A 72,089-nucleotide genomic window follows, 5' to 3' on the forward strand; every position below is an offset into this window, starting at 1 on the left:
CTTATTGTTCTGTTTGCATTGCATGTTCTCTATTTGATTCATAATCTGCAACTATTTGATATTTATCCTTGGTCAAATTCTAGCCTTTTAAAATGATTTTTTTATGTTTAAATTTTTTTACAGAGAAAGTTTTATAATCTTTATAAATGCATGTGTTTAAGAGAAAATGTATTTCTAACCCAACAAATAACTTTAAAAAAGCCCTTATTTTCTAAAAGTATGTCTATCTTTTTTGGACTTTGTCTTCCACATTTTTGGACTTTTTCTTTATCTCTTGGACTTTGTTCACATCTTTCGTACTTTGCCTTCCACTTTAGAACCTCATTTTTCTTTTTTGTTCTTTTCTCCTTTTTTTTCTTTGTCTCCCTCTTTCGTAATTTGTCTCCCTCTTTTGTACTTTGTCTCCCTCTTTTGTACTATGTCTTCCTCTTTTATACTGTGTCTCCCTCTTTTGTACCTTGTCTCCCTCTTTTGTACCTTGTCTCCCTCTTTTGTACCTTGTCTCCCTCTTTTGTACCTTGTCTCCCTCTTTTGTACTTTGTCTCCCTCTTTTGTAATTTGTCTCCCTCTTTTGTAATTTGTCTCCCTCTTTTGTACTTTGTCTCCCTCTTTTGTACCTTGTCTCCCTCTTTTGTACCTTGTCTCCCTCTTTTGTAATTTGTCTCCCTCTTTTGTATTTTGTCTCCCTCTTTTGTAATTTGTCTCCCTCTTTTGTAATTTGTCTTCCTCTTTTATACTGTGTCTCCCTCTTTTGTTCTTTGTCTCCCTCTTTTGTAATTTGTCTCCCTCTTTTATACTTTGTCTCCCTCTTTAATGTACCTTGTCTCCCTCTTTTGTAATTTGTCTCCCTCTTTTGTAATTTGTCTCCCTCTTTTATACTTTGTCTCCCTCTTTAATGTACCTTGTCTCCCTCTTTTGTACTATGTCTCCCTCTTTAATGTACTTTGTCTCCCTCTTTTGTAATTTGTCTCCCTCTTTTGTAATTTGTCTTCCTCTTTAATGTACTTTGTCTCCCTCTTTTGTACTTTGTCTTCCTCTTTTTTACTTTGTCTTCCTATTTTGTGCTTTGTCTCCCTCTTTTGTACTTTGTCTCCCACTTTTGTAATTTGTCATCCTATTTTGAGCTTTGGCTTTCTTTGTAGTACTTTGTCTTCCGCTTTTGTACTTTGTATTTATCTTTTGTACCTTGTCTCCCTCTTTTTTCTTCACTTTCCTCTTTTGTACTTTGTCTTCCTCCTTTGTTTTTTGTCTTGCTCATTTGTACATAGTCTTTCACTTTTGGACTTTGTCCTATTTTTTTACTTTTTCTTTATTTTGAACTTTGTCTTCCTAATTTTCGACTTTTTGTCTCTTCTTAGATCTTTGACTCTCTCTTTTTGACTTTCCGTTCCTCCTTTTGACTTTGTGTACATGTGTTGGACTTTGTTTTCCTCTTTAGGACGTTATCACCTTTTTTGGACTTCTTCCATAGGGGTTTGTATTACTTTTTTAAAGGTGAGTATGAGGGAAAAAGGAAAGGGGGTATGGAATGAAACCTGAGAATCTCAGGCGTTGAACGATGCATATAAGACATTTATCTGATGTTTCTGTCTCTAGAAATTGATATAAAACTGTGCCAAAAGTATGCGAAAATTCATATTTATACAATTTTGTATAAAATCAGTAGGTTTTAACAGATCATATTCAGCAAATATGCAACCAATCGGGAAAAGATGTAATCCCAAAGGAGCCTTAGAATCTCAGGTTTGCTCCTGTTATAATTTTTCAATTTTCATTTTTCTTTTTTAATAGATATAATTGATAATATTATTACATAAAGTCTGTATAGTCCGTATTACGTCACCAGAACTTCCGCCAAAGGCAGTACAGTATACTGGTAACGTGATTTCCGTCTGTATCACGTGACAATGATACTGCACTGCTATTGGCTGAAAATGTGGTGACGTAATACCGACTATACGGACTATATGAAATAGAATTATCAATTATATCTATTAAAAATGCAAAATGCAAATAAAAAATTATAATAGGAGCAAACCTGAGATTCTCAGGATTTAATCGTTTTCAGTTTAGTTGCGTATTTGCTGAATATGATCTATTTAAACCTACTACTTTTATACAAAATTCTATATACACGAATTTTCGTATAATTTGGACACAGTTTTATATCTATTTCTCGAGACAGGAACATCAGATAGATATCTTATATGTATCGTTCAACGCCTGAGATTCTCAGGTTTCATCCTATATCCCCTTTCCTTTATTCTTTACAGTCCCTTTAAACAGAAATCATTCCAAAGCTATTTTTGGATGCTTCTTATTTAGTAAAGAAAAAGTGGTGACACATTATAAAACTCTGATCAATGAAAAAATAAATAATTTTCAAAAAGTGCACAACGAAGTTGTATTGTATACAGTTTTTAGCAAAACAGAAGCTTGTGGAGCCCCTGCAGATCAGGGGCTCCACAAGCTGTTAATTTATTGTCATAATTTGAAATCAAAACTATGATGTTCACTCTCTAACCAAAGGAACTAATTACAAGCAACAAAATCAATATTTCAATCTTTTAAATGTACCTAATGTCGTACGCTTTTGATTTTTCAAATCAGCAAATAGATTACTTGATAATATATTTGCAAACTATGAATTTTGCTTGATCAAATCAGCAAATTTTGACAAATCAATCCAAAATAAGCCAACAGGTCTTAAAGAGTAGAAAATTATGGTTTATGGCGATTAATCATTTCCTTTTTATATGTCTCTTAAAGACTTTACATGTTCTCGTTGATTTTTAACAAAGTGGCATGAATTGGAACTCATTAATGAAGAAACTGATTTCTCGTCACTAACCCTTACTTACTTATCCCAAAATCTTTGCAACCTGATGGTGTTAATTTTTGATATTTTAATTTTGACTAATTGTTCTATCAGAATTCTATGGATTGAAACATCAAAGGGATCCACGACGTCAGAATGCAACAGTTATTTTAGAAATTTTGACTCGGTCCAAGATTCAAGTGGAGGGGGGCTTAGCTCCTTCACACTCCTAGCTGTTTTATATAGGTTTTGAAAGGGGGGGGGGNGGTTTGAAATATTAAATTTGAAAATCAATTAAGGTTTAAGCCTCAATGCTTTCATCAAACAACACATTTTAGTTTTTGAATATTAAAGATTTTATAAATCAAATCCTCATGTTTTTTATCAAACCATATTTTAAGAAAATTATAAATTTTATATTTTATTATCTAACCATAATAATATTGTCAGAAAAGTATCACTAAAAATCAGAACTACTATTATTGATTATGATCACAATCTAGGAATGTTAAAGAAAAATAAATTTTCAAAATTATAAATTTTGAGGTAGCATCTCATCTGCAATTCTGGAATGTTTGGTTGACGACCCTAAAAATCTGCGAGAAAAGATGCTCAAAACGTTCCGGTTTCCTCAAATACGTATCTCGAGGATTTCTCCCAACATTTATATTTTGCGCATTTTTCAAATAGATAAAATAATAATAAATAAGAATGAATATGATTAGCAAGTGAATACTGGTTTAGGATCTGAGATTCAAGACTATAATATTTACAATAATAATTATGAAAAAAATATTTTTCTGGGATACAATAATGTTTTCAAAGATGAAAATGTAGGTTGACAATGACAATGAACTAATTAAGTTTTATAACAAATAATACTCACACTAAATGTTAGGTGTGCGCTACAATAGGGGTAACTCTGTATACACACTGTATAGGTTAAATGTTTTATCAAGTATTGATAGATAGATAGATCACTGGTTTTTGACAAGATAAGTTTTGACTTCTATCGCGAAGGTTTAAAATGGATCAACTGGGTTTTGGCCTTATCTGTTTATATAGCTTTTATAATTTCAACTAAAGGGTTGCTTCTATGTGCTCTCTATGGGTATTTGTGTTCATTTTCTAGCTTTGATTTATTTGACTTGTGGTGTTGGTGGTTGCTGTTGGGTTGGTGGGGCTCCTGCCCCCGCCCAACTGCTGTAAACCTCTCTGCACTGACCGACAACACACTCGCTGCTGCAGTACGTACTCTCGGTTCCATCAGCTGCTTTATTGACTGGTCTACCGCAGCCGGGTCGGCCGCATACTCCAGGTTGACCCAGCTGGTTGTGATTCCTGTCCTGTGATACTGGATGATATCCGTCAAATTGTCCTGTAGGACCGGTATACTCAGAATACTTGTCCTGGTATCCTTGTCCTGCTACTGAGGACATATGGGCCGGGTGTCCTGGATGTCCCGGATGTCCTGGGATGGCGGGGTGTCCTGGGATTTGATGGGATGATACGGGGATGGAATGAGGAGAGTGTCCCTGGGATGAAGCCGGAAGAGAGAGGCAGGGCGGAGAACTTCCGGAGCAATCGTTTCCGGGTCCGACCTAGAGTAGACAGTGTAACTACAGGTGGGNCCCCCCCCCACACACCGTCATATCCTACACTTCAATAGTAAAAGGAGAAAGTAGATAAAAGAGAAAGCTATAATTCATAAAAACAGGAAAGAATACAAGGACGCAGGAAACGAAAATTGTAATAGATAAATAAATAGGTAAAAATCAATTATACACTTTAAAACAAAATAATAAAATATAGAATTCATTTTTATAATCTTTTAAAACAATATATGTTTTGTTGTTATCAATCGAAAGTTATCGTTATTTTTAAAAAGACTTGACTTTTTGAAAACATAGACGTGGATAAATTTGAAATATAATCCATCTGAGTTACGCACTGCGAATAAAAGGGCTCAACAAGGGGGAGATGATGAGAATCAGTGGGAAGGGGTGGGGGGTAAGAGCATGAAGGATTGAAGAGTGAAGAAAGATAATAAAGATGTCAGTCTGTTTATGCAAATGTGTTCATACCAACCTTAGGACTCCACCCAAAACTATTTATTTGAAAATTATTATAATTATTCTGTTCTTTATTACCCGGCCCTAAATTACCCCCATATATAATATATATTCTCGTAGAGCAATTGCCTAAAATTGTGTGAAAAGCTTAGGCAAGAGTATTTAGCAAAATTGGTTTAAATTCCTTAATTGTTTCGTAGATTTTACAGACTGATTAATAAAAGTTGTAAGAATTAGTAAGAAACCAATATGGCGGGAAAATAAAAATGGCAGAGAAAAAAATAATATAAAAAATGTATTACCTGATTATTGAACTCGTTACTAGGATGGAACCCCTGTCCTCCAGGTGATACTTGATTAATTGATTGACTGGGGGCGCTGGGAGGATGGGGCGGGATATTTTGTCCCACTCCCATGTGAGGATATCCGTATCCAGGGAACCCAAACATATCCTCGGCCTGTCCCTTGGATACCAACGATGCTCTATAAGAGGCCAACTGCCTTAAATATTCCTTCTTGGCCATTTCAGTTCTCTTTTTATATAAGGCCTTGCTTTCACTATCCAGAGAGTCCCAGAGCGATGCAACCATTTTAGAGACGTCGCCAAAAGTGAGATTTGGGTTTCTACCCTTAATAGAGGCTTGGGAGTCTCTAAAAAAGAGTGCATAGGCTGAGACAGGTTTTTGGGGCTCATTAGGATCCCTCTTCTTCTTCCGGCGTGATGCTTTGGGTTTTTTGGGTTGAACAGGAGAAGGTCTAAAGGTCTCTTCAGGACATCTTTTCAACTCAAGTTGTGTCATATCTTCTCCTGGAATATCCTGAAAAAAAAAGTTTTAAATCTGGTTTTTTAAACACTGGAAAGTGTGCATTTAAAAATATAAATGTGTTAATATTATGTAAAAATTTTATTTTTACAGATATGAAAATGAAAAGAAGATAAAAATTCGTGGATTTTCTCACCTGAGAATGTGGACTAGGTGTACTGTTTGACCCTGTAGGGGAGCGTGCCGGGGGGTGGTATCCTCCTCCTCCCATGGGACTATCTGATCTGTACCCCATGCTGTACATATCCTCTCTGCTGTACTGATGTGTGTACGGGTACTGCTGGTACTGCTGTTGCTGACCGTACCCCTGCTGAGAAATAAAAAGAATAAAATAAGCTCTTTAAACAAACAAATATGGCGGAAAATCCTACCAACCTTCATCTCAGAGTCTGAAATTTAAAAGAGTATTGCTGAACGAAACGTCTGAGTTTCCTTTTTGGGGTCTTAACATTTTGTAGATTTTGATTTAAAAGATTCAACAAAAATTAAGAATATGAAGAAAATAAATAAAATGATATTTTATAACAAAAATATTGATATCCACAAAACTGCCTAACCCCATTTATGAAACCCTAATTTCAAAACTGGTTTTCATGACGATACCCTGTCTTAAGTTTTGAGCTCAGAAGTTACAATGTCGGAAGTCTCAAGTTTTTAATTTTTGTCATCCTTTTTCAATTCATAATTAAGAGAAAGTTGCAGAGGTGCAAGAAATTAAATTATCAGATGGATATAAGATACAAAGATTTAAAAAATGGCGACAATTTTAAGTCTTGACGGCATCCCTTTCAATTAAGGTTCATCCAAAAACACGCTGTTACATAATTTTCTGTGTCTCTCTCTAGCTATCTACATATCTATCTTTCAGGCAAAATTGGCTTCATTCACGGTGTTTAATTAAAAATTTGAATTCTGAACCCAGTAACCCCTGGACGCTGGACAGTTGAGAAGTAAAAATTAAAAGTTGGGATTTTTACATATTTCAAGTTTATCCTAATTTTATCACAATGTAGTTTTAAGGAGTATTTAAGGGATTCAAGAAACTCTCCATCTATAGTTGTGGCTTGATCGATTCACAATGGTACATATAGAAGCTTTTTCTGATCGAAAATGCTTGAGAAGTCCATCGTTTTCTTTTTAAAATTTGATTATTTTCGACTCAGAAACAAAGGAGAAAATGTTTAGAATTGATCACAGTTCAAACTAGACAAATAACGAATCTTCCAAATTATTGATGAAACAAGGTTTCAAGGGTATGTGAATCGGACATTCTGTTTTCTAAATGGTAGATCACTTGTAATAACGTCTACAGTTTCTTTAGAGTTCTAGTTTTTACCTGATAATAATTTATTTGATTATAATCTCCTCCACACCATTGATTGTAGTAATGTTGATCTTGATACTGCATCTGATCTGATATATGATGCTGGTCCACCTAGACATATATATATTGTATCCTTGGTATCCCTGGTATCCCTGGTATCCCTGGTATCCCTGGTATCCCTGGTATCCCTGGTATCCCTGGTATCCCTGGTATCCCTGGTATCCCTGGTATCCCTGGTATCCCTGGTATCCCTGGTATCCCTGGTATCCCTGGTATCCCTGGTATCCCTGGTATCCCTGGTATCCCTGGTATCCCTGGTATCCCTGGTATCCCGGGTATCCCTAGTATCCCTGGTATCCCTGGTATCTCTGGTATCCCTGGTATCCCTGGTATCCCTGGTATCCCTGGTATATCTACCTGTTGATGATGGTACATTATTCCTCCTGTCTCTAAACCACCAGGACTCTCAATCTTCATTTCACCGGGCAAACTTGTCATAGACATCTAATAGATATATTTATTATTAAGATGTATTTTAATAATTCATTTTGCATCTTTATATGGGAGGATTTTTATCATTATTATTTTAACTATTATATCATTTCTTAATATTAACATTTATATTGAACTCAACTTGTTATTCTACGTAATTGTGATTGGAATTGTTTGAAAACTAAATAATTTGAATTTTATGATAATTTTAACAACCATTCTTCTAAATTCTTAAACTCTGAAAATATTTTGAATTGTATATTTTGACCTCATGACCTTTGGGCCTAATGCACCAGGGTCAAAAGTTGAAGTATTTTGAGGAATGAAGGAGAGGATGGGGGGGGGGTAGGTTTGTAATGATATTTTGTTTTGATATATGTAGGTTGAGTTATTGATGAACGTAAGAAGCTGATGTTTTCATGTAAATTTTATGATAATATTTCCTAGCGTCTCTTGTTCTACCATCTTCAAGTATGTATATATTTATATAATATATATATATATATATATTTATATATATATAGTAAGAACCGGAAAAGGTGAAATAAATATCGTCTTTGCTCTTCATTTCACTTAAGAAATGTTTCAAACGATTTTGTAATGTCGTGTTTTCTCAATTTGACCTGAAATGTTTTCAGAAAGGAGATTCTGAGATTTTACCACAAAATCTGATTCTCTAAAGTCTAAACGCTTTATCTTTGCAACCCAATGTCATAACCCTTCGAAAATTCAAACTATAAACCAAGTTTAAAATATCAGGTTGCAAAGAATTAGGGTATTGGAAAATTTAAGTTTGTGACAAAGAAGCAATTGTTTTATCTAGCGGTTTTAGAGAAATTAAAAACTTCAAAAGTTACATCGAAATTCCGGAAATAAAGAACGAAGGGAGACGACAATCATATCACAGAATTTGACCCCTCTATAGAATATACATACTACGTAGGTTGTCGTGAACATGAAATATTTCGTTTTGTAGAATTCTTGCTTAAATAAAAACTCAAATAATGTATTTAACTTTATCTAACCCTGCATTCTTTGTGGGTATTTAAAATCTAGAATTTCTACTAAAATTCTCAAAAATATTTCAAAAATCTTGAAAAAACAGCATCTGGCTGAACGCGGAACTAAATAGTGCTAAGTTTGTCCGTATTAGATTTATAGGTAAGAGTAATTGGAGCAAATAAAAAGTCTATAGCAGAAGATAAAAAATGCATGAAAGTGTGCCCAAAAGTAAAGGCTAATTTCAAATTAAGAGTTTTAAAAACCTCTTAATCAGCATTGACGGAACGCCATAATATTAAAATAAGCAGGAAAAAATTATTATGTTAAGCCTAACATTGATTTTTAGGTTTTTTAGTTTAAATATTATCCAAAAAAAATGTCAAAATATTACGGACAGGAAACTGTCTTAAATATCGATTTTTTTATCATAAAACCTTTAGGGAAAATATACCATGTTTTGTCCAAATACATTATGATCAGAAATAGACTCGTGATACCATCAAAAGCATGAACTGCTTTTAAACTATTTTTCAATGAAAGATGTTAAAATAATGGTAAAAAATGTAGATTTATAAAACTATTCTTGTCAAATTTTCTTGGAAACGACAATCGTTACATTTTATATTTGTTATCACTGTATGAGAATTTTTAATAATTTAATTAATTTAATTAATTTAATAATTCTAATAATTTTTAAAAAACTAAGTAATTGGATAAACAAGAAAAATGTTTTCAATTACCTGTGAATTTTCTGATTCTTCAAAGGACTGATTGATACCGGGGGTCATCTCTTTTCCTAACTCTGTATTTCCATCCCTATACGTAGACTGTGTAATCATTTTCTCAACTATGCAACAGTCAAATCATTAATTTTCTCAACTCTGTCAAACAAGAGATTGAAAATTGAAATATTAATCAGAAATTCTGGAATTCTGCCGGCCCAACGTAAATTGGTTTTCTTTCGCTCATAAAAGTTTTGAAAACATCAAAGTTTTGCTTTTGATGGAGAGAGAGTTCTAACAAATCCCAATACAGTTCTCCCTTTCAGAGATTTTACATGATTTCACAAACGTTTAGCCAGACATTCACATTTGTGAATAAGTCTATTTCACTTTTACACAGTTCTGCGGACGTGGTGGAAAATTTCGAAAATATTCCCAAAACAGTTTTGCGGATTTTGTTGAAACTTCTCTGAAATAATTTGGTGGATTTCGCTGGTTTCACTGATCAGATGGGATCAGTGTTGAATACTTGAATTCTTCTAACTCAATAAATTGTTTTTGAAATATTTTTTAAAGATGTCTGGAACTGTTGGGTTGGATTGGTTTAGCGCCAAGGGCAGAACTCTACTCTGAAAAAAAACAATTAGTTTAAATTATTGTATTTTTTGTTCGATTTCATTGAATTCTTAATGTTTTATTTTCAACGTATTTTTGACAAATGCCATAAGCAATTCACAGAAGCTTTTAAACCTTAATTTAATCTCTACACTATTTCCCTAACTCTAGTTTTCTAATCCTTATATCTTTACAGCCTGATGGTGTAAGCCTTTGACATTTCAAACGTTAACTGATTCAAAGTTTGAAATATATAAGGTCTATAATACTGGGTTGCAAAGATATGAGGAATAGAAATTTTAGAGTTTTATGGAAATGTTCGACTCTTTTTGACATTTTTTGGCTGTTTTCGGTCCTTTTCTTAAAATGTAAAATAAAATAAAAAAAATGCTCAGATAAATTCTTATACTTCGTTGTGAATCGTTGATAGCTCTCTGCATTTTGAAGATAACTTAAAATTCCTAAACAGTCCCTTTAGGTGTCTACCCACGGTTAAATAAACACTCTAAACTGATATTATTTCCAATAAACAAACAAAATATCAAACAGTATTGGGGAATAAATATTGGGCTTTCTTTCCTACATATATTTTTATTTTTATTTTTATTTTTGTTGAGCAACAACTTAGTTTCTGTTCAACGTACATTTCTAGTGAAGAATAATATTATGAGGTAAAATTTTTTACATTTTAAATCTGTTTAATAGCGGTCAGCCAGTTAGTTCTCTTCCAACATGATGGTTAAATTTAAGCCAGTCCTTTCTTTAAATCATTTCTCAACAACTTCTATGTTGAATCAATAGCCCCGGAATAATACCCTTAACTTGAATGTGGATTAGAGTTCAATCGATTTGGCGCTATCCCAACCAAAGTATTTATCATCTGTTAAATAAGAAAAACTAGGTTTACTATGGCGCGTCACACCCCTAGCTTTCCTATTTACAATTTTGAAGCATCCAATTCCAGAATAATGAGAAGTAACAACTAAAATAGTTCATACACGTTACTAACTTTGAAAAAAATGTTCATCAATAAGTATGTCGTTAAAAGAAACTTAATTTTTCAAAACAAAGCTAGCTGTGCAACCTATAGAACAAGAAGATTTTACGTAAATATTTCTTTTTCGCGTAAATTTCTATCTAAAAGTATAGCTAAGGTAAGTTGGATTTCAGACATTTTTGTCATTATATCATATTTCAAAAGTAAGTAATCGTATAGAGTTAGTTACCTTGTCAACCGACTGATGTAATCAAATATCACAGTTTTAACTTTAACGTGATGTATGTAGTTACGGTTTGCCAGAAAGTGTTCAACTGAACCAAGAATTGTCCGATTTCCGCGCCAACCATTCCGAGCCGGGCCGGTACATCTTCATCTCAGCAGGAATAGCCCAAGCTGGGAAGTATTTAGCCGGTCCTTGCCATAATATTTCGCGCATTTTACGACGGAATCTTTACAACGGTTTTCAAGGATTTCAAGTCGAGGTTTAGTGGTTTTATTTTTAACACATCTTACACTTTTAAGTTTTATTTCACACTTTTCAGTAAAAAAGGGCGTCTGTTGGAATCGAAAGAATACAGTTGAAAAATTAATCAATTGAAGGAAATCAATTACTCTGAGTTTGATTTATCTAACAATATAAAGGAGAGGATCGATTATCTGTCCACTATATTGTAGCACAGAATGTTCTCGATAATTTATAGAGTTAGAAAGGAATACTTTCATAAAATATTAGAAGAAATATATTTATCTTTATCATGAAAAACATTAAAATACTTTTCAATACAAAAATATTATACTTATCGCAAATAACATGTTTGCTTAATTTTTCACTATATCTATCTAATTATCTATCTATCTATCTATCTATCTATCTATCTATCTATCTATCTATCTATCTATCTATCTATCTATCTATCTATCTACTATCTATCTATCTATCTATCTATCTATCTATCTATCTATCTATCTATATATCTATCTATCTATCTATCTATCTATCTATCTATATATCTATCTATCTATCTATCTATCTATCTATCTATCTATCTATCTATCTATCTATCTATCTACCTATCTATCTATCTATCTATCTATCTGTCTACCTATCTATCTACCTATCTATCTATCTATTTATCTATCTATCTATATCTCCTCCTGGTCTACTTGTGTCTATATCAGTATCTAAAGATCTCTTGTAGCTCTCCGTTAAACTGACACAATATGGTTTGTAGATTACTATCTTCAGTTTTAAATACTAGGTAGGGTGTCCCAATAGTAAAATTCTCTCTTCAGTTTTAAATACTAGGCAGGGTATCCCAATAGTAGATTACTCTCTTCAGTTTTAAATACTCAGGGGGTGTCCCCAATACTTAGTAAATTAATAACTATCTTCAGCTTTAAATACATGACAGGGTGCCCCAATAGTAGATGTTTATCTAAAGTTTTAAATACTAGACACAGTGTCCCAATAGTAGTTGTTTATCAACAGTTTTAAAAACTAGACACGGTGTCCCAATAGTAGTTGTTTATCTACAGTTATAAATAATAGACACGGCGTCCCAATATTTGATGTTTATCTACAGATTTAAATACTAGACACGGTGTCCCAATAGTATATGTTTACCTACAGTCTTAAATACTAGGTACGGTGTCCCAATAGTAGATGTTTACCTACAGTTTTAAATACTAGACACGGTGTCCCAACAGTATATGTTTATCTACAGATTTAAATACTAGACACGGTGTCCCAATAGTAGATTTATGTTCTCAGTTTTTGACAAATGTGGAATAAATACTATTTGTCCTATATGGAATACAGGAAATACTATATTGTCTTTAGAATACTAAGAATACTATGTGTCCGTGCAGAATAACTGGAATTCCATTATCTGCAAAATACAAGGAATACAATGTTCTTGGAATACTATATGATCGGTGGAATACAAGGAATACTGCTGTGGAATACAAGGAATACTATGTGTTCTGTAGATAATAGGAATACTGCTGTGGAATACAAGGAATACTATGTGTTCTGTAGATAAAAGGAATACTGCTATGGAATACAAGGAATACTCTGTGTTCTGTAGATAAAAAGAATACTGCTGTGGAATACAAGGAATACTGCTGTGGAATGCAAGGAATACTGGTATAGAAAACAATGAATTAGTATCTTCTATTCTAGGTTTAAAAATTATTACTTTAGAATACAAGGAATAGTATATTCTTCATACTAGGAATACTGCTGTGAAATACGTATTTTGTGGAATAAATGAAATACTCTAAATTGTGGAATTCCTCAGATTGATTTCATGAAGAAAAGAATTTTTCATAAAAAAACACTTTCATGTTGCCAACGCCGTGAAAGTAGTGCGGCGCGGCCCAACAGCTGAAAATGGCGCGCACTGCCGAGGTAATGTTTGGGGCTAATTATCAGTCAGGGTGACAGAAATTAGTTTGTTATTTAATGAAGTCACGCACCACAGGCCGGGGCCATTTTTCTCTTTAAACTTGATTTAAATTGACTTTAAACTTCATTTATTTAACTCTGGTTTTCATGCTTTGTTGTAATTGTAACAGGACAAAACGCAAGAAATATTTTAATTGAAAACAGTTACACTTTGATGATTAAGACAATGAATTCATACACAGATTAATTAATGTCTAATTTTGTATCCACAAACAAATGTATATATGTAATTAAATAAGCAAAAAAAGTCGGCACTTAGACAACAAGATATATTTTAAGATATAATTTAAGAAATAGACAACTAGATTTATCGATAATAACTAGACAACTAAATAAACATAAAATAGACAACTATAATCATAAAATATACAGTAGACTAGACCACTAGACAGATACCTAAACAGATACCGAGACAGGTACCTAGACAGATAACTTGACAGATAATTAGACAGATAACTGAACGGATAACTAGAAAGATAACCAGACAGATAACGAGACAGATATATTATGACAATTACTAGAAATATACTAGACAGATAACTAGACAGATAACTAGACATATAACTAGACATATAACTAGACAGATATCTAAACAGATACCGAGACAGGTAACTAAACAAATACCTAGACAGGTACCTAGACAGATAACTAGACAGATAATTAGACAGATAACTAGACAGATACCTAAACAAATACCTAGACAGGTACCTAGACAGTTCTCTAAACAAATACAAAGACACATAACTAGACAGATATCTAGACAGATAACTAGACAGATAATTTGACAAATATTTAGACAGATATTTAGATAGATAACTAGAAAGATAACTAGACAGAAAACTAGACAGCTATATAGACAGATAACTAGACAGATAACTAAACAGATACCTTTACAAATAACTAAACAGATTCTTAGACAGATAACTAGACTGATAACTAGACAGATAACTAGACAAATAACTAGACAGATAACTAGACAGACTTTAGACTGTAGGTAAAGGTCAACAATTTACAGTATCCTCACGAAAAGACTGTTTTATGTAAATTTACATAAAATTCAAGTGTAATGGTTTGCAAAACAATAAATTTTTCTCCAGCCGAATTTATTTCCATTTTATAATGGGTAATAAAAACACTTTACAGGATGATAAACTTGTCTTGGAAACGTATAAATAAAGACTTACATTCAACGTTTTAACAAAATCAGAATTTTAGAATAGTTTCTGTTTCACTTTAAACATTATATTCAATAAGAGCTGGGAAATTTTGAAGGAATGGATTAGTTTTACCGCGTTTCTAGTGAGTTTAGCTTAGGAAACTTTTGCTTTAACTTATTTAAATTGAGAATATTCAAAAACCTAGTTTTCCAAAAGGAGATGTATATTGCAACTTTTAAACTTTGTATATTTAAAATTACGTTTTTTTATTATGACACTTCTAGGAGAGGGTTATTTTTTTAATAACCCTCACATCTGTTACGTTCATGTATCTTGTTGCATGATATTTTTCTATTTGCGTCTTTAACTACTAGCTGTTCATATTGAACATTCGGTTGAACTCATAATAACGTGGAATACGAAGACGACTGTTTAACTACTAAATTATTAAACTGTATAACGAAAAACATTAAACATAGCAATTGTTTAAAGTAGCGGGCTCATTTCACTTATTAATTGATTTTTAACCCTTTCTTAACAAAGTGGAAAATTATTTGTAATAACATCAAAAAGATTGCTTAGAGGGAATGAAAGCGTAATTTCAAGTGATCCTCCAGGCAAAGATGACATATCAGATTAACAACAGTACCTTTGACACCATTATCTAATCAAAAATGTAGAAATAAAAAAAATTTGATATCTAATGCAAACTTTATCAGACTTTTATGAATTCGGCATTGTTTTCTTTGCATAGATTGTTATTTAAAATTACGCTTACATTTCATTTAAATGTCGTCTTCATACAGTGATAACCAGAAAACTTCAAAATAGGAAGACGACTTTAAAGAAGTACTAAGTGTATATGATGGTGTTACAAAAATAGTTTTACTTGACACTTATTAAGTAAAATGGGTCTTTTTACACTGAACACTTTCTGTGTACCATGCTTATTGGACTCTTTAAAGTCATAACTTAAGCCTAAAGGTCATCTTTCTATTCCAGAGTTTTCTGGTTATCACTGTATTCCAGTATTTTATTCTATTTAAACCCTACTGTAGTAACCTAGTACATTGTTGTAACTATATACTTACATAACTATCCATCTTTCTTCAATCAATCTATGTGAATGGTATTAGCTAAATAACTAATGGAAAGACATGTCAAATAAAACTAATTACGCAACATTACGGATATTTATTATAATCCCAATATAACGAGGTATATGCTTTATAAATCTAAATATATACACCTAAAAATAAAGTGCATTTAAAAAAAAATCTTGAAATGATTATATAAAAAAGCCTAAAAAAGGACGGGTGGATTTTTGGTAATGTCAATTTGGTAATGACAATTTGGTAATGATAATTTGGTAATGCAAATTTGGTAAGGTGACAATTTGGTAACGACAATTTGGTAATGACAATTTGGTAAGCTCACAAAAGTGACAATTTGGTAATGACAATTTGGTAAGCTCACAAAAGTGACAATTTGGTAATGACAAATTGGTAACTGCAAAAAAATGACAATTTGGTAACGTCATAAAAGTGACAATTTGGTAATGACAATTTGGTAAGCTCACAAAAGTGACAATTTGGTAATGACAAATTGGTAACTACAAAGAAGTGACAATTTGGTAATGACAAATTGGTAACGTCATAAAAGTGACAATTTGGTAATGACAATTTGGTAAGCTCACAAAAGTGACAATTTGGTAATGACAATATGGTAACTACAAAAAAGTGACAATTTGGTAATAACATCTTGGTTACTATAAAAAAGTGACAATTTGTTGATAAAAGTTAAATTTAATTCAATTTAATGTTTAATAATTTGCTGTTTCTCACATTATTTAGGGTTAGGTTAGGTTAAGACAATTTCTGGGCCGAGCGCTGCGGCCTATTAAAAGTTTAATAATATGCTGTTTCTCTCATTATTTTGGGTTAGGTTAGGTTAGGTTAAGCCAATTTATGGGGCGACAGCTGCGGCTAGGGTGGGCTACGGGGCCGAGCGCTGCAGGCTATTAAATGTTAAACTATGTGCTGTTTCTCACGTTATTTTGGGTTAGGTTAGGTTAAGACAATTTATGAGCCGAGCGCTGCGGCTAGGATGGGCTAGGGGCCAAGCACTGCATCCTCTTAAATGTTAAATGTTGATTATAAACTACATATAAAAAGTAACATTTATAACATTGACATACATAAAGTGCGTTCTTGTTGTAGTATTTAAATCCTTCTGAATCTTGTAACATTTTGCCACCCCTAGAAGGGGTAATGAATAAGTACGCAGTATATGACACAAGTGCAGGTTGAAACGTTGTTTTTAGAAAATATTGCGAATCTTACAATTATTTTTGGCGCATTTCTTTTGTGGAGAAATAAAAGATTCCTAGAATCAATTATCTTCAATTGAATATAAAACTAAAAATTAGACAATTTTACATAATGTCACTTTTATTTCGTTTAACAAATTGTCACTTTTATGACGTTCCCAAATTTTTAACACCAAATTGTCACTTGTTTGTTGTTATCAATTTGTCATTACCAAATTGTCACTTTTGTAAGCTTACCAAATTGTCATTACCAAATTGTCGTTACCAAATTGTCACCTTACCAAATTGTCATTACCAAATTGTCATTACCAAATTGACATTACCAAAAATCAACCCATCCTAAAAAAGTTCTCAAAAAAATATAGAAGTAAAAACAATTTAGGAATTTCGTAGCACAAACGTCATCGATCAAGAATACCAGAAAATATTTTATTGCAGTTTTTTTAATGAAATAAATTGCGAAACTTCTCAAATATCATATACATTATGTAAAGGGAATAAGATATTTACCAACTGTCATGTTTTTTGTTTTTTGTTTTTTATCCATATTTTGATTTATTCCTGAACACTAAGACTTATTTTTGTCTGTTATAGTGAGTATTGAATTTCTCAGAGACTATGAAATGTCGTCTTTTAGCTGCCTGAAAATGATCAAAATTTGCAATGGTCCTTTACATGGCAATACAAAAAAGAATACGATTGTAATGACGACCTGAAACTCTAAATGTTCTAATTAAGGTATTACATGTGTACTGTGTAAACCGAAACTGAGTTCTTGCCACAAACTCAAATTTTCTCTTCCCTTTTACTTTGCTAAATAATGTAAATCTTAAACATTTCAAAAATATTTGAGCTAACATAGTTTATAATTCTAAATATTGTAAAGTTGTAAATATTATGGTTTACGGCATCGTTGTGCAAAGATATTGGGATACAAATCTGAGTTTTTGACAAGAACTTACTTCCTTTCCAAAGAACCATAAAAAAAATAAAGAAAACAAAGCATGTTTGCGTTACACAATACCTGTATTTTCAAATTTATTTAAACAAATTTAAACTACACCATTTATATATGTATTTATATCTTTATAATGTAAATGTAAAAATCATTTTATATATTTCTCAATGATACAAAGTCGTCTTCCTATTCCACAGTTTTAAAAGTCTCATTGTTAAAAATCATGAGAGTGACTGTTAACTTTTGTTAAATTTGATAGAGCCTGGGCCTAACACTTTTTACGTTTTTTATTGTGAAAAAGATTTCTCAATTTCTTGCATATATTGGGAACTCTTCATATAAAGAGTTAGATTAAGTTTTGCTGACAGTCCCTTTTATAAAGTTTGTTTAACTATGAAGGACCGTGTTTAATCAATTCCAATATTAAATATTTATTTCTATAATAAAACTAATATTGGACAATTGGAATATTTACACTTCTACCGTGTAATAAATACGAATAAATACATTATTCAAATAAGCTCATTAATTACAGGGAATTTCGTGGATTTTTGGATCTTGTTAATATTTAGAAATTTAGATCTCTTTCAAGTCCAAATTGTACTATCATGATGTTTGGTTTAAAGCCTCAAACTTCCATTATATCCTTTCCACAAGATGGTGGTTAAGTTAAGCTGCGCAGAGTGCCTCACATGCTTCTTTGGTTTCAAACCAGTTTCCAGCTGTTGAGCGACCACAGCCACCGAACTTAAACTGGAGACACTGTTTGGTGGTGATGTTGTAGTACCAGAAGGGTGTTTCTTCGCGACAACGAGTCCGCTTTATAAACTCCTGGCATACGCTGGCATCTATAGTTATTCATCTTTATTAGTTGAGGTGAAAATGTCGTCAAAAAAGTAAATAGAAAAATAATTCCCATCGCAAAAGAGTTTGTATTTCATTATTTATAAATGTTTTTTTTCTTGATTTAAATTATCATTATTGAAGGGTGATCCAAGGAGAAATGGGCAACAATTTAATTTGGTTTTTTAAACTTTTAGGTTTCGGAGTTTTAAAGACCACAAAAATCAATGAACTATCAACTTGCAAACTTTTAGAATTAACAATTTTGAAAGTTAACATATTTCTGTGGGACCTTTTAAAAAAGCCAACAAAAACCTTAAAGTCTATAAAAAAGTAATTGTCGTTTACTACCTCGAAGTATGTGCTAGTTATGCTCTTTCATAAGTTAAGAATATTAAAAAATTGTGTAGTTTTTTAGAAAATTATAATATTGACTGCTTTCAAATACCTTTCTCTGCATTTGCCAACTCAATTGGATGCTCTTCAGACTTTGGGAGACGAAAACCTGCTGTGTTGGCTGATGAATCATCATGGGGAATAATATTTTTGGCTTTACGGGGAGATCGTTCATTTTCAACAATAATAGCATCATCGGTTTCCACTTCTGAATCAGGTAAAGGTAATTTAAACCCTGCCTTCTTCAGAACTGAATTGTCTCTAGGAATATCAGACAGGGCTCTTCCTTCCTCAGGGCCTGCTTCAATAACTACAAAATCATCAGGCTTTAGCAGCTTGAACCCAGCTTGACCAGATTCAGAAGTATCTCTAGGAATCTCTGAATCTATACTTCTCCCAGAATCCTCTCTTACGCCTCCAGCTTCAATAAAAGCAACACCAGCAAGACTTCTTTCGGAATCTTCTCTTTCTTCTTCAGCTTCAACAACAACAGCATCATCTGGCCGCAGAAGTTTGAATCCAGCTTGGCCAGGGGCAGACGTATCTCTGGGAACATCAGAAAGACTTCTTCCAGAATTTTCTCTTTCCTCTCCAGCTTCAACAACAACAACATCATCTGGCTTCAGAAGTTTGAATCCAGCTTGGCCAGGGGCAGATGTATCTCTGGGAACATCGGAAAGACTTCTTCCAGAATTTTCTCTTTCTCCTTCAGCTTCAACAACAACAACATCATCTGGCCGCAGAAGTTTGAATCCAGCTTGGCCAGTGGCAGATGTATCTCTGGGAACATCAAAAAGACTTCTTCCAGAATTTTCTCTTTCCTCTCCAGCTTCAACAACAACAACATCATCTGGCTTCAGAAGTTTGAATCCAGCTTGGCCAGGGGCAGACGTATCTCTGGGAATATCGGAAAGACTTCTTCCAGAATTTTCTCTTTTCTCTCCAGCTTCAAGAACTATAAAATCGTCAGACTTTAGAAGTTTGAATCCAGCTTGACCAATTGCTGAGGTATCTCTGGGTATATCTGCTCCACTATCAACGTTTTCATCTTCTGGCAGCGGAAGTCTAAAACAACATATTTTAAACAGTTAAACTATTGATTCCACCACCACAAGCAAATTTGTGGTGCCAACATTTGTTTTAGGTTAGAGCGATATTTTCCCCAACAATGTACAATTTATTTTTGCACCAACTTATTAGTAGTTGCATATTTGGCACTTGTTTGTACTTTATTGACATGCAATGGAAACCCTTTTTGCAATACTTATATTTTCAGACTTTATCATGATAAGTCTAAAATACTGTATTAAAGCAACATATATACCTGAATCCTGCTTGATCCAGGCCTGACTGATCTCTAGGGATATCTTCGAATCCATCCTCGGAGTTATTGAACTCTTCAACCTCCACAATAACAGCTCCTGCCTCCTCATCAACTACACCAGGAAGAGGCAGCCTAGAATGAATTCATATAATTAAAGACATATTTTATCCTTAGAAATAATTATTGATTGTAACAACCTGTACTAGGGTTTCCACCGAAATTCTGGTTTTCATATAGAAATTATCCAGAATTTTTTCCATTTCCATATTGGAAAAGTTTTCAGGATTCCGAAACAATTTTATTCACCATAAACCGGAAATTTCCGGAACCATGATCGGAAATTTTAGAAAGTTACGAAATAATTCTGAAAAAGGGGAAAGACCAACCGGTCCCGGCCCTTTCTCTAAGTTACGGCCCTAAAAATGCGCACTGCAACATGATATAGAAAACAGTAAAAAAAACAAATTGATGGTCATAATGATTACATTAGTGGTTAACCTTTTATTAGTCCAAACTACATCTACATGCACCAATAAACTGTTTAAAATGCAGTTTTCATTATTAAAGATGAGCATCGTTTTTCGGTTAGATTTTCATATTTTTACAAGCTTAAGAGGCTCCACAAACAATATGAGATAATTATCACATTTTTAAAGAAACATGACAGTTGGTGAATAATTTAAAATGTCTTCCTTCATGCTTACTTGAGATAATTATAAGAATATTTAATGGTAATTATATTATAGTAAAATTGATTTCATAGTAAAATATACTTTAGTAAAAGATTTGATTGAACGGAACAAGATGCAAAAAGTCTTTAATAACTATTACAGTATAGGGCAGAAGACATTCCAAATTATTTACCAACTGTTATGTTTCGTGGGACACCTTGTATATTTTCTTTACAATTTCTAAAAGGAATAAAAAAAAACAAGGCCCATCTTTAAATGCATGACCAAGAAGCGAATACTTAATATATATTGCAAGTAATTATTTTTATACATAACATTGCGTAAAGATTTACAAAATTTAGATGTAGATATTTCACTAGGAGTTAAACTTTATACTTCTTCTATCCAAGGAATCGAAGGGGTCAAAGCTCACGCAGTACGGTTTATATTATATATGTGCAGTACGTGAGGTATTGAAAAGCTTTCGAAATAACCACCAAACTGCAGTGTTAGAAAAAAGGGGATTGACAATTTAAATTAAATTCAATTAGAAAAATTCGAATTGTTAAGAAAAAGATTTGAGCCAAGAAATGTCCAATAACCCTGCACAAACAAATTGTTTTTCTTTGCAAATTTTTAGTTTGTTGGTTTCTTTGTATTTTAGTTAGTTTATTTGTATCCAATTAACGTTAAGCTGCTGAACCGATTGGGGACCCAACTTTTTGTGGCAACTCACATGACCCCATGGAAAGGCTAAGGCTAGACGAAATTGACAAATTTTGCCAAGAAAAAAATGACGATTTTACGAGTTTTGAAAATCTTAACAGAAAAACCAGCGAAAAGTTTTTGTTTTTGTTCGGAGTACGATTAATCAATGTCAGCTTGAAAATCAACAATCATAACTAAGATTGTAAATGTTTTTGGATTCAAGATGACGGAACGGATCAATCTTTTATCAATATATTCTACCTGAACCCTGCTTGTCCTGCCTCACTTCTATCCTCAGGACTTTCAACCAGAAACTTTCCTTCTCTGTCCTCTCTAGCACCCTCCAGGACAACTGCATCCAGTAGCCTGTCCTCTCCATCAGCCTCGAGGACAACAAAGTCCTGAGGGAAAGAGGACACTGCTCCGAACAATAAAACCAGGACTAGAGTAAACAAATATTAATAAAACCAAGACTAGAGTAAACAAATACTATTAAAACCAGGATAGAGTAAACAAATATTAATAAAACCAGGACTACAGTAAAAAAATATTAATAAAACCAGTATAGAGTAAACAAATATTAATAAAACCAGGACAAGAGTAAACAAATATTAATAAAGCCAGGACTAGAGTAAACAAACATAAAAAAATCAGGACTAGAGTAAACAAATACTATTAAAACCAGGACAAGAGTAAACAAATATTATAAAACCAGGATAGAGTAAACAAATATTAATAAAACCAGGACTAGAGTAGACAAATATTAATAAACCAGGACTACAGTGAACAAATATTAATAAAACCAGGACTATATAGAGTAAACAAATATTAATAAAATCAGGACTAGAGTAAACAAATATTAATGAACCAGGACTAGAGTAAACAAACATTGATAAAAGCAGGACTAAAGTAAACAATACTATTAAAACCAGGACTAAAGTAAACAAATATTAATAAACCAAGACTAGAGAAAACAAATATTAGTAAACCAGGACTAGAGTAAACAAATATTAATAAACCTGGACTAGAGTAAACAAATATTGATAAAAACAGGACAAGTGTAAACAAAGATTAATTAAACAGGATTACAGTAACCAAATATAAATAAAACCAGGACAAGATTAAAAGAATATTTTGGAATCAATGATTAACTAGTACAAACGTCGTACCCACAAACATCGAACAGTACAAAAGACGGACCAGTGCAAACGTCAGACCAGTACAAACGTCGGAGTCGGACTAAGGACATTTTTTTTTTGAATTTTAAGATTTTTTAAAGGTTATTTCATTTTAATAAAATCTACCAAAAGTTACTGAGTTCTTGTCACTATCTCAAATATTCTCATCCCTAAATCTTTGCCACCTGGTAATGGAATTAATCTTTAATACTTTCAAACTTAAATTGTTTGATCTTATAGATTTCGTAGTTTGAAATATTACAGGTTATACGACATCGGGTTGCAAAGATTTAAGCATATTGAAACATTAGAGTTTGTGACAATTGAACTCAACTCCTTTTTGGTCTGTTGTTTTATACCCTATATAGTGCTACCTTGACGTTTATTGGATACAAACAAACAAACAGACAGACAGACAAGCCAAATCAAAGGATGAGATTTTATTCGCTTGACTTTGATTTTTATCATAATAAGTGAGTGATTTTTATCATAATAAGTGAGTGATTTTTATTTATTTCTTATAGCAATGATCTTTTTTCAAAATCAACCAAAATCCGACGTTTTTCCTTATAAATGTACCTGTCTGACGTTTGTACTGGTCCGACGTTTTTACGAGTCCGACGTTTCTCTCAATCTGACGTTTGTACCAGTCCGACGTTTGTACTGTCCGACCTTTGTAGCGTCCGACTTTAGTGGGTCCGACGTTTGTACTGGTACCATAAACTATTAACATTTTCAGCCTTTTAGACTGATAATGATATCTGATAATTATTAAAGGGAATGTGAACATAAGTTTCAAGAATCACAGACCGGATTCACAACGGTGCCCTTTAAACCTTTATTTGTCTAAAAAGATCAAGATATTCTGGTTTATTTAAAGTATAACAGCACGTGCGGTATAAAATAAATCTTAAATGTTATTTTAAACTTAATATGAATAACTGTACAAATGTGTCTTCGTCGAAGAAAATTAAGATTAAAAAATATTTTAGTTGCTAACGGAATTATGCAGCTGAGACAAGGAAGGAAGTGGACACAATTGATATACAATGAAACCCTTAATAACGAATACATCGGAAGAATTTATCAAATGTCGTCTTGACAACTTTTCAATGAGTTTTATACTATATTTCGTAAATTTCAGTATTTGCGAAAATAAATAAATATGAGGGAACAGTTTTAAAGAGTTCTATATAATCATTTAATTAAAAAACTAAATATCGGCAACATTCCATTATCAGAAAGTGTAGAATACGACATTTGATCAATTCTTTCGATGTATTCGTTCTTAAGGGTTTCACTCTACGAAATTACTTGTACGACTTTGTGACCTCGTAGCTTCTCTAGTTTTGATATTACGCACAAGTATGAGAGGTACCGATTTTACAGATTAGAAATTCAATTTTTTTTTCTTTTCAATGGCTCATCAAAAAGAGGAGTTTGATTTAAAAATATAAGATTTCAATCTTACTTGAAATATACTTTAGCTTAAAGTGAACAGTTTTTTTTTCATTTTGATAATTTTAAAGCTGTTGAAAAAAAAAATTATATACAGTTAATAACTAACCTATCTGGCCGTTCATGTTTGTAGAACTGAATGTGAAGTAAAGAATAAATGTTGCCGTGTGCTTTGCGGAATTCAGAAGCTTATTCAGCGAAAAATAGTAATCACAAAAATATTTAAAATAACTTTTTTGACATAAAAATACGCTTTTTTATCCTTGTCTTAAAAATATTAAAAGAGGAAGAATAATATTCCGATAAAAATGGATTTCCCAAAGTTACGGTAGCAAAAAAACGTCAGGGACATCCAAACGAGGGAAGCATACATACATTTTATTTCATAAAATCATTTGTTTTATCTTAATACGTGTGCCTCTTCATGATCTAAAATTTTAAGGATACCCCTCCCCCCTGTAGCCTGCGAATTGTTCCCCCTGAAGTCCAGTTATATACACGCATGAGTATATATTGCATTCTGATTCTTTCAAGGTTACGCAGAGGACTTATTGTATAGGCTTTGTCAAGCGTATTCATCAATTAACCCTATCAGGTTCTGGGTAGATGTGACATTAGAGGGGGGGGGGGGGGAAAGGTCTGTTTTAATAATTTTATTCAAGAAGGGATTTTATCTTAAAGAAACAATGCACGATCTTTTGAATTTCTAAGAAGTGTTGATTTTTTACACTTAAAAGACTTTAAGACTGGTAAAACTATTTGCTTTGTAACAACATCAAATACACTTAAGTATTGCATTAATGTCTTTTTTCTATTCCACCCTTTTCTGGTTCTCACTATACAAGAATAGGACAAAATAAACTTGCAATTTACTCAAATGCAAAAATTTCAAGTATTCTGTGGTTTCATCTTATGTTGTTCATCGTTTTATTGATAGTTTTTTAAATTAATAAAACTTAAGATTTCAAAGCTGTTTTTTCTTCAAGTTTGCTTTTATTAAACTGTACAATAATATTTTAATCCTAAAAAATGAAAAAAAGATACAAAACCGATCGTTACACCATGTTGATTTTTTGGATCGTTTTTTTCGCATATATGTTCTGAGCCAACGATTAAAAAATTTGGCAAGAGCCGTATTTCATTAAACCTGACTTTATAACCCCATCTTCGACCCAACTCTGACGACAGCTTGTAAGTTGTGTCACATGATTATCAGTTGCAAGATCTTCGGCTCGATTGAAGGAGTTAAGCTAAAAGAAAATAAAACAGACCCAGAGCTGAAAACTTTAGAATGTGATATCCTTAATCCCGATCTGTTAATTAATCTGGAGATTAAATTAATGAGGCGAACAAGCAATATTTAATCTGGAGATTAAGAAAAAGAGTGGATCAAGCATTAATCCCGATATCCACCATTCAAAAGTTCCCAGCTCTGGTTGGTTTAAGTGGAAAATAAGGCTCAGTGTTGAGCCTTGTTCTCATAAAACCCGGAATGCGCCAATTCCTTCCATGAAAATCCACAAAATGTGATACCGGTTTTTTAAACTCAACTCTGTGGAAAATAAGATGCAGCTTGAATCCGAAAGCTAAGGCCCAACGACAGCTTAGAACCGAGCCGTATTTTCCCGAATTTTTTAAATCGCGGGCTCTGTCATGGTTTAAATTCATCATAGTGCATGAAAGAAAAGCAAATATTTAGAATACAAATTTTTAAAAATTTCCTTTTCATGCACTATCCTAAATTTTGACCCCGATAGAAAATATATAAAAAACGAGCGAAAAACGAACCAACTGAAGGCGCACATCACTAGTTCGTACAAGGTGTAAGCCTAATTTTACCTATATGAATTTTAACTATATGAATTATGAATAAATACAAATATTTTTTTCACCGAGAGTGTTATCTCACCGTTTCTGAGAAGGGTTAACACATTTATTTAAACAGTAACAAATACAAAACATTTTTACAATAGTTATATAAACAAAACCTTCAGTTGAAAACCCGATACAATGTGTTGGCCACATTAATGATAAACTCAAATATTCGCATATAAAATTTTTATGTTAAAAAGGGTTCAGAGATGGAATTTAAAGATACAATTTTAAGTGGAACCAACCATATTTAAGCCACGGCTTAAATTTAAACTGCCGCAAAAATTCTTTAAATTCGGCCACTGGCTGGTTAAAATTGAAAAATTGTATCGGGAAAAGTTGTTGAATTTGACGATCTGCAAATTTTTTATGTTGGAGTTGACTAAGATGAAATTTTATTAGAAAAACTATGTTGTCTCTTTATATATAAATATATATGTATACATATATATATATACATATACATATATACATATATGTACATATACAAATATACATATATATATATATATATATGTATATATATGTATATGTATATGTATAAACATTTAATTTATTATTTGTTGATATTATCTTTTAAGCAGATAATTAATTACATTACATTTGTCCATTTAAATATTATTAATACAATAATTACAGATTTTTTTAAATGTAACCTTCAAATCTGAATTTTAGAATGAATTTAGTTATCAAACAAATTCCATAATTCGATTCATTCACAATATTACTAAAATTAAAAAAAAATAAGATACAATAGTCGTTTATAATACATTTTATTTGTAAACCCAGTGTTTTAAACATTCTTCGTTATGCATGGTTTTTGTACATGGAGAACCAAAAAACTGTCGAATAGGACATGGCATTTACAAACAATTCCATAGTTTTATTTAATTATAGAATAGTTAGAATCAATCGAAATTTAAACCCCCGTTTTTCTATTCAATGAAATATATTTGTTAATTTAACATTGTATCGTGCAAGGATAAGAAAACTTTATATGAACATCATAGATTGATCAGTAATTAGTGCCCTATCTGTTAAGCTATAATGTATCGGGTCAATCACAAAGAATGAGACTTTATAAACAACAGTACGGAATAATTAGTCTGTAACTGTAAACATGTATCTTTCTTTCAGAAAATTATTTTAAAGACCACACGAAGACTTATTTCTAAAAATCCAATTATAATTTGTAGTGTTTTTAAATAACTTTGGAATAGGAAGACGACATTTCAAAACTACTCAATCGGTTACAATGTTACTGTTGTTACACATGAAGTAGTGACTTATTAAAATAGTTAAGTTAAATGGGGCTACCATAATTAAAAGTTAACTGTTGTATCCCTCCACTGACTAAGGCTTTTAAATGTCGTCAAATTCAATACAAAGACGATATCTTTGGCGCCAAATTATAATTGGCGTTTTTTCATGCACGAGATAAATTTTGATTTTATCACAATGAGTAAGAAATTTTTCGCCTGCGGCACCGTTTATACACTTAAAATGAGGATTTTTTTTATAAAAATAAAATCTTTCAAACTCATCTTCCCCTTCCAATCCCGGCTGGTCATGGTTCACAAAAAATGACCAAATTTCCTAAATCCAGGGGTGTGATGAAAAGTTTGGCCCGTAATAATTTTATTAACCCCCCTTGAAAATATTGTAATAACCACCGGAAGCTCTGAGTTAGAGAAATAAAAATTTGCTATCTCCCTAAATAGTAAATTGGAATCTCTGAATCCTCTAGTTCACGATTACTGAGAAATAATATTAATTTCTAAATGCTAGTTTCTAATTTAGAGACAATTTTTTCTATTACAATATTGGAATCTATGAATGATGGTTCCTACTTTAGAGACAAGTTGTTAGACTACCATATTGGAATCTCTGAGTAATATTTCCTAATTTAGAGACAGATTGTTAGATAACAATATTAGAATCACTGAGTAATATTTCCTAATTTAGAGACAGGATGTTAGATTACAATATTGAAATCTCTAAGTGAAAGTTCTATTGAAGAGACAAGTTGCTAGCTTACAATATTGCAATCTCTAAATGATAGTTCTAATTTAGAAACAATTTTCTAGCTTACAATATTGAAATCTCTAAATGATAGTTAACTTATTTAAAACCATTACTAACGTAATTAGTTACTAGGACATAGTCCTATAAGTGGACAGGACCAGATTGAACCCCACATCCCATTCACCACTGCTATGGTCGGCAGCTCCTGGCTCTTTAAGACTCACAACTGGTGTATTAAGAGATCCCCATGAAAGCAATCAAACTCCTCAAACTTTGTTCCTCAAACTTTTTTTCCAAATTCTTTCCTCAAAATTCTTTCCTAAAATGATCATCCTAGGTTCTTCTCAGTAATCAATTGGATTTAGGCAAATGTTAATAATAATAATAGAAATAACCAGTTGGAGTGCTTAAAATAGCCTAAACCATTACCAAAAATTAAATAAAGCCAGTTTAAGTTTACATATTAACAATTATTATGAGCCGATGACAGACCATATTTTCTTTTTTCCAAAAGGTCCAAACTGATGGTACTCTGAAGTGGTCGGAGCAGATCACCTGCACAAACAACACGTCGTTAGCTTTATTACATTGTATAGTTCAAAACCTATTAATATTCTAAATTTGGTTTTATGAAAAATTTAAATAATTAAAAAACAAAAATAAGATAAAATAAAATTTAAAAAAAAAAAATATAATAAAAGTGCCCCTTGGCACTGGACCCATGCAAGGGTCCATTAAGAACATATAATCACCGACCATGCCGCAATGCAAAAGCGATTCTGCTCCAACCCCTACGGACCAAATACATTAAAATAATTTTAAAATAAAATTTAAAATTACCATGAATATATTAATTCAAAATCCAACTAATCCTTGGGTTCACATATACATTGATCGGTTTAAAAACCAAGCTTTGTTCTCATTTTTCTCACAGTAAATATCATTTGTTCTAGTTTTCTTCCTGGTACCTCTATGGGTGAAAAATATTTTTCCTGGTCTATATTGCAGGCTTTGAATGCTCTACCAACATATTTATGTCTATTAGACACCTTGTCGAACACTGTTTTGGATAAAAATGATAGTTCTAATTTAGAAACAATTTGCTAGCTTACAATATTGAAATCTCTAAATGATAGTTCTAATTTAGAGACAAGTTTCTAGCTTACAATATTGAAATCTCTAAATGATAGTTCTAATTAAGAAACAAGTTTCTAGCTTACAATATTGGAATCTCTAAATGATAGTTCTAATTAAGAAACAAGTTTCTAGCTTACAATATTGGAATCTCTAAATGATAGTTCTAATTAAGAAACAAGTTTCTAGCTTACAATATTGAAATCTCTAAATGATAGTTCTAATTAAGAGACAAGTTTCTAGCTTACAATATTGGAATCTCTAAATGATAGTTCTAATTAAGAGACAAGCTATTAGATTACAATATTGGAATCTCTAAATGATAGTTCTAATTAAGAAACAAGTTTCTAGCTTACAATATTGAAATCTCTGAATGATAGTTCTAATTAAGAGACAAGTTGCTAGCTTACAATATTGCAATCTCTAAATGATAGTTCTAATTAAGAGACAAGTTTCTAGCTTACAATATTGAAATCTCTAAATGATAGTTCTAATTAAGAGACAAGTTGCTAGCTTACAATATTGGAATCTCTAAATGATAGTTCTAATTAAGAGACAAGTTTCTAGCTTACAATATTGGAATCTCTAAATGATAGTTCTAATTAAGAGACAAGTTACTAGCTTACAATATTGCAATCTCTAAATGATAGTTCTAGTTAAGAGACAAGTTTCTAGCTTACAATATTGCAATCTCTAAATGCTAGTTCTAATTAAGAGACAAGTTGCTAACTTACAATATTGCAATCTCTAAATGATAGTTCTAATTAAGAGAGAAGTTGCTAGCTTACAATATTGAAATCTCTGAATGATAGTTCTAATTAAGAGACAAGTTGTTAGATTACAATATTGAAATCTCTGAATGATAGTTCTAGTTAAGAGACAAGTTTCTAGCTTACAATATTGCAATCTCTAAATGATAGTTCTAATTAAGAGACAAGTTGCTAGCTTACAATATTGCAATCTCTAAATGATAGTTCTAAATAAGAGACAAGTTACTAGCTTACAATATTGAAATCTCTAAATGCTAGTTCTAATTAAGAGACAAGTTTCTAGCTTACAATATTGCAATCTCTAAATGATAGTTCTAATTAAGAGACAAGTTACTAGCTTACAATATTGCAATCTCTAAATGATAGTTCTAATTAAGAGACAAGTTTCTAGCTTACAATATTGGAATCTCTAAATGATAGTTCTAATTAAGAGACAAGTTTCTAGCTTACAATATTGGAATCTCTAAATGATAGTTCTAATTAAGAGACAAGTTTCTAGCTTAATCTCTAAATGATAGTTCTAATTAAGAGACAAGTTTCTAGCTTACAATATTGGAATCTCTGTAATTTGCAATTCACAAACATTTCCATTTATTTGTGTATAAGGGAATCACATGGCTTCACTGAAACCACGAATAATGCATTTCTCATGCGTAGAATCATTAAAAAATCTAATTTTTTCAGGTTTATAAAAAAATACAATAAATTCCATAAATATAGCGAATTTACGAAACAAAATTACAACAGAAAAATTGTGTTTTAATTTTAAGATCAAATGAAAGTATTCTGTTTCTTAGCTTCAAATTCCCTGCCCCTTAGTTTACTCACGATTGGAATTCTTAAATTTTCAGTTTTATCTTCTTATATGCCCTGTCTTTTATTTCCTTTTGTCTGTGTTATCTTGGTTTTATGGTTATGGTTTGTTCTCTCTCGTTCTCTATTAGCGGCCCCCAAATTCCTGTTGTCTGCTGTCTTCTGTTTTCTGTTTTCTGTTTTCTGTTTTCTGTTTTCTGGTTTCCGTTTTCTGTTTTCCGTTTTCTGTTTTCTGTTTTCTGTTTTCTGTTTCTATGGTTGCACTGGAGGATCAATAAGAGCGTTTAACGGATCTATTTCTCCAAATGAATTAAACAATCCAGTTTTCTCCCAAACATAGTTCACCTAAAAAAACAATAAGATTATCTGAAAAGTTTTCCAAATAAAAAAGACAATTTCTACATGGTAAGTAAAAAAAATTGTCGATGTTTTAGAAAAAATTTCAAAAGTTTTGTTTTGATAAGTTTTAGGCAAAAAAAAAAATCGTTGAGAAAATGTTTTTTCTATGCTTTCCAATATATCATAAAAATTCATCCAAAATTGAATTAGATATAACAAAAATTGTAAGCCAATTATTTGCATTTTAGAAGTCATCACAGTTATAAGGCTATACATTTTTAATTAAATTAAATTTTTAATGAATTTTAATGAAATTTTGCGGGAAAAAGATAAAACATTTAACCAATGATTTTTGGAAAAATGTTATTTTTTCAAAAATAACTTTGTTTTGCAGACTTTTTTGAATGTTCCAAAAATATTTTTTATTTTTTATCTTTTGTATGCCTGAAATCCAAACAGAACAAAAATTCAAAAAATGTTGCTCAAAATATCGATAATTCTGCTTGTGACAAGCAATGAAAATTGTTTGTTTCGACCTCAAATCAAAGATGATTTATGGCACAAACTACGTAGAAAAATGTTCAACCTTTTTTCTAAAAAAAATAAAACAATTGCACGCACATCTGACCCTTAAGTAAAAGTAAATTTAACCTAAAGTCTGACCGCGTCAACCTTGTTGCACCGGGTAGTCCTATTGAGTGTCTGCTTTATTTACCCAATGTCCGGGCGATACAGTACAAACTGGGACCGGAAAGGTTGACCCGGCTCGGAAATTCAAAAGTACTACGGCTGCCCGTGATTGAATAATTGGCCTTTTTTCAACGTTTCTTGTCTTTAAACCTTGATTACAGATCAATGAGTCTGAGTATTAGCTAAGCTTGACTGACAACTGCTAATAAACTTCGATCAGCCGAAAAATCCGCATTTACAATGTTTATTCTCACCATGAGTTTCCTACTGGATCTATACAGAGTTTGACTTTTCTGCCTGAACCTGCTTATTTGCCGCATAACCTCAGCCAGCTAGGAAAAATAAAACATTTTCATACGATGAGAACCAGAAACCTGTGAAATAGGAAGACGACGTTCGGTCCAAGTTATGTTTTTAAATATTCCAAAACATGAGACACGGCGATTGTGCAGTGTACAGAGATCCATTTCAATTAAAAAGTTGATCGATTTTCAAGCTACTGATAAAACTATTTACTTAATAACTACAATAATGACAACTTTGATGTATTTAATATTCAACAGTTTTATAGGTCTTCCTGTAATGTAATTAATTTGCTTATTTTACTAATGCAAAAATATTAATTTTGATACTTAATTAATTTCAAATCCATATAAAAGTAGTGGTTATAAAAGACTGAATATAAATTTACTAACAAAACAATCAAAAGCCAACAATTTGAAATTTTCAATGTTTGATAAAACTGGGAAGATTGTGATAAGGAGGATTAAAGGAAGAAAAGTAAATAAAATACAAATAATAAATAAATAAAACAACTACATAGTTTGGTGTGTGGGGGGAAAAGACACAAAACATTAAAACCACACAAAAGCAAACTTAATTCTAGTTTTCAATGTCCTTTGCATACAATTTTTGCAACGTTTGCAACGTCTAATATTTAACATTTCTGAGACTGAATTTAAAGAATTTGAGCTGCGTTGCTGAACTACCTGCTGCAAGTTCAAATTTAAAGTGCCGATTCAAAGTTAAAGAAAAATTAAGGATTTGAATCCATGGTTTGAATTTGAACCAGCCATAGGTAGTTTAGTCAGGTTTACACCTGGCTTAAATTCTTTAATTTTGAAATTTACCGCTGTTAGTAGATCGTCATGTTCAGGGTAATGTTCTTCTTCCAGTTTAACCCTAAACACAATTATAATTATTTAGTTCTTTTCTTCAAATATTATAAAATTGCAGATATATTAAAAGGGGGGTTTTGTAAATAAAGTTAAGTGTATTGTATATACATTCTCAGAGATCTTACTCGCAGCCGTTTTTCCCAAAGTTCTGTGATTTAACAAATGACAAGTCCAGAAATTGTCAACTAAATATCTGCTGTCTAGTTAGAGTCATGATTTGTTTACAGGGAGTGACCGGCTATGTAAGGTAGTTGAACTGAGTATGCAGTGTTGTGGAAAACTTCTTTAGGATTCATTTGAGACGTATTTCACTTTTTAAAAGTCTGTAAATCCTGAGTTTGAGATCAAGTTCGACGTTCAAAACTCCTGATTTGGGGGTGGATACGCTTTCAGAATTAGTTTTTTAAAAATTATTAATTAACAACGACATAAAATATAAAAATATTCTACAATAAACTACAGACGTCATGTTTAGGAACATTTTGAGAAAATGAAAATTAATCTTATCATCGAAAATAAGTAATCTTGTTCAATTATAAGTTTCTATTATCTCATTATTCTAGTTTCTCGTTATTCACAAAGATGTTCGCAGATTTTCTATAATCATTATTGAAAAGACGACATTTAAAGAATTTGAAGAAATCTGCGAATAAATTCAAAGAAAATTAGAAATTCAATATAAGAATGAAAACGAGATAATCGATTTTAGCATTGATTTATTGACAAATTTCTTTTGTGAAATATGTTCCTAGCCATCTAATTAGGTTTCTGTATAATTTTTACTTTATTTTTCGCTGTCGTTATTTAATAATTAAAAAAAAAACTAATTCTGAAACCGTATCCACCCCCAAATCAGGAGTTTTGAATGTCGAATTTGCGCTCAAACTCAGGATTTACAGATCTTTAAAAGTTTAATATGTCTCAAATGAATCCTAAAGAAGTTTTCGACAACACTGCATACTCAGTTCAATTACCTTACATTCTCCCTTTAACTACGTCTCGTCTCCGGCTAAACTCATTGATTCAATAGATTGAATTCAGGATGAATTGAGTGATGTAGAGATTAGCTCTATCTCAACCAATAGTTCCAGACTCTAAAATTGAAGAGATATCCGTCTCGATTAATGGAATGAAAAAAACTGACCTTATTGTTAGTTTCCCAATTTCCTCCAGGTGAGGACAAGTCTCACTAATCAAGTTTTGCTTTCTATAATTTTTGACGATAATAATGGTAAAATTCATACCCAGCTCTGTCTGTAAATTAAACTTTCCCCATTTATGTTTAAATTTGGCTTCTCTGTCTGGGTGTCTGTCTGTTTGTTTGTATCCAATAAACGTCAAAACGGCTGAACCAATCGGGCCCACATTTTTTGTGGGACATCACGTGACCAATGGGAAGGTTTATGAATGATAAAAATTTTAAAAAATGTTTTTTAAAGGTTTTTAATTTTGTGAAAAAATTCTTGAAAATCCGCGAATTCTTTTTTTAAAATTCGAAACATTTTTTTCTTCTTTGTTTTAAAATGTAAACAAAAAGAACATGTTCACAATTTAAATAGAAGATGAGCGCAAAGCGCCCTAAAAGCCTAGTAAAATAAAATTCAACTTGGAAGTTTTAAACCAGGCTAACAACATTCACATGATTCAACCAAGTTCCCCAATTACAATTTGAGGCAAATCGGCCAAGGGACTCGTGAGTCGTCATGACATCCAACCATTCAAACAAAGAGAGATTACTACTATTAAAAGCAAATAGTTTTCCTGAGTGTATCAACCAAATACTCAGCTGCTTGCATATCAGCTATACATAAAAATGCCTGAAGAAATATAATTGAAACTATTACCAATATTGTATCAATCATAATAATAATAAAAATACTTTAAGTTTAAATAAATGAAAAATGAAAAAGTTTTATAGAATATTGTCATTAAGACTTAAAATATGTTAGATTGAAAAACTTTCAAGGACTAAACACCAAAAAATAATCAATGATAATATTTCCTTTCCTTCATTTTGACCATTTTCTTCATTCTGTTCTTCTTGAGGAGTTGTTCAAACATCTGCTTGGTAAAGTAAACCTAAGAAACAGGAACATATTATATATTTATAAAAAAATATACATATATATAAATAAATTAAAGATTTGTTTTCTGTATATTCGAGACAATAAAGATGGTATGTATGAGGATTAAAGATCTGTATATCTGAGACAATAAATATGGTATGTATGAGGATTAAAGATCTGTATATCCGAGACAATAAATATGGTATGTATGAGGATTAAAGATCTGTATATTTGAGACAATAAAGATGAATAACCTGGTATGTATGAGGATTAAAGATCTGTATATTTATGACAATAAAGATGAATAACCTGGTATGTATGAGGATTAAAGATCTGTATATTTAAGACAATAAAGATGAATAACCTGGTATGTATGAGGATTAAAGATCTATATATATATGAGACAATAAAGATAAATAACCTGGTATAGAGTGTGGTGCTTGGTAACTTTCAGATAAAAATGGCTTCTGGAGTTATTAATGTTTCAGTTTTCGGCTGAATCTAGGTCTGGATCCAGAACCTTAACTCCACAAAACAGTAAGCATGAATCCTGGATCATCAAGATTAATCTTAATCTTGGACTAAGGTATGGAGCGTATGTTAAGAGCAGTTAATCGATTCTGCCAAGGAATGGACGTGAAATTGGCTGTCGAAAAGACAGTGAACAGGACCTCATGGAAGGTGTCACATAATAATCCAAGCCTAGAGGCAGTTCTGGTCGGCAAATACCTAGGCATTGACATTTAAGTTAAAGGTAGAAACCTGTGACCGAATTTAAAGAATTTGAGCGGCAGTTTAAATTCAAGCCGCGGTTTAAATATGGTTGGTTCCACTTAAAATTGTATCAAATGTTTCAAGATTTAAGCCGGCGCTGAATTTAAACCGGGTTTTGGCGGATTTAAACCGCGGCTCAAATTCTTTAAATTCCATCTCTGGTCAGCCAAGAGGAGAAGATGGTGGCAGTTACTCAGAAGTCTGCAAATGCAATTATTGGACTTTCCAAGAATGGTTTTGACAGAGCAGTTGCAGCCCATGCCCTTTGGGAGAGATGTGCAATTCCAGGGGAACTATATTGTTGAGCAGCAATGGTGCTTTCAAAGGGAGTCCTAGAGAATCTATACAGGATTCAACACAAGGTTGCCAGGTACATTCTGCAGCTACCTAAATCCTCGGCAAGAGTTGAAGGGGCCGGAGATGCAAGGTTTATGCAAATGAAAGACATGGTAGGGATAGGGACAAGGATGTTTGTCTGGAATATTCAGACTAAGAAACACAACAAAATCTTTAAAGCATTATGTTGGGGTGTCACTGGTTAGTTGGCCCCAAGAGGTTGCTGAAGAGCAGCTTAAGGGATGTAGTAGTTGGTAATGTACTCTCACAGAAGAGAGAACTATCCTCCTTGGCTTGTATGCCACAACCCCGCAAGTGGTTTAAACTCCAGGATCATTTAAATGACAGTGCAGAATTACGTACCTCTAACAGGATCAGGGTAGGTGATGCAGGTTTGGGTAACAGGAGACCAAACCCTATGGGTAAGTTGTACTCACACTGCCCATATTGTCTCACTAAAGGAGTGGTGACCAAACCAACAGAGCATCACGTAAAAGTATAGTGCGAGAGTGTTGGAAATGACCGAACTCAGTTCAAAATCCCCAATTGTCCAGTAAATTCTCCAGGTTCCAAATTTGCACTATGGAAGTATCATGGGGGAGACAATGAGGGAGTGCCAGAGTTGCTGGAACAAGCCAATCACATTCACTGCATCCTAGATTGTTGGCAGCTCATCATAACATCACTATAACATCCAAGTAGCTGCTGCTTCACATCTCACTCTTGATTGGAGGGTACAGGTACAGGTTGTATGGCTAGTCAGCATACAGTTTTACCTGCCTTGGTTGATTTCCCTTAGAGTAGGGGGAAGGAGGTCAGGGTGCCGGATTGAACTGGTAAGGGAATCAGCACCTGACTGAGACCCTTATTTCGGATGGCGGTCTGGGGATCCCACATTGGGGATCTTTCATGATCTTTTTCTTATCTTATCTTTTGCATGAGGATTTAAGATCTGTATAACTGAGACAATAAAGATGAATAACTTGGTATGTATGAGGATTAAAGATCTATAATGCATGAGACAATAAAGATGAATAATCTGGTATGTATAAGGATTAAAGATCTATATATATGTGAGACAATAAAGATGAATAATCTGGTATGTATAAGGATTAAAGATCTACATATATGTAAGACAATAAAGATGAATAACCTGGTATGCATGAGGATTAAACATCTATGTATATGAGACAATAAATATGAATAACCTGGTAAGTATAAGGATTAAAGATCGGTATATTTAAGACAATAAAGATTAATAACCTGGTATGTATGAGGATTAAAGATCTATAATATATGAGACAATAAAGATGAATAACCTGGTATTATAAGGATTAAAGATCTGCATATTTATGACAATAAAGATGAATAACCTGGTATGTATGAGGATTAAAGATTTGTATGATGTTAGTTGTACATATTGTAGGGATCAATATTTCCTCCAGATTCACAGCTGATTCCCACAACCATTCAAATGCTTCCTGAACACATTTTATTAGTATTATTAAACAAAACTTCTGGGGGACTTTAATCCCCGTATGAAGCCACGCCCATCAGTACTTCCCCTCACGATACGTGTACAATCACGCCTGGGGTCGTCTGTTTGTAAACCGCCTAGGGCATGTTCTATTATTGAACCCTGGATGTAAGCGTACCGGGTGCTGGGATTATCGGGAACCTGAGTAGACCGAGCCCCAAGGTTGACATCCACCAACCCACCCACCCCTAACTGGGCAACATGCCCTATACAAGGGATGGTTTGTTTCTATGTAAAATCAGCATGGTCTTTATTGATTGCTTTATCTTTATCTGGCATATGACAATTCCCCACTATTATGGACATTTATAAGCCATGTTTGTAATAATAACAATAAAAACAATAACAATAACAATAACAATAACAATAACAATAACAATAACAATAACAATAACAATAACAATAACAATAACAATAACAATAACAATAACAATAAAATAATCATCTGAGATTTCAGACTTGAGCTCCCTTCTATTTATGTTCCAATGAATTAACCCAGTTTAGAGTTAAGTGTAAATCCAGGGGTGGAAGTCATACCTATTGCGGTCTGACATATAATGTTCTAAAATTCCAATTAAATGATAATTGCGATTACAAACTTAAACTATTTAAAGTGTTGATAATCATAATTATAATGACCGTTTTTCATAGAACCTATATCTCTTTCATACTCCATAAAGCTTTTTTTTTTACTTTTTTTTAACATTACAAATAAATCTATAATTTTTATTTCTAAAAGTTGTTAGTTCATCGTCGAAAAATACTAACAATCCACCGCTAATTTATATTAAATATAGTGTTAACAATAAATATGTAACTTTCATTATCCTTTCCTTTCCGTTTCCTTTTATTTATATTTTTATATTTTTATTAGAATTGGGGGGAAATATTCCCACAACCTCTACTTTTTTTTTTAAATATTTTCTCCTGAAACACTTTATTTTTTATGTTATTGTTATATTTCATAAATTAATAATTTTTTACTTACTTTTAACTTTTACTTTATTTCATACCAGGAAAAATATATAAATTAAAAATTAAAATTAACCATAATCTGGTCTTTGAAAAAAATCAACTGCATGACGATACATGAGAATATCCTAAATCATGATCTTCAATCAATTTGGTAAATTTAGATACAATTTGGTTAATTGTAGATACAATTTGGTAAATTATAGATACAATTTGATAAATTATAGATACAATTTGGTAAATTATAGATACAATTTGGTAAATTATAGATACAATTTGGTAAATCATAGATACAATTTGGTAAATTATAGCAATTTGGTAAATAATAGATACAATTATGACTAACCTTCGTTAGATAATTACCCACAGATACAGTCTTGAGTTTAAGTAGATCAAGTTTAGGTGTCAGGAATCCTTGGGAGATGTTGAGAGGGGCCCCGCTTACATCAACCTAAAGAGACGTGTATTAACTTTTCTAATTGCAGCAGCCCCCTCCACCCCTGAATACCCTTAGCATCTGAAGGAGCCTCTTACATTAATTTCACAATATGGGGATAATTTCTCCCGTGTACGGTACTGTTTTCCTCTCCAAAGTCTGTATGTATACTGTACACTTGATTGGTCTAAATGCCCATAGGTCGACCTGGTACTTTAAATAAATAGCACAGTGTTTTCGAAGTTCTAACCTTTAAAGACTGCAGAGTGAGAGTATACTGACTAGAGAAGGACCAAGGGGAGAAGTATCTAACCTTTTAAGACTGTAGGTTGGTGCAGAGTGAGAGTATACTGACTAGAGAAGGACCAAGGGGAGAAGTATCTAACCTTTAAAGACTGTAGGTTGGTGCAGAGTGAGAGTATTCTGTCTAGAGAAGGACCAAGGGGAGAAGTATCGTCCAGAGCAGTTCTACCCGGGCACACAGATACACAAACACGCGTCAACTTACTTCCCACCACCTAAAAATTCAGCCAAACGATCATCAACCAATCAACCAACCAATTTATCAATAAATTAAGTAACCAATTTATCAATCATTCAGTCAACCAAACATTCAATCATTCAATCAATCAAACAATCAATCGACCAAATCAATGAACCAATTGATTAAGTTAATAATAATCTTAACTTAATACATCATTAACAATATAAATTATATAAAAAGGTCAAATTCCCAGGCCCCAACTCCCCTTTTTAAAAAAATTATAGCTTTACCATAAAATCTATAGTTTGCTGCCTGATTATCTTTAAACTAAATAGGGAATATGAAAATGTTTCTCGGGTTTGGGAAACATTTTCAGATTTTATCGAATCATATTTTACAGGGATTGCTGGAGGCATCCTTCTTTTGTGTTAGATTTTCAATTCCTTCCCAATTTCTGGATTTTTAGTCTGATCTTTATCTTACATTTGAAATTTCCAATCAATTTTACGCGAACTTTATGTTTATTCTACTGTAACGGAATGCTGCTTGGTTTAAGTTTGTGACTCTCTTTAAGATCTCGGCAGGGCGACCAAACTTATGCCACGCTGAATTTTGGAATACCCTTCAATTACTTATTGCCAAACATTATTTTTATATCGTGTTTTTACCGTTAGAAGTGCAGTAGTGTGCTCCCAGTCAATGCAAAGTATGGTGACCTCTGTTAACCTGGTCAGGGTACTAAGCCCCTCCCAGATACAGGTATATTCAGGCTTTAATAGATTCGGGAAATCCTCAGCATAAAGAAATAGCCTGCAAAATTTTAATTTTATGGTTATCCTGTCCCTGTTTAGTCAAAATGGCGAAGATTTCGTGGATTTAATGTATTATCACATATTCGTAGAATTCAACGCTCTGAGACCGAATTTAAAGAATTTGAGCCAGGGCTTAAGTTTAAACCGCGGCTCAAATATGGTTGGATCCACTTAAAATTGCATTCAATGTTTCATGATTTATGCCGGCGCTCAATTGAAACCGGTTTTTGGCGGATTTTAGACGCGGTTCAAATTCATTAAATTCGGGCACTGGTTTCAAAACAAGTCACATCAGGAGGTTTTCATTTAAACTTTGAATATACATACATTATATATAAAAACTCCAGGCAACCAAATAAGAGGTGCTGTTGTGAATTATTGATGGCATTTTTATTGTCAGTCTTTATCATAATTTCGAATTTTTGTAGAAACAATTGTTCACAATTTGTCATATTATACTCACAAAACAAGTTGCTTTGTTCAATTTGTGATTTTAAAGGGATATAACAATGCATGTATAATGAGGAATTGGACGAAAATTAATTTAAAAGTTTCTTAAATTTCACCTGATTTTGGATATGTTGGGGCAAGCTTTGCAAAGCAGTTGAACATCATCTCGAATTTCAGATCTTAAACAAAATTTATATAAATAAATACAAAATGGAATTTTTTTTACTATTGATGCGATATGTAAATCCGATCTTCATAACCCCCTTGCAGCATTTATCCCCCCCCCCTAATTTAAAAATATTTTGGAAAATGTGTTCCCCTAAATTTTTTTCTCACCTTTTCTCTTCAATTGATAGATTTGAATTATCCTGAAGTTTGTAAAATTCTTCAACATCTTTTTTTATTGGGTCCGGGGCCCATCGTGTAGCGGTTAACCTTCAGCCATATTTTTCAGAGATAAAATTTTTAAAATAGTTAATTCACTATTTAAAAAAAAGAATATCTTTTATAATTGTCGAATGTCGACTTGTTTTTGCTGAGAAAGAAACAAATTGAATCAAATTGACTGATGGGTTGTCTTTAATAAAAATAACAATAATATTACTCATAATAATAATAATAATATTAATAATAATAACAATGATGAAAATACGTTCCAATCGTGACTATAGTGTTTGGTAACCACGTCTATAGATACCTCCTCTAAACCTGAAAATAATTAGAAAAATTGGTTCTCTAAAGATACTTGAAGATTTATTTTAGTGGAGTTCGAAAGCGAGTTGTATCTTTACGATACACATTAAAGAATACATATAGCGTCGTATCTTGATTGATACAGACTGAAGTATTATTAATTGGGGATTGAGTTCTAGAGTGAATTGTATCTGTAAGATACATACTAAAGAATACATATATAAGCGTCGTATCTGGATTGATACAGACTGAAGTATTATTGATTGGGGATTGAGTTCGAGAGTGAATTGTATCTGTAAGATACATACTAAAGAATACATATAGCGTCGTATCTTGATTGATACAGACTAAAGTATTATTGATTGGGGATTGAGTTCTAGAGTGAATTGTATCAGTAAGATACACATTAAAGAATAAATATAGCGTCGTATCTGGATTGATACAGACTAAAGTATTATTGATTGGGGATTGAGTTCTAGAGTGAGTTGTATCTGTAAGATACATATTAAAGAATACATATATAAGCGTCGTATCTGGATTGATACAGACTAAAGTATTATTGATTTGACATTGAGTTCTAGAGTGAGTTGTATCTGTAAGATACATACTAAAGAATACATATATAAGCGTCGTATCTGGATTGATACAGACTAAAGTATTATTGATTGGGGATTGAGTTCGAGAGCGACTTGTATCTGTACAATATAGGCTTAAACGAAAATATTGGAGTAAGGCATTTGTTACAAACATATAATATATAATACCTGATTTGAAATCTGATTGAATGTTTGGATTGTCTTTCATAAACTTCAATCCTCGTAACACATCCATAGATCCCAGACTCTTGATCTATAAAAATAAATAGTTTACATCTATTCTAAAATCTGAGAAAGAGATCAAAAGAACAATAGAATAAAAATATATCATACCATGTAAATATTTAGCGAATTTCAGATAAAAATAATTTTTCAAAAATAATGTTACAATTGATTTAAATTTTTGTAAATCTTAGAATTTCATTATCAGACAACCCCAAAAAATTTATATTTAAACATTTTCAGAATTATATTTGCTAAATTTCATATTGGAATCGGATGCATTAGCAAATGTGCATAGCAATGGTAAAAGTCCGATACACTTGGGCTTTTACCTACCACATGGTAAGTACGTTTATGAAGAGGCTTAAAATTACCCGACTTAGGGGTGTATATTTTCTCGAAAAATCCCCCCTTTTTGAAAATTTTTGTCTCCCAGAAGTTATGCATGTTTCTTATGTTTTTTTTTCAGAGTTTTTTCTCTTAATTGGGGAAAATAAATAATTAGTATGAAAAAGGATAAAAAACTTGCTTTTCAATTTTTGAAAACCCCCTGCAAACCATATATTTTCTGATCCATGAGAGGGGGCTGAGCCCTCATAGCCCCCCCCCCTTCCCTCCCCATGAGTAAGCCTCTATGAATCCTACCTGTGGTAGAGCCAGGAGAAGGAAAGGAAGGATTTCATGCCTCGGCCCCATCTGTCCAATATTTAGAACCTGGAGGGACGCGCACAAAATATTCCTTGTTCGGCCATCTTCTGTTTACAGAACAAGTTTTGACACACCAAGTAAGGTAGTTGAACTGAGTATGCAGTGTTGTGGAAAACTTCTTTCGGATTCATTTGAGACATATCAAACTTTTTAAAGATCTGTAAATCCTGAGTTTGAGCGCAAATTGCACGTACAAAACTACTTTGGGGTGGATACGTTTTCATAATTAGCTTTTTTTTTAATTATTAAACAACGACGACATAAAAAGTCAAGTTATATATAACACGTTCAACCTTTAACTTAAAATGTTTGTAAATTGTAACAAATAAATATTTAAATTGTAAAATAAATATTTAAATTGTAAAATAAATATTTAAATTGTAAAATAAATGTTTGTAAATTGTAACAAATAAATATTTAAATTGTAAAATAAATGATCCAAATTTCAAAACCAAGTTTGACCAAAATAATAAAATTTAATAACAAATAAAAAATATCTAAATCTGTTTATACACTTGTTGGTTTCCTAGATCTGGAATATATTCAACCTTCTCTCCTTCCTTCAGGGGATAAAAACGTAGCTCTTAAATAAACAAAAACAACATAGAAATATTGTTTCATCCTCTAATAATACAAATTCAATTCAATTTAAATCTAATCAAATCAAATTTAAAAAAAACTAAACTTACCTCTATTAGGGGGAAGCCTTTCCTCAACAATAGGTTCAGGCCTTAAAATAAATTTAGTTATTATTAAACAGCTTGAGATTTATAGTTGAGATTGAAAGAAAGCCTCAAAACAATATTATAAAAAAACATTCTCTGGCAATACAACTTTTTAAAAATGGAAAATTAGTTTTGGTATAGTAGTCAGTGGTCAGTATACGGTGAATTTTCATTCATTTATAAAAAGCTGTTTTTTTTGGTATGCAACAATTTTCATTTAATCCCGCCGGGATATTTTCATTGAAAGATACTACAAAGGCAAAAAAAAAATCTGCAAAATCCGCAAGCCCTCGGGTTTATCATTGAATCCCCTCTTTAAAAAGGAATGTCATTTACTCTTAGACAAATTAGTATCAATGGAAATTTAAACCCCCTCGGGTTTGATTCTAATTTGTCTGAGAGTAAATGATACATTCCCTACATACAAATAATCTGATGGAAATACAAGAAAATAAAACTCTCGAATAATGACACTTACATGCCCTCCGGAAGAACAAAACCAGACTGCCAAGGTTTGGGCCCTGGGGGACGCCGGAGTACTAGATTTGGTTCATGAATTGATTTGCAGAAATCACTTGCTCGAACAACATTCGCAAGATACATTGGGCCTGCAGACAAAAATCATAAATAAATGATCATATTTAAGGTATTTTAAAATATGCTAATTCAACAGATAAAAAGTATTTTTGAATATTTAAAAACCTATTTCACCTAGTTCTGGGTATTTAGTTTCTATATCTTGGTAAAGCCTATCATCAACAATAGGTATAGGATTCGCTAAAAAAACGCAACCCGGTCTAAAAAGTGAAGCAATCAAAATTGTTTTATTTATGTCATTTTTAGTAAATCTTATTCTGTTGTCGTAATTATGTTTATATGTTTATGTTTATATGTTGATGTGTTTATGTGTTTATGTTAATGTTTACATGTTAATATTTATATGTTTATGTTTATATGTTTATAAATTTATATGTTTATATGTTTATATGTTTACATGTTTACATGTTTATATGTTTATATGTTTAAGTTAATGTTTATGTTTATATGCTTATATGTTTATGTGGTGTTATTCATGAAGTATGATGAGAATATTTTTATGAATGAAAATAATTTTGAGTATGCTTTAGTTCTGATCTTGCGTTTATTATGATGCTTTATACTTTCAAATAAACGTTTATATTTTCAGAGTGTTGAATCTCTTTTGGTAGATTGTTCCAGGGTTTAATGACTCGATTACGATATTTTAAAATATTCTGGGCAGTCTGAATTTGTTTTTACGTTAAGCGTCCCAGTAAATACTGTTTATTTTTGTCAAAATATAATAGTTACCTCAGACTATTTTGTCCCCATTCATCGCGACACCATGGACAGTATTGATCAGTCCTGGACAACGGTTAAAAAGATCAATAAGGAAACTGAGGTTGGAACTTGAACGCTTGATCTCAATATTCCCTGTGGACACTTAAATGCTTGATTATAAATTATAAAGATACGACCACCAGGGGATATCGAAGACGACTTAAACTAATCCGAAGATCTGCACAAAAACGGAAATCAGTCAGATCTTGATCCCTAGACTCACAATACAAAAGTTCAGATCAATCAATTAATACATTTCAAGTTTATGAAAATAAATGCTACCTATGTTTATAAAACTCCTCAGGTGCACTATCATACTTGTAGCAGACAATATCACCAACTTTCTAGATAATCATTAATCACTTACAAAAAAGAGGGGTGCAGGCTCGTGCCCCCCCCCCCCCTCTATACCTTTGTTCTTGATTTATTTATTTATTTTTTAAAGTTTTTCTGTTAAAATATACACTACGTACAAGTTTTAAAAACGGCTTAGAGTAAAGCTATAAAAGATTAAAAGCACTCCAGGGAGCTTAATTACGCATTTGGTTAGCTCCATATATGCGTACATTGTACATTGAGCATTGCACATTTGTACAGAGAATTAAAAACAGCATTTTTAAGAGCATTTTTTTCTGTGGACCTAATTTACTGCATGGGTAAATTTCCAGAGTCTTTGGTCGTTTTTTTTCTAGATTTTTCTTAACCTTAACATATTTTTCAGAACTTCGATTACTATGATCACAGGAATCCAAACCCAGGACTTTATTTCCAGTGACATTTTGTCTCGGAAATCGGGACTTCTTATTCATATAATTTAGCCCAGTCCAGCTCAACCCTGTTAACAGAGTTATCTTTCAATTCAAATCTCAAATCTAGTATTTATAAAGACGTCCGCATATTTTATCTTGATTAGTAATGTCTACATTAATTCAAGGAAAATTAGTCCCAAAACTAACACTTGGCCCATTTCTAACACTGAGTGTAAGAAATAATTATTATTAGTTTAAAATTGACATTTTTTGTGTCAATATATAGTTTCACTCAATCTTTATAAATGTATGGTGTAGTTGGATTTAAAGACATATACGATTGGAAAAGATATATTTGCAGACTTGGCCCATATCTAACACTCAGTGATAGAAATGGGCCAAGTGTTAGTTTTGGAACTAATTTCCCCTGTAATTCTAAGATATGAAAATCTTTAAACAAAACTCTATAAATTATTTCATATTGGTACATATCTAGTTCTTATCGTGCATAAAAATGTTGAAAATAATAGTTTTGGACACAGTGCTAGTTTCTAAAACGTTGATGAATAGAATAAAATTGCAACATTCTCTCTTCAAGATACCTGATAAGGCGGAAGATACATGTACCGATGGAGAGTGTTGTTGGCATCGCGAAGAAATAGATGAATAAATGCTTCAGTCGGCACACTTAGAGATGCACTGAAAACCAATTGTATAAGAACTTTTCATATTTGCTGTGGAACTATATACTTAAAGTAGGAATCTGGTTGTTTATCGTTATGTATAACTCACAAAGCCCATAACCGATTTGCCTCAAATTTTGATTGTTTGATTTGTAATGGGAAAGTTTAAGTTTCCCGGCAAAGCTGGATTTCCGAGCTAGTTAACGATAAAGTTTCATATTCTTAGCCTGGTTGACTGGTTATTAATAATTATTAATGTATCTATAATTAATTAATTATCATTAAAGTAAACAATATTTCAGACGAAAATATTACTGAAAACCCACCTAACATCAAATATTTTCAGGTTTGGTACAAAGTGTCCAATTCCTTGAAAAAGTTTAACTATCACCAACTCTCCATATCTAGTTGTACAGAGCAATTCATACGTCAAAAAAAAAACATTAAATTAGGAGTAACTCTTCAGTCTCATAGGGTTTAGAATAAATTGGTGGGGGAGGGGGAGGGTGGAAGGAGAGTGGTCCATGAATTTGTGTTTAATGTTCCATGTTCATGTAGGATTGAGAAAAGTATTGGGGTAGGCGATGGGGGGGAGGGTGGTTAATGAATTTAAGTCAGGACTCTCGTAGGGTTGAAAAATATGAAGGAAATTCATGAATTTGTGTACTAGTCTGTAAATGTTGAGAACGGGGAAGGATTTGAGTCACTGTCGCGAAGCGTAGCAAAGGTATGGTTAAGGGGCCGGGAATTTATGAATGTGTGTTCCTGTCTCGTAGGTTTGAGAGTTTTACACCCAGCTCTGATCCAAATGTGATCTCTGTAAGACGGGGAAATCTGGCACCAGTCTCTGCACTAAACCAGAAATTTCAGGATTTATTTTTCGAGACATTTTTTGTGAGTTTGAATTGAATCTCCAGGTTTAGATAAGAATCAACCCTACTTAAGAACTGATGATTATGTATTTTGAAATTTTTGTTAAGTACTATATCAAGAACTACTATCAATGTCTTTTATTAATAAAAAGGAATATCCAGTTTAGTTTTTAAAAAAAGATTCATAAGATCTAAATATCTTAATCCTGGCAATTTATTCCTAAATAAATGTGCAATGTTGAGGTAGAGGTCCTGAAATAAAAACAATCTGCATGAAGAAAAAAATGTGTAATAATGTGTATCCCCCTTTTTAATAATATCCTTAACTTTTTTTGCTTTGTAAAATATAGAGATATTAATAATTTAGAAAAAGAGTCTCAAGTAAAGATAAACGTGTTCGGCTTTTTTCATTTCGTTCGTCCATCAATCGTGAACGACCGATTGTGTCCATTTTTCTTCAATCGTTCAAAAAAAAATTATCGTCCATTTTCCATCTGTATAGTTTGTTTCTCTCTGAATAGTTCAGTAAAATTGTTTTTTTCAATAAGATCGTTCGTTTATAAAAACGATCGTTTTTCTTTTCTCGGTAAGATCGTTCATCCATCGTTCGTTTTTTCTGAACCACACCATTTCGTTACGTTCGTTCCGAAAAAATTTCGTTTGTTCTGAAAAACTATGTCCATCTCTAAAGTCAAGACGCCAAAATTGATTTCCAAAACTGAGTTATGTTTACATTACCTCCGAGTATGGTCTAGTCGATACAGATTCACCAGGGTCCGCTGACGCTGAGAGGATAGTGGGATAATCTAGATAATCTTGTGTTTCCTAAAAAGAATGGTGGAATACTCTAGATAATCTTGTGTTTCCTAAAGAGGATATTGGGATAAGAACATAAGAAAAGAAATCTGAAAAAGAGGTCCCGTTATGAACCCCCCAGACCGCCGGCAGGCATGGGAAGCACCGTCCCACACCTACTCTAACTGGACCTTTAAACCCACAACAATTAGCCCATTGTCAGAAGATAAAAAGGTGATACTATCCAGCCAGTGGCTCATCAACTAACTCCATTGGAAGGTTGGTATCAAACAACCCTTTAGGCGAAGAAAAGAGGTTACCCGAATTGGGATACTCTAGATAATCTTGTGTTTCCTAGATAGAATAGTGGAATACTCTAGATAATCTTGTGTTTCCTAGATAGAATAGTGGAATACTCTAGATAATCTTGTGTTTCCTAGAAAGAATGGCTAAATACTCTAGATTATCTTGGGTTTCCTACAAAGAATTGTGGAATACTCTAGATAATCTTGTGTTTCCTAGATAGAATGGTTGAATACTCTAGATTATCTTGGGTTTCCTAGATAGAATGGCGGGATACTCTAGATAATCTTTTGTTTCCTAGAAAGAATGGTGGAATACTCTAGATAATCTTGTGTTTCCTACAAAGAATTGTGGAATACTCTAGATAATCTTGTGTTTCCTAGATAGAATAGTGGAATACTCTAGATAATCTTGTGTTTCCTAGATGGAATGGCTCTAGATTATCTTGTGTTTCCTAGATAGAATGGTGGAATACTCTAGATAAACTTGTGTTTCCTAGATAGAATGGTTGAATACTCTAGATTATCTTGGGTTTCCTAGATAGAATGGCGGGATACTCTAGATAATCTTGTGTTTCCTAGATAGAATGGTTGAATACTCTAGATTATCTTGGGTTTCCTAGATAGAATGGCGGGATATTCTAGATAATCTTGTATTTCCTAGATAGGATGGCGGGATATTCTAGATAATCTTGTATTTCCTAGATAGGATGGCGGGATATTCTAGATAATCTTGTATTTCCTAGATAGAATGGCGGGATATTCTAGATAATCTTGTATTTCCTAGATAGGATGGCGGGATATTCTAGATAATCTTGTATTTCCATGATAGGGGGATACAATCCAAATAGATAAACTAGAAATGAAAATAAAAGTACCTGATAAACACCAAGAATGAGCTCCGATCGAATATGCATAGAGGAGAACTCGTGGGAATGTAATTCTAGAAAAATCCGAAAATAGTCATTTTAAAAAAGTTTTATTTCAAAGCCTTGATTAGTCCGTACAATAGTTATTTCATTTTAAATTTCAAGTCGTCCCTCTGGCCCTAATAGATCAGACGGGTTAATTTTGTTATAAATGGGGTCAACACTCAACAATTGTTGCTTTGTCATCAATAGTCAACTTGAAATATTCCAGTTACCTGTATTGTGAATAATAAATCTCTCCAGTGGAATGTTATGTCGCCTGGGACTCTGTTTTACGGATGCCTTCAATTGAAAATATTTAGCAAAGTGTTATATTTAATTAGAAAAATATTAACCTTTTTTANATGAACAAAAAAATAGTTCAAATAAACAAAAAGTAGTTCAAACGAAATTGTAGAAAAACATAAAAATAGTTCAAATGTGGGGTTAGGTAAGGATATGTCATTTTTAAAGGAAAAAACTGATTTGGATTTGCTTTTGTTAGTAAAAAATAGGTGATCTTTTAGGTAAAAAGTAAGCGAAACATTAACTGGCTAGTAGAGGTGATATTTTTCTATTTTTTTGTATTCCTCAAATCTTCAATAATTATGACCCTGCAGTTCTTCTCCAGTAAATTTGGACAAACCCAACCAAAAATAAAGATTAAAAATAAAAATATTAAATATTTGCCTGATAATGTGAAAGTATTGAGGGAATGTCGAATCCAATATAATTCCTAAAATCAAAACAATATTTCATTTTAATATTTAATTCATTTATTTTTGAAAATTTTAGATTTTTAATAAGCGCTAAAGCTTTAAACGTACAAAATTCTCTTTTTACTTTGAGATAGCATAAATGTTAGAAAAAAGTTGACCAACAAAAAGTAAAAAAAATCGCAAAACCTTGTATATTATGGTAAAAATGAAGAATAAACATCCTAAAAAGTTACCTGACTGGTCTCTGTTTACTAACTATTTTATTCTGTATATTAGAATCTATCTTTAACTCTTGGATTTCATCGTTCATAACCACGCACGCCATTGTCTCAACTTTAACCATTTTTTATTAATAATTTTGACTTGTATTTCTGCCTCTTTGTTTGTTGGCAACCAATAAACTTCAGAATATTCGAAATAGAAAAATTGTCGATCTTGTTAGTTTTAAAAAATCCATTAATGTTAACAGAAAAATCATCGAAACTTTGATGGTAAACATTTTAAAGAAAAAATGGAGACTTAAAAAGTAATATTATAAAGCTAAATTGTTACTATTTTTTTACAATTTATTTTTAAATTCAAAATGTTTAACAAAATTTTAGAAAGAGCAGTGAATTTTTTCTCTGACATGTATCTTCTTTATAGTTGACTGCAGTTTTCAGTTTTGCCAGGAATGTCTGACTCAACTGGTTGAAGGTTCAGGTTCAAACATAAATTCATTGTTCAATATTCTTACAGGTTTAAGAAAAAAAATTTCACTGCGTTAAGCAGGGTTTGAGAATTCTGAGGATATTATTTGTCAGAATTTTGCCTTAATAATGACAATTGGGATATGAAAGGTTAGAAAGGCGTGGATATTTTTGACAACAGAATTTTGGTTCTTGTAAGTTCACATCAGACACAGTACTTCAGAATATGGCCTCATCTACATTAATCTTTTCCTTGCAGCTGGCAAAGTATTAACTGGTATCATAGTGCATGGTGCACACCCATCAGTATTCTAATCCAAGGTTTACAGAGTTACCGTCTCTTCTGGCATGAGGGAGGGGGAAGAGAAGCGGAGAGAAACACCTCCTTCTCTGCACTATTTTTTTTCTTTTTTTTCCAAGTAGGGTGTACTTCCATGTTATTCCACACAGGGTTCTGTCAAGCCACAAGAAACTAGAGAGTTATATAAAAAACTGACTGTACTGAGCTCCCTTGATGATTAAACAAAAAACTAGATTCAATTAAAAGAATTAGTGTCTTCCCGATAAGTTCAGATACTTAATAACAGCTAACCAGACTTGTTATTAAGGAGTATATTTAAATCTACCAATAGCAAAATCTGGATCCAGCTAGGTAAACAAACCTCCATTCTCCAGGATAATTCAGCTTTAAATGGTTTTTGCAGGCCTTCAATGTTTCTTGTAGTTCCGTTTATTTCTTTTCCATTGAAGTTTTTCTAGTTCGCCATTTTCTCTCTCTCACCCTGTATCTGTCAGCACTCTTAATAGCGCCGAGCCAGAGCAAGTTGTTGCTCCTCTGAAAGCTAGATGTATATTGAAAATTGTTACTTACAGTAAGGCTAGAAGCGCCCTAGAAAACTAATTTAAGATAAAATAAGAACAATCACTGTATTTGAAATGAAAAAGCTTTAAAATTAAAACTGTCACAAATTACATCTTTTACTTTATTGCTAAAGAAAAGCTTATTCACAAACGACTTTCATTCCACTTTTGAGTTGTTAAAACTGTAATTTACAACAACTTAAATTTACAAATATTTTTCTTTGTTGGGTTTCAGCCATTTTGGCGTTAATTATCAAGTTTTAATATAATTCCCAGCAACTAAAAACTTCGTTCTTTCTTTGTCAAATTATTAAATAAGCCAATACAAGACCTAATTCATGGCGGAATTATTTAAAACTTTAAATCGTCTTTACAGTCTTGCCCTTTGTTGGTAATACTTTTATAAAAGATATTTAAAATATATTAAGATATGATACATGTCTAAAAATGTTAAGGATATTTTTATATTGTAAAAAAACAAGTATGAAAATTTGTTATTTTCAAGAGTGATGTCAAGAATTTAAAGAAACAAAAAATTTAAAATCCAAAAATGGTTCCTATATAAACTCCAGTACAGCAGGGACTACAACATTTCTCCCCATGTTTTTTCATTTGCCTGTAAAAAAAATATAGGAATTAATCTAAAATATAAATTCTTAGCAAGAACTAATGTCTTTTATCTTTATTGAATACACATTTGTTTAGGCGGATACCTGTTTGAACTACCACAGTTTAAACTATTGTTCATTTAAACTACTGATATGACGTCATATCCTGTAGTTCAACTTCAAATCAACATGATAATTGCTTATTTAAACTATTTTTCTTAACATACAGTAGTTTTTAAAATGTTTGGATTTCATGAAGTTTACAGGTCAAACAAATAAATATATTTCAAATGGACATTTATAAAAATAGATAAAATGAACATAAAAATTAGTTCAAATGAACATAAAATAGTTCAAATGTACATACATTACGATAGTTTAAATGAACACAAAACAGCTCAAATGAACATGAAATGGTTCAAATGAAATAACTCATATGAACACAAAAATAGTTCAAAATAACAAAAATATAGTTCAAATGAACAAAAAAAATAGTTCAAATGAACAAAATAGCAGTTCAAATGAATAAAAAAAATAGTTCAAATGAACAAAAAAAATAGTTCAAATGAACAAAAAAATTGTTCAAATGAACAAAAAATAGTTCAAATGAACAAAAAAATAGTTCAAATAAACAAAAAGTAGTTCAAACGAAATTGTAGAAAAACATAAAAATAGTTCAAATGTGGGGTTAGGTAAGGATATGACATTTTTAGGCCAAGCACTTACGGCTAGGGGGCCGAGCGCTGTGGTAACATTTATCAAGTTGACAAAGTGATACCTGATATGTGGGGTTAGGTAAGGTTAGTGATACCTGATATGTGGGGTTAGGTATGGTTAAGTCAATTTCTGGACCGAGCGCTGCGGCTAGGACAAGCTAGGGGGCCGAGCGATACGGCTATGTGTTCATATGAACATAAAAATAGTTTAAATGAACCAAAAAAAAAGTCTAAAAATTTATTAGTTCATGTATAAAACAATATTTCATGTTTATTTGAATTTTTAAAAAAAATTTGTTCATTTCAATTAAATTTGTATGTTCATTTAAACTATTTTTTGTTCATTTGAAATATATTTCTTTCATTTAAACTATTTTGTGTTTATTTGAACTATTTTGTTGTTCATTTAAAATTTTATTTTGTTCATTTGAACTATTTTTTTGTTCATTTGAACTATTTTTTTTGTTCATTAGAACTATTTTTATGTTCATTTGAACTATTTTTATGTCCATTTGAACTATTTCATGTTTATTTGTATTATTTTTTATGTTAAAATAGTTCAAATGGGAAAAATGAAAATTTGGCCATCAAAAGAAAAGTTTTAAATTCTTTTAGACATGTTTCACAAAAAATATGATCATTTTCCTCTAAAATTGTAAAAAAATTTATTTTGAACCTTTAAAAATAATTCCAGTCTGCGCAACCATACCCTTAACTTCTGGAGGCGAGGGGGGCGATAATTAAAAAAATAAACACCCATGAGAAATAAATCTAAAAATCATGCATTTTTTTACGATAAACGAAAATATAATCACATCTTGATAATTTTACCTCAGAATATCTCGGCCCTCTGCAAGTGTTTCAATTCTCCAAAACAGTAAAATATTCATTTGATTTTTGTTTATAGATCATCAAAACGCAACCCCTTTTAATAAAAAATAAACACCACTTTTAACCCCCCCCCCCCCCTCTCCCCGTAAGAAGGAGAATGGCTTCCCTGTGAGCGGTTGAATAATATTCTCGTATTCTGTATTGAGCTCCGTGTACTCTAATCTATACCTGGAGCTAGGGAACTCACCGGAGAAAATTCTTCGAGCACAGAACTAATGAGAATATTAAGGGTAGGGGGGCAGGGGTATCAAACAAAATACCTTTTTTAAATTCTAAGGACAAAAATAGAAGATAAAATAATTATAAACTATAAGCTTAATTCTCAATTTTTTTAAGTTTTTAAAATAAAAAAATTGTCCAATGTCAAGAAAAATAAAGGAGAAGAATACAATTGTTCAATAATATTACATATTACCAAATTAATAAATATTTGAATCTAAATCATTGTTGTTTCCTTCGAAGCATCTCTTGTCTAAAATATAGTTCAATAAGTCATCATAATTTTCAAAAAAAAAAGGGAATGGGGAAATATTGTGACGACAAAATGAAAATTAAACACAGGAGAGAGATAAATGTTGTTGTTTTATATCTTAGTATCCTTATATTTATTAGAAACAACAATAGAAATTCCTGGGTGTGTGCGAAATTACCCATACAACTAAAATCAAACTCTTTTATTCTCTCCGATGTTTCTGTAAACTGTTCCCGCGAATAAGAAATTTAAAATTCCCTGCCTAAGCTGAAAGCCGCCGATTTTTTTCGAGACAGCTCCCTTCATTGAAGAAAGTAAATTATCATTGAACCAAAGGAAGGAAAATGACTATTTGTTGAGAACAACTTAAAAAAATATATTCCTGAAGATAGAGCTGACAGTTCCACTCATGCTGCTCCCGAGCTGCTCTTTAAGCATTGGAAGCAGCTTTTCGGCTAGAGCTTTAAATAGTCCAGACTCATCCTAGGGATAAGATTTATTTATACTGGTAAGTATTTTTAAGTATTGACCCAGCGCGGGACGCGGCCAGGGGGGGGGCAGTAATTGTCGAAAATTTAAGGGGATGGCGGAATAGAAAAATTTTAACCCTAGCTTATAATTCACTGAGTAAAAACTGTTTGTAAAAAAGACCAAGCAGATTATGACATTAAAATATTTGTTGTTAAATGGATCGTAAGCGTAATTTCAAAAGACCCTCCATTGATACGACTGACATTTTCGATTCAAAACTGAACCCTAAGAGCTTTGTCATATCAAGTGAATAAAATATCCATGTTTTTCTTCTTTAGAACTTTCTCTACAAATGTGAATTGCGCATTCTTGCTTCTAGAACATTGGAGAAAATATTAGAATCTATTTTTGTTTAGGGTTACCATTATGTTAAGAAGAGGGTCACATAAAATGACATTGATAACTTACTTTTGTGGTGAGATGAATATATGTGGCACAGACTGATTCTAGATAGTAGAGATATCTAGTTATACATTGGTTCTCCAGGGTACTAGGACCTAGCCCAGATATACTCATCTCTATCTGAAAATATTGAAATTAAATATTCTCAAGAATTGAAGGGGGGATATCATAAATGAGTAATTTCCTATAAGATTTTTGGACCCCGCCCCCTCCCCCCTCCTATTAATTTTGTACATGGATCTCATATGAACACATGGATATAAGTGGTCATGTGGCCGCAGCGCCCGGTCCCCTAGCCTGTCCTAGCCACCTGCCAGTATTAGCCGCAGCGCTCGGCCCCCTAGCTTGGCCTATCCGCAGCGCTCGGCCCAGAAATTGTCTTAACCTAACCTAAAATAATAATAAAATGAATAATATTTTTGCTAAAAAATGAAAAATTAATGATTATGTACAAAACTGGGTATTTACCTCGGGAGCGATTTTTGGACCCCCCCCAGGGGTCCAAAAATCGTATACTAGGACAGACCCTATTTCCGCCATTAAAGCTGCGTTTCTGATTTGTAGACTTTTGTATATCCTGCATCTTGTGGATTAGTAACTATAACACTTATTTTTTTTGTTGAACCTTCTTTGTTTGAAGCGAGGTTTATACAAACTAAAAATATCCATTTGATAAACCTACAATTCCCCAACCAGAATTTTAAAATCAATTTTTGATTTTTATTTAGTATACAAAGTGTTTAAACTTGAAAGTTATAATATTAAAATTTTTTGACTTCGCTATTGATATTTGGAGGGACGCTACGTCAAAAATTATATTATTGCTCTTCGTTCAGAACCTTAAAGGCACGGACCGACTATCGATTCACTCCAATCCAACTCCTGTGTAAATATAATGTAAACACAAAGCAAAAATAGCTTCATCAAGCCAGCGTAGAACTTTAAATATTCTGGATAATCCTAAAATACGGCTATCGCTCGGTCAACAAAATATCTAGATATCTTATGGCTTTTCAGCTGCTCGGTTTTTTAAAAACTGAACCACGGTCCACGCCCTCCACGGGGCACAGTATCCATAAGATTCAAAACCGGTTTTCTTCACTTCGTTCACTATTACCAAAGTCTTTATGTTTTTATTGTGTTTATCTATTAGATCACCGAACGCGGCATAAGCGCTGAGAAACCAGGGAGATATATTCCCTACTCCCTATTCTACTAACAGGGGACTATATGCCGATTTATCAATTACCAGAACAAAAGGGAAAATAAAGGCAAAAAATGTTACCAATTGGACAAAACTATATTCTTAATTTGATTATTGTATGTGCCCCTTTTTCATGTTATTTGAAGAGAACCCATAAAGAGCTAACAAATGCCGCATTGAATGAGGGAGGGTTAAGGCAACCTCCCCCGCACAGCTTCCGAACCTAATTTTACTCCTTTGGACCTCTGCCTCAGGGTTATTGAGAACGAAAAACTCCTAAATCTTGAAAAGACGACATCTAGTTTTCTACCTGTAATGTTATTAATAGCTATGAAAAAGCAAGGGTTTAATGCAAGGACAGTTATATCAGAAGTGTACGCATGTTTTGCACTGCAGTGTATGTCACTGGGCGGTAATGTAAACACAAGACGGATGTCGAAGTCTGAAATGGGTTCCATCTTTCACAAAAATAATCAATGAAGAATTCTGGTCATAGGAAACTATTATGTGAATTATCAAAATTATCAAAACTCAACGCTTTTAACCTCCTCGGATACATAAACGAACACTGGGGCATCTATTCTTGTTTACGAATTCCGCCCAAAGAGAACTGGTTTCTATATTTACGCAGCTAGAGTATACGCAACTGCAATTAACTTTCCTTGCATTACGTTCTTGTGAAAAAGAATATAGCTCAGCTTTAAGGATTGCTATATAGACACAAACAAAAGTAAATATATCTTCTGTTTTCATTTTTTTTAAATCCTTATCATGCATTGCTAAATAAAATCTATAAAGCTATAATCTTTCAGGGGCGGATACAGGATTTAGTAAGGGGGGGGGGCAAATTTTTTTGGGACCAAAAAAATGAATACCCTTCCCCCCCCCTTGTATCCGCCCCTGTAATCTTTAATAGATTAGGCTAGGTGAAACTATTAAATTTATAAGATTAGCTTACTTTAAGTTAAACGAATTATTAACGGACTACATAGTTTTTAGACGTGATTTCAAGTAACACTCCATTCATAGAATTGTCATGTCTGACTCACAATGGTACTCTTCAAACAGCTCTGACTGTGAAGAAATCTATGTTTTTCTCGTTGAAAATGGTGAACAAACACTGTAGACGGCCACTGGGGTTCACTAGTGTACAGTGTGAACGTTACGCAAATAAACGTAGATAAAATATTAATAAAAATATGATCAACGCGGTGTTTCAAAATTTGAATGAAAATTTATTTCTAATTTTACTCAAAGAAAACCAAAAATACAATTTGAACCATAAAACCTCGGAATAGGAAGATGACCTTCATGTTATGGAATATCATATATGATTGTTAAAATTAATTCGAAATATAAGGAAGACGATTTTTCCGACTCAAATGCCGTAGCCTTTTCTCCAGATGAATGTGTACTCAAGATCCATTTCCTCCTCATGTAGTGCCCACATGTCGAATCTCCGCTCATCCCAGCTCCCGGTATTCAGTCATGTTAGGACAGTTGAACTAGTAACAGCTCCGACACAGGGAGCCTCTTGACTCCTTTATGATGATGACGCAGATACTCAATTAGCAGCAGACAGGCTTACCCGAGGGTTCCCAGTTTATCATGCACTCCACTTCCAGAGACTACATAATCGCTCAAATCCAGCATGATAAAGCCGCGATCTCTGCCTACTAGGTTGGATAAGCCCTGTTGCCCCAGTTCCTGTTGATCTGCTCCACCAACATGAAGCTCTACAACACTCCCATGAAGTACCATCAAATATCCATCCATAATTCCTTTGTTAATTTCTAAATCAACCAATTTTAACTCCGCCTTAAATGCAAATATTTCAAAACACTCGTTTTTTAAATAAATGTTAGAAATATCCATTTTAGATCTCTTTATTTTATTATAGTGACTTTTCAAGTCAACAATGATATACCAATGTCTTGTTTATTATATAGATAAAGATTGAACGTATTTCACAATGTTTACATGCAAAACTATGTTAGCTTAGCTAGTAGATGTGTGTCTTTCTATGCAGGGGCGGATACAAGGGGGGGGGGCGGGGGAAAATTTGCCCCCCCCCCTGAGATTTTGGGGCAAAAAATGTTCCCAATTTGATAAATGTTATTGTTAACGATAAATTTAGAATTAGAAATTTGTAAGAAACTAGACTTAAGTTATAGTATTGTTCATATCTAGTAATGTTCCTTAATCAATACTCATTTATCAAAATTGTAATATTGTTCCTAATTTTCATGCATTTAAGTATAACTAGTAATTTCTTTTTGTTCTTAAATTGCTAATGTTCCTATTATTGTTCCTGTTCCTGTGTCCGACCCACCTTAAATCCCTGTCCTAATCCTATATTTTTGTTCCTCATTCCTGAACAATCAGTTTATTGTTCCTAAATCCCTGTCCTAATTCTTTAATTTTGTTCCTAATTCCTGAACAATCTTTTAATTGTTCCTAAATTCCTGTTCTAATCCTTTAATTTTGTACCTAAAATTTAAAAATCTAGTTTTTTAGTCTTTAGTCATTAATTTTGACTCTTTTTGAGTCTTTTAAGTCAAAAAAAATTTTCGCCTGCGGTACGATTTTTTGTTCCTAATTATTAATTGTTTTGTTCCTAAAAAATCTTGCCCCCCCCCCCTCACTTAAATCCTGTATCCGCCCCTGTTTCTATGAGACTATTGAAGCAAGTTCTAAGCTTGCATTAGATTTCTTTCTAATTTGACACAGTTCTTGGCAGAAATTTATTTTCCATTGCAAATTATTTTTCTGTAAATCTTTCTGATCATAGTAAAATGTTAGTTAGGAAACAAATAAGATATTTTGATGTCCCATTGGACCATGCATGGAAAGTTCCGGTTTTACAATAACTTTTAAATACAAGAACGAATAATTTATATGATCGTTGATTACGTATACTGAAAGTATAAAAATGTTAATTAATGAGTTATGATCAATGTCGCATATTTGTGCATAATTTTGCATATTTTTCTCATTTTCTTTTGTAAAACTATATATTAAAAAATTTATTTAAACAATTTTAAACTGCACCATTTATATATGCATTTATGTCTTTGTGTGTGAATAAATCTTTATACTAATAATAAAAACTATTAATTAGATATCTTTCCCGGTATATATTGTTCATAGGATTTTAAAAAAGCAATGGTTTTGGTAGAACAGATATATTCTATAAAAAAAATATTTTTTACTGTGATAAATGATGTCCTCGATTAAATACAGCTTTATTGAAAGAATTTATAAAATCTCGTTTTCTACACCTATTGATAATTAAAACTTAAAAGCTAGAGATTAATAGTATAATTTTATGTTGCCCTTTGAAACTGTTCCCGAATATTTTATTTAGGCTTAAAAGTATAAAACATTGTGAAGACGATATTTTATAGATTTATTCAATGACTCCGAAGTTCTGGCTCAAACTGAATATGTTTCATGATCCATGACATGTTTAAAAATTTCACTGATAAGGCCGGCGCGCTGTTAACTATGTTTTGACCGTTTACAACATTTCATATTTAACAGTGTGTGCGTGATTTGTATCGATATATCTTATCTTTTATGCAGTTGAATATTAAAGATGGTTTATTAAAGTTGAGAATAGCCTACAAAAAAAAATCCAAGAAAAATTTTTTAAAACGTGATGTCGTCTTTAATGAGTATAATAGTGTGAACCATACCCCATAATTTACTCTGTTGTAAAGGTCGTCTCTGACAAATTGTACCTCCGTTAAACCCTCCGTTCACTTTCCAAACCAAACATTTCCAAGATCTCCACGTAAATGTTAACAAAAGCCTCATGGAGCTAATAAAACTTAAAGTGCATTAAAAAGAACCAATTTAAACATAATTTCAGTGAATCATTTACCAACAAATAGTGAAATTCCTTTAACCAAATAAATATTTATTTCAGAAGATTAAAATTGTTTTAGACTACAATTCAAACAACTATTTCCGTGCCATACAATTCTAGATCGTAAGTTCCTTATGTTTAATTCACAACAATATCTTTTAAACCTTTTTGTTTGCCGATTCACAACAGTACCTTTAAGCCTTTGTTCAATTCTCATTGATGCATATTTCCTTAACCAGTTGTTCGTTCACAACAACATTCATGTATTTTAGTTACACCCAACTGGTTTAATCTTTATTACAATCATTATTTATATACATGTACGTCAATAACAATTTGTATTTTGTAGGAAACCTCGTTACTGAAATATATTTTCATCAAGAAGAAGTTCTCGTCTATGTATTGAGTATGGGAGTAGATTATCCAACCTATTCGCCTTTAGATTTGTCATCCCTTGAGAAGCTTACTTAGGAAACATATACCCGGCTCCGACCGAAATTTCCGCCATCTCGAGTTGCATTTCTTTAACTCCATTTCCGCCCATTTCGAGCAATATTCCTTTTGATCGGTTAACAAATAGATATCACACAATTATTTAAGTGCGTTGCTACTTGCTCCCAAAGTGAATAAATACTAAAGTGGGCCAAACTCATAGTTGGATGACGACATTTTATGTCCCAAGTAAATATAAATATGTATATATATATATAAATTGGTCTGTATACGGAGTGTACAGTACAACAGAAACTGGACTCCCTTTGTTTACAAACACAGACTTAGAATTTGTATTTAACTTAAATATAGATTAACGTAAATTAAGATTTCAGAAGTGAATTTTAGCCATTCTACTGCAAGAATGAAGATCTTCGAAATATATCTCTTGGTCTTCACTTTTGTATTTTGAAAGATTTAAGAATGGTTGAGAACTATAAGACATAGTTTTAAAGATATTAAGATATTAAGATATTAAGATATTAAGTAAGGGCTTACATTTCTTTTTCTTTTGGGAAGGGGGGAGACCAACCCTCCCCTCCCCACAAAAAAGCATATATTTCACTGATCCAGAAGGGGGATGAGCCCCCATAGCCCCACCCCTGAATACGCCTCTGGATGATAACATAGATGTGTTTAAGAAATTTACAAACATATTTCAAAATGGAGGGAGATTTGAAAGAACAAAACTAATCAGTTTTAAAGATAAATTCTTATAGATTTAGAAATGCCAGGCAAAATCAATGAATTGATTAAGCGACTAAATAGTATTTACATATAAAATACATATAAACATACAAAACTTTTTGATTTTCAATCGTGAAAATTTCGTAGTTCTATCTGAAGACGACATTTACATGGGTCTTTAGTCTATTTTTTCTAGTCTTTACTATCCAAACGAAATCTTTTCATGCAATTAATTCCAAACCAAATAAAACCTTATGGCCCAACCTGTCGTCGTTGCCTTAGTCTGTTCCACTTTAGTATTTATTCACTTTGACTTGCTACTGTTTGAGAAGATTGTGAGAAATAAGTTTTCATAATTCTCATATTTGCAAAGATTCAATGTTATCTTTAAACATTATAATTTCATGAATACGCTTTACATAACACGGGGAAAAATGATAGATGGGGGTGATATAAAAGAAGAAAACTATTGCAAAAATGAAAAATGATGCCCATCCTTAAATAAATATAACAAGGAAGTAAAGAGTCTGGGTGGTATCTATTAACTATTATCTAGTATCTAGTATATCTAGTATCTACGTGAATGTATTTAGACACAAGAGGTGTTCGCGGAGTTCGCGTGCCTAGAGAAGATATGCACGAAAGCAATAATTTCTATAACTTGACCTTGCTTAGAGCAATTCAAGATGGGAGGTGAGATACTCATTCTTTACTTCCGGTATTCTTCCCTTTACTTCCTTGTTTTACGTCCAAAACTTCCGGAACTATTCCCTTTACTTCCGATACGTTTACATTTTACCTCCGGTGCTCTTCCCCTTTCTTCCAGATTTCCCCCTTTACTTCCTATAAAACTAGAGAAAAAGTAGGAGGAGTAAAGAACTAAAGGAAAAGGAGAAGGAGTATAGAACTAGAGGAAAAGGAGAAGGAGTATAAAACTAGAGGAAAAGGAGAAGGAGCATAGAACAAGAGGAACAGAAGAAGGAGTATAGAACTATAAAGAAACTATACTCCTTCTCCTTTTCTCTATAGTTCTATACGAACTATAGAGAAAAAGAGAAGGAGTAAAGAACTAGAGAAAAAGGAGAAGGAGTATGAAGTAAAGGAAAAGGCGAAGGAGTATAGAACTAAAGGAAAAGGAGAAGGAGTGTAGAACTAGAGAAAAAGTAGAAGGAGTATAGAACTAGAGAAAAGGTAGAAGGAGTATAGAACTAGAGAAAAAGAAGGAGTATGAAGTAAAGGAAACGGCGAAGGACTATAGAATTAGAGGAAAAGGAGAAGGAGTATAGAACTATAGGAAAGGGAGAAGAAGTACAGAACTAGAGGAAAAGGAGAAGGAGTATAGAACTATAGGAAAGGGAGAAGAAGTACAGAGCTAGAGGAAAAGGAGAAGGAGTATAGAACTTGAGGAAAGGGAGAAGGAGTATAGAACTATAGGAAAGGGAGAAGGAGTATAGAACTATAGGAAAGGGAGAAGGAGTATAGAACTAGAGGAAAGGGAGAAGGAGTATAGAACTAGAGGAAAAGGAGAAGGCGTATAGAACTAGAGGAAAAGAAGTTTAGAACTAGAGGAAAAGGAGAAGGAGTATAGAACTAGAGGAAAGGGAGAAGGAGTATAGAACTAGAGGAAAATGAAAAGGAATGAAACTAGATGAAACCCCATGAATTGTGAAGGTATTAAGCCTAGTTGATCCCTCTCATATATTTAGATTAAAGAATATATAAGACTATGCTGACCTTGTAGTCAGGACAGAGCCCAGTTTAGCCAGCATAGTCTGGAGCATACAGGCAGTTTCATATTCAAAGAGTTCAAATAAATTAGATTTAATACAAAGAGTTGCCTTTTGCAATAAATAAAAAATACTAATAAAGAGTTTTACAGAGATTCCAATAAATAAGAAAATAATAAATTTACACAAAGAGTTCCAATAAAAAGGAAAATATGCGAGTTCCAATGAATAGGAAAATATACAAAGAGTTCCAATAAAAAGGAAAATATACAAAGAGTTCCAATGAATAGGAAAATATACAAAGAGTTCCAATGAATAGGAAAACATACAAAGAGTTCCAATGAATTGGAAAATATACAAAGAGTTCCAATGAATAGAAAAAAATACAGAGCTTTCAAAAAATAAGAAAAAATACAAAGAGTTGCAATGAATAGGAAAATATACAAAGAGTTCAAATGAATAAGAAAATATACAAAGAGTTTTATTAAACAGCTAACATGAATATAAACCGGAAGTGATGAAAAATATTAAATCTAAGAGTTTAAATTTGCTCCATGAAGTCGTTTTAAACTAGTTGATTCAGAAACATCTTTTGATTATTCTTTGAGTTAAAGTGTCAATTAAAATTAATAAATAAAGTAAGTCAAGGGCGTATACAGGAATTTGTAGAAGGAGGGGGCTGAGTCCCCCTGAAAATCATAATTTTTACTTATAGGAGCTTAGTCAACCCCCCACCCCCTCTTCTAAAGGAAGTTCTTGACATAAATGCCCCTATAACAGAATTGTTTTACTCCTTTCTATTGAATGATCAAAAATGTGCAAAGACAAAATATACAAAAAAAAAACTAGAAGGATGGACGCGAAGCATCCTGAAGGCAGTTTTTTTCTTCAAATTGCAAGATTTATCATAAACAATTTATCCCATTTTTGGGGACTTTTTACGGTTTAATTTTATTCAAATTCTTTAAATATTTGAGAATGCTAAACCTGAAATCTTGAAATCAAACGATTGAATATTTTACTTTCAAAAATCCCAAATATCAAAGCCATGATGTCACTACCCTTTGGAAGGTGTCAAATCAGAATTATGATTAAATCAGCAATATATCTATTTTTTGACTTGCAAACTGCATAAAAAGGGAAAAATTATGAAACAAAGTAAATTTCTAAATTTATGAAATTTTCAAATATTTTTGATCTCGTCACATATTCAATCCTGCACTTGCATCCTAATAGTCTAGTCAGAACTTGAAACAGCTGACTCTGGTTGCATCCTAATAGTCTAGTCAGAACTTGAAACAGCTGACTCTGGTTGACCACGCCCAATGATAAGCAACACCCGGCTTAATGTAGTGCAAAAAACCAGCAACCTTTGTTTGCAAAACTACCGAAAAGAAGACTACGCACTTATATTGCCGTCTTTGTTCTTTTATTCCATAATTACATATTTCATCAGGTTCCATGACAGGGATAGAAACATAGGATTGAAATTGTAATCAATCTTTGTATAAAAATAAAGTGTAATTTGAGAACTGTTGTGTCTGTACTCTGTACTCTTCTCACACACTCTAATTTTCTGATTCCAATATATCCAATTGCAACATAATTGTGTAAACTTTTCATAATTAAATTTTTGACTATTATATTTCACAGAATACAAAGTTTAAAATGTCAAAATTCAAAGGTCTACGACATCAGGTTGCAAAGATCTAAGAATAAACTCTATAAACAAACTTTTAAGAATAATGTTACTATCACTCTTGTATGCCGAGTCCATTAACCCCTGATCCAATCAGGGTTCGTCCATGTGCTTGGTTTCTCTTCTGAACCAATAGAAATTGCATGGCAGTAGATGGTATCTACTATCATTCTATCTAGCTCATTATCCAATTAGAGATATGAATCCTTATATCGGCGCTAACAGTAAATGGAAATATTTACTTCTTCTGAAACTATAGCTAGCTGTGTAAGTTGAATTTGGCTCCAGTGGTTCAACAAATTGTGTCATATGAAAAGACTTACGTATCTGTTAAAAAAAATAATTACATTTTACTTGTTTTAAATCTTAAATTTAGTTATTTCGTATTGCGGTTCTATGTAAAAGTGATTTGTGGATTTATGCAAAAGAAAAAAATTAAGCAAATGAAAGAATGTTTATATTTTTAAGAACGAAAAATTGCGATATCTTACTTCAATACAATAAAGGGTTACCACGGTGAATCTGGCAAGTTACTCTCAAATTCCGTCCAAAGGAACTGAGGTTTTTTCACAAACTCAAATTTACTAATCCTTATATCGTTGCAACCTGATAACCTAAACATTGGATATATTTCCAACTATGACTTTTCGATCTAACGCAAATCATAGTTTGAAATATCAAAGGTCTACGACATCGGGTGGCAAAGAAAACGGGATACTAAAATTATAGTTTGTGGCAAAAACTCATTTCTTTTATTCGAAGTCCCTTTAACGAATTTTTGAACATTTTCGTTTATTTCAAGAAATTTTGAACACAAAAAAAATCAAATAAAATCGAAATGATGTGTGTAACGTTGAGAAAATCAGATATTTTCTAAAGTAGAGAAACTGCTTTGAATGATTTACTGTTGTTTCCTGATTCCTGACATCATAATTATTCGCTAGTTTAACAAATATTATTAATGCTTTTTAAACAGATTTTTCGCGAAATATCTCTAGGACGCCAAAAATACAAACTGCTATCAATTATATTCAATCAGCACCTAGCAGAGTTTAGCCCCAAGGCCGAAAAAATCAAAATCCTTTTTTTGAACCTGTTTGGATTTCAGTCGAAGTTTGTCGTTTACGCAGCCTATATTTTATATGTATTTTTCTATTGTTATGTATTCAACAGAGTTTGAAATAATTTTCCCGAAATCTCCCTAGGACGCCATCAAACTCTTGTAAGAAAAACGCGGAAATGCAAACTTCGGCCCAACAGACAAAAACTAGATTATAACCGTCCGGCCACTACATTATAACCTCAGCGCTTGGCCCCCAATTAGGGTGAAAAACATATCCGGATTTCTGCAACCTACACTTTAGATCTTTTTCAATTCTGTTTAAATTATTGTCTTGCAAATTCTATTTTTTAATACATTTTAAATACTTTTTAAATATTTTCTCACTTTTGGTTATATATAATTGTATAGCGGCGGAGCAAAAGAGTTAAATATCGCCCAATCTTAAGCTTTTTAAATGGATGTTAATCTTTAACCACTATTTACTTATATTCTCATATATAGTCCCGTAGGCTATATTTGTTTAACAACAGGAACTAACGGGGCTAAACTATTAAACAAACCAGTTGTAGTTGATAATATTCTATACCCGTGGGAAAACTCCGCAATATATTGTTATAAAATCTATAAATAAACCAACCTTAAACAATGTGATTGTGTCATGAAAATATGAATGAAGTACTGTATTATATTTGGACTTTTAGGAACCAGTTTAATCTAAACAATAACAAAGATTGTGATTTTTCAACCAAAAAAAAACATTATAAATCTTTGCATCTTTTAGCATTCAGGTAACAGGCAATCCAATCATCCAAAAACTCTGGTACAAAAGCTAAGCTCATATTTTCATTACATTTAATATAAAAAATAGATTATTTCACGCACTTAACTCAAATCTAGACATAAGATACAGCCAAGTTTATGCAAACTTACTAGGTTGACTTTTGCACATTCTCTAGTTTTGCACATCAATTATAAGAACATCAGTTTATTTGATGGTTGGTTACATATTAATTGATCTTCTTATCAAAAATTTCCATCTCACGTAAAATTTACTTTAATTTGACGTGATGTGACACAAGTTTTACTAAACTAAACTATGCAAATAATGCTGCAAACTATCTAACCATCCCAGTATCAAAGTAATGTGGTAGTTTAAATCTGAATTTGAATAAAAAATTCCAATCAGATCGTTATTCAGGATTTTACCGGCCTTTGTTTGTGTAAATTCTTTGAACTCATTTCACATAAAAATTCCATGAAAAAGATAACGTGGATTTAAACCAAAATAAACTTTTGTTTTTTTCATCAAATTATTTTTAATTACTTCATTTTAATTGCATAGTGTTCTCAGTCAAAATTTAGCATATAATAATAATAATAATGAATAAATATATCTATAGTTTATAACATAAAATATAATAAATCAATATTTTTTTGATAGAAGTGTGAGAAGAGATGTCTTCAATGTAAAATTTATATTTTGTTTTGTCATTATGATGTTTCATCAGGAGAACTTAACTCCATCAACATCTATAACATAGATAAAGAATGTTAAAGATAAAAAATATGTTGCCAAGAAAATAATGCCGATATTTGGGATTTTTGAAAATGCGCAAAGGAACTGAGTTTTCGCCACAAACTCAAATATTTGTACTCCTATATCTTGGCAACCCAATGTCGTAGACCTTAGATATTTCAAACTATTAATTCTGTTTGATCAAATAATCTAAGTTTGAAATATTAAAGTTTTATACCCACTGGTTGCAGAGATATAGAAATTAGAAAATTTGACGTTGTGGCAAAAACTCAATTCCTTTAAACAGAAAAATGAGAATATTACGATTAATGGTGCACTTATTCTGCTAAAAATGATTTTTACATTGAGCTGGTTTAAAATATTTACACTAACATTATAAACGTAATATTAAATTTGAATAAATGGTGAAACACATGAAATCGTGACAGAAATTCTAGTTAATTGGCCGGAACAACATGGATGACAATAATTAAAAATACAGAAATTTACAACTACGACTTTTTTATCTATATAATAAAACAAGACATTCATATATATGTTAGCTAAAGCCAGACTAACGGCTGGACCGATTGGGCTGAAATTTATAAATATTTTCAAATTTCTTTTTAAATTGAAAAAAAAATTCCACGGGCAATGCCGAGCCATTCAGCTAGTATTTAATAAGCTGTTAAAAACAGGATTTATTTCACAACAATCGATTTAAAATGAAAAATGTTCCAATTTTTCTTTCCACGGGCAACGCCGGGTTCTTCAGCTAGTATTTATTAAACTATTAAAGACAGAATTTATTTCACAACAATCGATTTAAATTGAAAACTTTTCTGATTTAAAATAAAATGTCTGATACTGTTGTTATCACTGTATCACGACTCAACAATTTACTAAGGTTGGGTTTATAATTTGTCAAGAAAATACGCTTTTTTCCACCATGGTCTACCATTGTAAAAAAGCACTTGTTTACTATTTTCTGCAAGAAGGCTAAATCTTGCATTTTCTTTTAAGTAAGTCAAAGTCATCGTCGAAAAACATCAACTAGTTCAACGAAGTCTACCATCATTAAATAAAATAGGTCTAACAAGTTTAAAAAAAGGAACTGATTACTTGCTCCCTATATCGTTTTAACCTGTTAGTTAAAACATTTGAAATTTCAGATATTGTCTATTTGATCTGGCAGATTTGATAGTTTGAAATATCAGAGGTTTACAAAATTAGGCCTCGAAGATATAAAGATTGGAAAAATGGAGATCGAAGCGAGTATTCAGTTCTTTCCATTAATATATTTTGGAAGTCTTCTTTTATCACAAATCTACCGTTTTCTACAAACTCTATCGTTTTCTACAATCTCTACCGTTTTCTACAAAGTCTACTTTGTTCTGCAAAGTCTACTGTTTTCAAAAAAGTCTACTGTTTTCTACAAAGTCTACCGCTTTCTACAAAGTGTACTGTTTTCAACAGAGTCTACTGTTTTCAACAAACTCTACCGTTTTTTTGCAAAGTCTACTGTTTTCAACATAGTCTATTGTTCTCTACAAAGTCTACCGTTTCTAAAAAGTCTGATAATTTCTACAAAGTCTACCGTTTTCAACAAAGTCTACTGTTTTCAACAAAGTCTACTGTTTTCAACAAAGTCTACCGTTTTCAACAAAGTCTACCGTTTTCTACAAAGTCTACCGTTTTCAACAAAGTCTACCGTTTTCAACAAAGTCTACCGTTTTCTACAAAGTGTACCGTTTTCAACAAAGTGTACCGTTTTCAACAAAGTCTACCGTTTTCTACAAAGTGTACTGTTTTCAACAAAGTCTACTGTTTTCTACAAAGTATACCGTTTTCTAAAACGTCTGCTGTCTTCTACAAAGTCTACCGTTTTCAACAAAGTCTACTGTTTTTTTTTACAAAATCTAGCGTTTTCAACAATGTCTACTGTTTTCTACAACGTCTACCGATTTCTACAAAGTCTAACGTTTTCTACAAAGTCTACTTTTTTCAACAAAGTCTACCGTTTTCTACACAGTCTACCGTTTTCTACAAAGTCTACCATTTCCTGTAAGTTTACAATGTTTATCTGAGTTGGAACGGAAGTGTTGTAAGTTGAATATATTTCACATCTCTCTAGCTCTACGCTGTTTCTCCACCGCGCGTTGAATTCTCGTGACGCACAGATCGCGTAGCGCACACACACAAATACTTTAGTTGTTCTAAACCATTCTACAAACCAAGTTGAACTAAACAACATGTGAACCCCTTTCACCCTCCTTCAGCACAGTTTTCAATTTGGGCATTAGTGAGTGAATATAAAGTGGTAAAAACACACAACACAATGGTGTTAACAGCTTTTAGGGTAAGTAACGAACATTTGACTTTGAAATATAATTTTATTTATCAAGGATAATTCACGCTTCAAATACTTTAACTTTATGCAAATATACAATATATCTATATGCACATGAACAGATAGATGGATAGAGAGATATTAAAGTTGTGATAAAAAATGATAACGACAAAAACACTAGACTATAGGGCCGTGTAAAAATGAAGCAAAACTGCAAACTTAAGAAATAATTCCAAGTAAAGTAATTTGAATTATTCTTTTAACTCATTGTCAGTAATTTTGAGCGCAATTGTCTTTCAAACCTGTATGAAAAAGGTTTAGACCTAGACAAGTTGGTATATAGTCATTAACATGACTAAGGAGGCTAGTGGAACTTCTAGACAAATTATAGTCAAGAATAGAAAAACAACCATAATAGTTTGCTAGTCTTTGACTCCTTTTTTGTGTGGTACTTTAAAGTGAAGGACTAGATAGTACAGGGTGAGTAAAAAAAAGTTTGGTTTGCGGCGCCTGGTGCAAAATTGTACCTTTTTTGTGCAATTCTCCTGCATGGTGTTTTTTCAATATTTTTTGAACATTTGTAATGGCCCAAATGAAAATCCGCGAACCTTTTTTTTTCTCTCAAAATCAAAAGTTCAGAAAAGCAAAAATGTGTATATATATATAAATTATTTCTATCGAAATCTAAAATCTTTTAACGATTGAATCAAAGAATTGCAGAAAATCCGCAAAATTGTAATAAGAAAATTAGCAATTTTTAGTTCTGGTTTAATTTTCAGTGAAAAGTTATTTAAATTTTCTATTTCCTTTTTTTCTTAGTATATTCTAAAGTATTACATATACGCTGTTCAGTCGAAACCTTAAAACCATTGAAAAACAATTTTTCCGTAAAAATTAGACCAGAGCTGAAAATTGCAAATTTGCTAATTACAATTTTGTAAATTTTCTGAGATTATGTGATTCAATCTTTTTAAAATTTTAGATTTCGATAGGAACAATTTATTTACACATTTTTGTTTTTCTAACCTTTTGAAAGAAAAAAGGTTCGCGGATTTTTTTTTGGGGCCATTGAAGTACCAAAAAAATTGCAAATTTAAAAAAAATATTGAAAAAAACACCATACAGGAGAGTTGCACAAAAAAAGGTTCAATTTTTCACCAGGCGCCGCAAATCACACTTTTTTTTAATCACCCTGTATGTATAATGCCTATGTAGTGTGAATAACTAATGTAGACTGACAGATTAATTGAACTAAATTCTTTTAATTTTAATCGAATACTTTCAACTCATGGACATTAGACACTGTGATCCAAAGGTTGCAAGCTCTCATGCAAAAATCGATGAGAGTTTATCCAATAATTTCTCAAAAACTAAATCTAAAACAAGTACTTTCAAGTTAAATAGGTCTACGGCTACAAAACAGCCTGAGCGAGTGGCATGTGCGATTAAAACCAAAGCCCAAGGCGTTGCAACACTTCAAAGTCTACCCAGTATTGAAAATTGAACTTTTTAGAGCAGACTAGGTGTTACATTGTAAAAAGAGCTTTATAATTATGCTATAAAAGTGAATAATCTTCAAAACTTATTTGTTGTTAAAGCGTATAATCTTCTTATTGAAGAGATATTGAGAAATTTATTGTTTGATTTTCTGATCACTCCATTAGCGCCTGATCCAATCAGAGTTCAGTCATGTGTTTGTTGTCTATTCTGAACTAATATAAATTGCATGGAGGTAACATCTATCTTTCTATCTATCTCACTGTTCAATTAGAGATACATCCTTACATTGGCGTTTTCATAAATGGAAATATTTATGAAACTATAGTCATTATATGTAACCAGATACATATTTTCTTTCCTCATAATTAAAAAATCAAAACTATTTATTTAAATATCAACATGTACTATTTAAAGACGGCCCTTACTTCGAATA

General features: G+C 32.2%; 4 protein-coding genes across 9 annotated transcripts in view; 1 reads left to right on the plus strand and 3 right to left on the minus strand.

Moving 5' to 3' along the window:
- Nucleotides 1-3,224: 3,224 nt before the first annotated feature.
- On the minus strand, nt 3,225-11,278 carry LOC111704914 (TOX high mobility group box family member 2). 2 transcript variants are annotated; one of them, XM_023477303.1, is made up of 7 exons: nt 11,096-11,278; nt 9,273-9,878; nt 7,456-7,542; nt 7,051-7,149; nt 5,851-6,024; nt 5,193-5,708; nt 3,225-4,419 (listed from the first exon to the last, which is right to left on the minus strand). In XM_023477303.1, the coding sequence occupies exons 2-7, from the start codon at nt 9,369-9,371 to the stop codon at nt 3,958-3,960; spliced, it is 1,437 nt and encodes a 478-aa protein (XP_023333071.1). In that variant the 5' UTR covers nt 9,372-9,878; nt 11,096-11,278; the 3' UTR covers nt 3,225-3,957. The 2 variants fall into 2 exon arrangements, with proteins under 2 accessions (XP_023333071.1, XP_023333070.1); XM_023477302.1 differs by having other exon boundaries at nt 9,273-9,883.
- A 6,917-nt stretch (nt 11,279-18,195) lies between these two features.
- On the minus strand, nt 18,196-24,555 carry LOC111704905 (spore wall protein 2). Its single transcript, XM_023477293.1, has 5 exons — nt 24,468-24,555; nt 21,984-22,164; nt 20,344-20,475; nt 19,072-20,084; nt 18,196-18,628 (listed from the first exon to the last, which is right to left on the minus strand). The coding sequence occupies exons 1-5, from the start codon at nt 24,481-24,483 to the stop codon at nt 18,450-18,452; spliced, it is 1,521 nt and encodes a 506-aa protein (XP_023333061.1). The 5' UTR covers nt 24,484-24,555; the 3' UTR covers nt 18,196-18,449.
- Nucleotides 24,556-26,484: 1,929 nt separating this feature from the next.
- LOC111704906 (uncharacterized) lies at nt 26,485-55,663 on the minus strand. Of its 5 annotated transcripts, XR_002765903.1 has the most exons (37): nt 55,554-55,663; nt 54,997-55,097; nt 54,597-54,614; nt 54,249-54,340; nt 54,083-54,101; nt 52,485-52,543; nt 50,611-50,710; nt 50,349-50,394; nt 49,895-49,961; nt 49,629-49,693; nt 48,392-48,478; nt 47,874-47,905; nt 47,547-47,633; nt 47,108-47,185; nt 46,701-46,797; nt 45,632-45,693; nt 45,320-45,373; nt 44,702-44,787; nt 44,469-44,598; nt 43,955-43,995; nt 43,792-43,848; nt 43,203-43,312; nt 42,504-42,588; nt 41,703-41,754; nt 41,383-41,481; nt 41,163-41,225; nt 40,453-40,594; nt 39,687-39,818; nt 39,211-39,315; nt 37,729-37,836; nt 35,187-35,258; nt 34,941-34,996; nt 34,324-34,368; nt 33,132-33,183; nt 32,256-32,333; nt 30,988-31,317; nt 26,485-26,648 (listed from the first exon to the last, which is right to left on the minus strand). XR_002765903.1 is itself a non-coding variant. In XM_023477295.1 (36 exons), exons 1-36 carry the CDS (start codon nt 55,659-55,661, stop codon nt 31,225-31,227), a joined length of 2,778 nt encoding a protein of 925 aa, XP_023333063.1. In that variant the 5' UTR covers nt 55,662-55,663; the 3' UTR covers nt 30,727-31,224. The 5 variants fall into 5 exon arrangements, 4 of the variants coding, with proteins under 4 accessions (XP_023333063.1, XP_023333064.1, XP_023333062.1 ...); XM_023477295.1 differs by lacking the exon at nt 26,485-26,648 and having other exon boundaries at nt 30,727-31,317; nt 50,611-50,716; nt 52,491-52,543; XM_023477296.1 differs by lacking the exon at nt 26,485-26,648 and having other exon boundaries at nt 30,727-31,317; nt 47,547-47,638; nt 47,879-47,905.
- Nucleotides 55,664-70,002: 14,339 nt separating this feature from the next.
- Nucleotides 70,003-72,089, plus strand: part of LOC111704902 (serine-rich adhesin for platelets-like) — a 55,048-nt gene continuing 52,961 nt past the window's right edge. The window contains 1 exon segment of the mRNA XM_023477290.1: nt 70,003-70,165. Within this exon segment, the coding sequence (XP_023333058.1) occupies nt 70,145-70,165 (21 nt within the window). The 5' untranslated portion in view covers nt 70,003-70,144.

Source organism: Eurytemora carolleeae, unplaced genomic scaffold (assembly GCF_000591075.1).
Source record: "Eurytemora carolleeae unplaced genomic scaffold, Eaff_2.0 scaffold484, whole genome shotgun sequence".
Taxonomy (NCBI): domain Eukaryota; kingdom Metazoa; phylum Arthropoda; class Copepoda; order Calanoida; family Temoridae; genus Eurytemora; species Eurytemora carolleeae.

Excerpts from the sequence above, each read along its gene's own strand:
- LOC111704914 (XM_023477303.1), bottom strand. The coding sequence starts at position 9,371 with ATGATTACACAGTCTACGTATAGGGATGGAAATACAGAGTTAGGAAAA. Across the intron at positions 7,150-7,455 it reads TAATGTACCATCATCAACAG|GTGGACCAGCATCATATATC; the intron begins GTAGATATACCA and ends ATATATGTCTAG. Across the intron at positions 4,420-5,192 it reads GTAACGAGTTCAATAATCAG|GTCGGACCCGGAAACGATTG; the intron begins GTAATACATTTT and ends TGTCTACTCTAG.
- LOC111704905 (XM_023477293.1), bottom strand. Across the intron at positions 20,476-21,983 it reads GCAGGACAAGCAGGGTTCAG|GCTGCCTCTTCCTGGTGTAG; the intron begins GTAGAATATATT and ends AATTCATTCTAG. Across the intron at positions 18,629-19,071 it reads GTTGGCAAATGCAGAGAAAG|ATGCCAGCGTATGCCAGGAG; the intron begins GTATTTGAAAGC and ends GAATAACTATAG.
- LOC111704906 (XM_023477295.1), bottom strand. The coding sequence starts at position 55,661 with ATGAGTATATCTGGGCTAGGTCCTAGTACCCTGGAGAACCAATGTATA. Across the intron at positions 45,694-46,700 it reads TGTATCTTCCGCCTTATCAG|AAAGTTGGTGATATTGTCTG; the intron begins GTATCTTGAAGA and ends ATGATTATCTAG. Across the intron at positions 43,996-44,468 it reads TTTGTTCTTCCGGAGGGCAT|GCCTGAACCTATTGTTGAGG; the intron begins GTAAGTGTCATT and ends ATTTATTTTAAG.